We start from the raw sequence: 72,089 nt of genomic DNA, 5'->3' as shown, positions 1-72,089 counted from the left end.
ATGACGATGTGGATAGGTGGTGATTTCGACTACGAACTCCAGAAACCCAGCCACTGAGTTGACTCGGTTCAGCAGTTTGGTGGTGGTGGTGGTGGGGTTGTTATGGAGGCGGTGGCGATTGATTTTGGCTACTGGTTAGTCGGTTGTGGGTTCATGACTATGGGTCTACAAGTTGGGTGTTTTGGGTCGACGGTATATATGTGTGTTTGGGCTGCGTGCAGTGGTCACAGTGGGTTGGATTTTGGGGTTTGTCTGTCATGGTGGTTGTTGGTGTTTTGGCGATGAATGGGTTTTCTTGGGTTGCGATTAGTGAGTTTGTGGATTGCTTATGGTAGCATTGAGATCGGTGGTTGTTTTGTTTTGTGTGGATGCCGTGGTTGCGGTCACCGTTGGTTATTAATGTGAGAGAAGTAGAGAGACGAGAGAAGAGAGAGGTCGAGAGATGTTTTTAATTTTATCTTTAATTTTTTTTTTCTAAACATAGAATGGTGTTTTTTTTAAAGGGTCGGCTTATAAATCGAGTTTTAGAGACTTGATTTTCAAGTAGACGCTACGTGAAAAAAATGCCACATCAAACGTGATTAGACCATGGAAACCGAGTTTTTGAGACTCAATTTATAGGTCCTAAATCGAGTCTTTAAGACTTGAGATGTTAATAATATATATAGTTTGAAAACAGAGCATACTAATTATATTATTTGACAAATAGTATTAATTTCCAATTTTGGCCCTTTAATACGTAACAGATCTCATCTATTTGTTTATGTTTATCATTCCTTTTATTTTACTTAAAAAATAATAATAACAATAGCTGTATTGGCTATTACAATGATTTATACTTCTTTTGTCAATTTTTTTTTTTTTTTGTCACTTCTCTCTTATTTTTGATAGAGCTTTTTTTTCTTTTTCTTTTTCTTTTTTTGAATTTCTCGAATATTCCAAATCAGAGATCCACATCTAATCTTTATGAGTTGGAAAAAAACAGTACAGAAAAATAAGTGCGCCACGTGGAATCTTCCAAACCAATAAACTCAAGCTTAATCATCAACAACTAATCTTCGATTAGTGGTAACATAATATAAAACACTATTATTATGTAAAATTTTTCAAAATAATAATAGTACAATATTACATAATTACAAAAATTTAACAACCGACAACCGAACCCCAACAACAACTTGAATCGGCCAAACAAGAGCCGATTACAATTAACCTAAAAAATAAGAAAAAGATTCAAAAGACCCCTCCAAAATTCTATTAATTTGTCCGCATCTGTAAATCTCAATATTTACCATGTCCTTTTTGGTCCTTTTCTCCCTCTCTACATATATTTGTTTTCCTCCAACTTTATTTACACGTTTTGGAATAACAAGTACATCATGAATTCATGATCTTGATCTTGATCCTTCGTTTTGAACCGTTGATTTTTCACATGATGGAACAAGCGTTGGGATTTTCGTCGCTGAACATCTGAGGCGCGTGCATGGGGTGCGCGTGGGGGAACATTTCGTAACCCGGATTCACATACCCTTGGTTCACGTACCCGTAAGAAGTGCTAGGAGCGTTTTGATTCACGTACCCTTGATGAACTTCCACCGGGTAATGCTGACCGTCCACGTGTCCATCCCAAAACATAGGCTGTGAATGGAACGGATACCCACCGTACATCATCTTACTCACCTCCACCTTCGGCGCCTCACCACCTTCCTCTTTCTTCTCACCACCGCCGCCGCCGCCTTCTTTCTCTTTCTCTTTCTTCTCTCCGCCGCCTCCGGCGGCTGGTGCGGCTGGGGCGGCTTCCTTTTCTTTCTTGTCACCGCCGCCTTCCTTTGGCTTTTTGTCTCCGCCGCCACCGCCGCCTTCCTTTGGCTTTTTGTCTCCGCCGCCACCACCGTCGTCTTTCTTGGGTGGCGGAACCACGTCCACGCTGCGTTTCAGCTTTTCTTTGAGGTAAGGAGTGAGTGAGTTCACATCCATGGTTCCCTTCACCGTTACTTGCTCCTTCGTTTTGTCAACCTCCACCGACTCAACTCCTGCACACGTCACGACCACGTCAAAGTTAGTTACAGCCAAAATGACTCTTTTGTCACTACAACAAACTCGGCTCTCGAGAGCACAAATGGAATATTAAAAATATTTAAAAAGATTTAGTAAAAGAAGAAAGAGGGGTTTGATAATCTCACCGTCATATTTCCGAATAATCCTCTTTATTTTACTGATGCAACCGTCACAATGTAGTTTGATTTTGTAAACCACCGTGGACTGAATCGCCAACAATATATATCATAGTTAGTTAAAAATTCAGTTACAAAGTAAAAATAAAACACTGAGTAATGGACCACAAGAGTATCCAATCTCTAATCTCTAATTCCAAAATGCCACGTGTTAAGTACCTCTTTGGGTTTCTTAGGCTCTTCTTTCTTTTCAACCTTCTTCTCTTCCGGCTTCTTATCGCCGCCGCCCCCGCCGTCTTTTTTGGGCTGAGGAGAAACCAGCTCAACTTTCCTCTTGATTTTCTCTTCCAATCTATCTTTGATTGCCGTGAAGTCCACGTTGGTCCCTTTTACCGTCACTTTGTTGGCCCCACAATCTGTCTTCACCTCTTCCACACCTACAACAATATTATCAACAAGAATCGGATTAGAATTGCCATTCAATTTCATTGGTAAAAATACTTTTTGTTGAGTCAAGTCTACGTTATTGTGCTGTTCACACAAAAAGTGTATACCGTTTTTCTTAATCTAACAACCAACCTCAAATCTTATCCAAACAATTTCCTAATTCAAACTACGAAATTTTTCTGAAAGTGACCAACGGGAAACGCGGATCCCAGATTCCTCAGTTTAGTAAAACACGTTGGGCTAAACAAATAATAGCAATATACAATTTGGAAAATACAATGAAGTTGGTTGGTGGATTTGTATGTGAATTTTAGTGTTTTTTTTTTTTTTTTTTTTCCTTACCATCGAAATGACGAACGGTTTTTTTGACTTTCTTGGCGCATCCTTCGCAATGCAAGTCGATCTTGTAAACGCCGGTGACCGAAACGTCGCCTTTCTTCTCCGCCGGCGGTGGTGCCGGCGCAACCTTGTTATCTCCACCCTTTTCTCCCTCTTTCTGAATCAAACCAAAAAACAAAAAAACAAAAACAAAACCCCATTAAGTTGGGAGCAAAATTCTGCAAATTCAACACGTTAAAGGAAAAAAAGGAAAACAACGAAGACCCAATTTGAGATTTGGGAATGGAAGAGTGAGGGAGTGATTGATTAAACTAACCTCGCCCATTTTCTAATACGTGACTGAATGAGTTTTCTGGAATCTGGGAATTTGATTAAATTATACGACGTTCTGATAACTAGAACGGTTGTTTGAAGAGAAAAAATGGGAGGTGAAGTTGAGAATATATAAGTGGTTGAGAGTTATTATGTGGGAATATTATATTATTTCTATGGCATGTATGTATGTATGTGTGTGATGTATGGATGGTTATGGATTTATGGGGGGGTTTATAATAATAATAATAATTTAATGGAGTAGAAATTAAATAATGGGTGAGGTGAGCAACTGCGTGCGCCTCATTGGAGCTGCCGCCGAATCGGACTAATAGTTTTTTGAGAAACGACGGCACCGTGACAAAATCATCTATTTGTGATTTGACCCCAACGTCATTGCTATTGTACTATATTTGTTAATTGTTAGTACATATTAGTTGTTACCTATAAAAAAAGGAATCTTAGGTGTTAAACCCAAATTACCATACTAACCCCCTACCGGTTAAAATTTTTTGTTTAGATTTAATTTTTAAACTATATTTCCAAACCGCCAAATTTTCAAACCATGCGAGGGTTTAGATACACGTTTGTGTTTGTGTGTTTGTGTTTGCGTTTTCTATCCTTTTTTTTTTTTTTTTTTTCCTTTCTAGTATGTGAACAGTAACATTACATGGATTTATTGTGTAGAAGACAAAGTACACTGTTCACGCACTGTTTTCACGGGTCACAATACTATTCACATATTAAAAAATTATTTTGCTATGTTTTCAGTTTTCAGTAAAAATAAGTTGTATCCAAACAACATAATACAGTTGTCTTGGAAACGTCGAGTTTTGCGCAAAAATTTTTTAAAAAAAAATAAGAAGTAAAATAAGTATAGAACTTGATAGTTGATATTGTTAATGTTGAATTCTACCTTGAATTCGATATCAATAATATCGAGTTCTAAAACAAAAATATTTTGCTACATAATTTAAAAATAAGATTGTTTGACTATATAATTCAAAAATTATGGCTAAAGAATTATTTTTTCTTGAGAGCGCTCCAACTCTGATGTAACAGACTAAGAGTCATCTTTCACTTTTATATAAACCCACTATTTTTTTTTTCTCCTACCACCCACTGTCTGTTACACGAGAATTACGTTCAAGTTGGGACAAAAAAAAGTTTTGTTACTACTAGATTTTCTTTAAGGAACCCTTAGTAATAATTTAGTATAAAGCGTTAGACGAGACGTTATTATCAAAGGAAGGTAGTACTAAACTGTATACTACTCTAGTTAGTTCAAGTTGTTGCTGGTAAGTGCAGATAAGTGGTGAGTTATATTCTTAGTAGCAATTAGTGAGCTTTGACGATTTGTGCAACAAAAAATGTGACCGTATTATTTATAAAAAGTTATCTTATAAAGTTAGTGGAGGTGTTACGATAGACTCCATTAGTATTTTTTTTTTTTGCTCCTCCTCCATTAAACAAAATAACAGAGGATCAGTATCTAGCCAGTAGCAATATTATCGCATCGTTTATCCATTATTTTTGTCCATTTCTTCTAGGCATATTGCATATACCAATATTGTGATATAGTGTTTGACCATAGATTTGGCCTATATATTTATATGGCCTAATCTTAAAGGTACACTTGGCCCGGGCTCATCTAGAATTAATTGGCAGTGTTAGGCTCTCCCGGTTCGAGAACTGAACCCCATCAGAAAATATGTGATACTTTAACTAACTCAAATCTCCACCAGTCAGCTTCTCCCAATTAAACAAAAAAGCTAAGAGTTGAAAAAAACAGGTTTCCTTTGCTACAAAATGATTATAGTTTTTTAACACCCAGTTGCGTATTCAAATCACATTTTGGATTCTGATCCGTGATCTCTTACTTACAATCTTCGTACTGTTGCGGTAAGCTACACTAGAGAGTTTTGGTGTTTGTTTTCATGTAAAAAAGTGGAGACTCGTACGCAATGCTCAATTATATGGATTCTCTTTGTTGTGAGAAAGGTGTATTGAATCATGACTAAGTTGGCAGCTTTCATTTCAAACTTTACAAAGTCTTAAAATGTGTTGATGATGCTTTTGGATTGTAACTTTGTTGGAGGCTTCCGATTTCACTTTCGGGTCTTCAAAGTATTGATGATATTTTTCTCCCCCTTACCTTCTCAATTGAGTGTAAGTACAAGAGATTTTTTTTACAATTGCTGACCTGATTTATAAAAGTGATTGCTATCAAATAAGATTACTATCAATGACGAAGGGAGATAAAAGTGATGTTATTTCAAATAATAGTATAAAAGTGATGTTATTTCAAAAAATAGAATACTATGCAAATAATTGTGAGAAAGGTATCAAGAATATTTGAAGAAAGTATGACTTTTGTGCCACAGTCATGATGCAGTAGATTATTGGTATATTTATTTATAATATGTATATATAAAATTCCAACCTACTGTATCTATTTAATTTTGGGTGTAGGTAAAGATTGAATCTAAATTTTTTATTTGACAATAAAAAATTTTAGTAGTTGAACTAACCAAAATCCACGTCCACAATAAGTAATAGAGAAAAAGTTGGGAGACCTTGTGAAAGTAATGATTCACCAACATAAACAACCATATCATAAAATTGTCGCAAATTGTGCTATTATAGAATTAGAATTACATATATAAGTAATATTATGAATACTCAAAATTTAACTACATAAATTTTACAAACTAATATTCCATCAAACATTAAAAAAATCAATATTTATTTATGTTGTTAAAGTGGTATCAATTATTTCATTGTCATATTCTGTATGTAATTTTTTTCTTCAATAAAACCTGTAGTAAGTTTAATTAACACCACTCATAATTTTTCTATAGATTTTTTTCCATAAACGTATTGATGAAGTTGGACCCTAATAAACTGAAAAAGGCAGAATCATTTGACTTTGCTGTCTATGCTTACAAAAGCAGTGATGTTATCTCTCAAAACCCAGAAATTCAAACGCCCTCACAATGACCTAGATTTCGAGCTAAGGACCTTTGATTGAATGGCAAGGAAACTAGGGAGAGTAACTCCCAGCGTAGGGTGGAAGTTAAAATAGAACATCGATTTTGACTCTCTCACTGCCTTCCTACACATTTATCTAATTTATTTTATTATCTAATAAATCTATGTGGTGGGGGGACCTCGCTAAATGGCTGCTATAATTTATTTTTCTCGTGGGAAAAATGCTACCAAGTATAAAGGTTGAACATTCTCAAAAATAAAATAAAAAAGTATAAAGGTTGAAAGGCCTTAGGCCCCTAGGGCTATTCATCAAAAAGTATCCATAAACAAAAATGCCCCAATGGGTCCAATACGTAGATATGTTTAATGCCATAAGACTCATAATACTACTAGATGATAATTATTAAATTAAATGGAATGGAATATACCATTTTCCTGTCAAATATTTGTGTATGTTTTTCCTTGATTAAGCGTACGTTTGGATAGCATTTTGCGCATCTAGCGTTGCGCGCTCAGTAGTTTCTGGTGGGTTCCATACATTGTTCATGAGATTCGTAAATACTTTTTTTTTTTTTTTTTTTTTTTTTTTCAGAAAAACGACTTTAAAACTAAGTCCCACGATATTATTCACACATTTAAAAATTATTTTATTACAGTATTTTCAATTTTCAGCAATAAGCGATATCCAAATAGACTCTAAACATCAATGTTATAAATGTTAAGACCAAATAAGGTATGCATTACTACCCTTTACCCTGTCAAATCCATTTTTAGTATTTTCTACACATTTTTATTCCTTAGACTAAGGCTTTGTTTGGTTGGAGGATTAGAAAAGTGGGAGGATGGAAAATTAGTGGGAGAATAGAAAATTGGGAGGATAGAAAAGTTTTGGTTTTCTCTCATGTGTGTTTGGTTGGAGGGGTGAAAAAGTGGGAGGATGTAAAACTCTTTTATTTGGTTAGAGAGAAAAGTGAGAGGATGGAAAATGTAGTTTATATGAATTGACTATTATGTGAAGAGATGGGAAAGTGAAGGATAGGTGAGTGCAATAAAAGCGAAAATATTTGTGTAATTTATTACCCAAATCATCTTTTCTTCTTAGTTTTCCTCCTAAATTGGGAGGACAAGATTATGTGGGCTCGGAAAGATTATTTTTCACACCATTTTCTTTCTCTCTTGTTTTCTCTCCTGAACCAAATAAGAGAAAATTTCCTTTTCCACCTTATTTTCCTCTCATTTTCTATTCTCCCTGTTTTCACCCCAACCAAACGGAGCCTAAGCTCAATTATTTTAATAGTTATGAGAGAGAATATTTGAATATTAGTGCCCTCATAAAGATGAGGAAGCAATACCACAAATCTATAAGACTTTTTTGGCAAATAAGCTTTTGCAAAAAGGCTATTTGGCAACTAATCTATAAGGCTATTAACAACTATTGCAGTTGAATTTTAACTATAAAGTTTTTGTAATTATGATATATTTTTTTATAAATAATTTTAACTGCTTTTAATAATTGTTCTTTATTACCATGCTAAGGCATTAATTGATTTCTTTTTATGTAGTTGTGTAAGTAGAGATTGAACCCTATATCTTTTATTTGGCAATAAAAATTTTACTAGTTTAGTTAATTAGAAGAAAAAAAAATGTAGTATTTGTTCATTATAGTTTTTGATAAATTAAAGTGATGATGTAATTTGAAGTTATTACATATTGACTGATAATCAATAATCAAAATAATAAAAGAGAACTTAGTAAAAGTACTTTATACTTATATATTCAAACCCAATTATTTGAATTAATGACCAATGTTTATTTAATCTATATTTATATCTTATCTCTATCTATTTAATTTAAAATATATTTATACAAAAACATATCTTGTCTTCTCTATATATTATTAGAACAGAATATCTTAATCTCTAGGCCTGTTTGTTATGTAATTCCAAATAACAGTTTTTAGTATTTAAACACTAAAAATTGTGGTTCTAACAAAAAAAAAGCGTTTGGTAAGGGTGTTTTTTTAGGAATGTTTGAGTTACATTGCTTATTTTAGGGTATTTAAACACTGAATTTGAAAAACTCCTCTTACTAATTTTTAGATTTTAAACAATGTTACTCAATGGTATTTTTGTAAATATTTTGAAAAACATAGGGTCCACTTGATTAGAAAATACATAAAGTTTCATTCTTTAATTCAAACCAGGGAGCCCACTTGTCAACTTTAAGAAAAAAAAATACACACATACCAAACACACAATTATGTTTTTGCTTTATAAATACTATAAACACGTATTTTCACAACACCTTTTAAATTACAGTTTTTACATCATTTTAAACAATGATATTAAAAATCCCCAAAATAACCAATAAACTATTATAAATAAAACAAAAAAGAAGTAATTGACCATAAACGTATAAAATTGTCAACACATTTTTTTTATTCACTTTTATTCAAATTTTTAAATTCAAAATCATGTTATGAGAGAGAGAATAATCTCTTTTTTTAGGAAAAGAGAGAGAAGAATCTAAAGTCTCTAAATATGAACTTTGTGCATGTGAGGAGATTAGTGATATATTATTTATACTACTATTTAAGAGGTTTCCCTTGTTTGAAGTTCTCAATTTAGATGCCCAAAATACCCTCAAATTCATCCGTTTTTAAGGCTTAAATTATAGGGTTAGACATGTAAAATTAGCAATTCAAAAATTCCTGATTTTTAGCTAAATTATAGATATATATTTATATATTTTAAAAAAACCGTTTTTTCTCCCACCTCCACATTTCTCTTTCACGTTCTTCTTCTTTTTGAAAAAATATAAAAAATAGAATTGCTCTTTTTTTTCCACAAACATACCAATTTTTTTTATCACTAAACTATTTTTTTTCCCACCTCCATATTTTTCACTCACATTAGTAGTTAAGTATTAATACAACTTCTTTTTTAAATAAAAAAATAAAATAAAGCTTCCATGAGTAAAACGTATAAACCTAAAAAATAAAAAGCCTCATCGCACATGCGAAGCGCATGTGATGAGGCTAGTATTAAATTATTAGAATAGAACATCTTGGTATCCACCTTTTTAAACTTCCTAGAATATCCAATAATCTTTTACAATCTTTCGTTTTTGATAAATTTTGTCTAATGCAATGTGCATTTGCAATGTAGTTTAAAGTAATTTTTATTATTTTTACAATCTATTCCATTAATCAACTTTAATTATAGTTCTGAAAATTTTATGAAAGAAGAAAAAACTCTTTGACAAAATTAATTAATGCAAATTTTGATACCCAGCCGAAAAACCCGTGTTATATGAAAATTGAAACTAATAGGTTTCAAACCATTTAACAAGGATAGAAACCTCGTGAGTAGTCACAGAGAGAAGAATCCTCTTGGAAGCAACTTCAAGATTTTGGTTTTGAATTTAAACTTTAAACCCAAGATTTTATGGATCTTACAAGGCATTAGAAGGTCTCATTAGGCATGAGAACCACTAAACCAGTCTCATGGAGTCATGGATCTCTCTTTTCTTTTCTTTTTTTTTTCTTTTTTTTTTCCTTTCAATTTATGTATATACTGTATTCCTACTATGTATAATAAACAATTACTATATATCATTTTGATTATAAAATAAATACACCCTATATATATACTACAAAAAAACATATTTATTAAGATTGATACACTGTGTCAATATTTGCAAAAATATGTAATATTTCTAATTACCTTTTATCAATAATCATTTAAGTATCATACAAGTAGAAAATAAACAATAATACCAAATTTGAGCATCTTTATTTTGAAATAAAAAGTGTAAAGACTAAAACCTTTTCCCCTTATTATTTTGATATATATAAATATATATATATATATATATATATATATATATATATTCACTATAATTCTTAAATATTAAATTAATTTAAATAACTGGTACTATACATACAAGTATAAGTGGTACTAAAAATGCCCAAATGGGTCCAATACTTAGATATGTTTAATGCCATAGACTCATAGTACTACTAGATGATAATTATTAAATTAAATTAAATGGAATATACCATTTTCCTGTCAAATATTTGTGTATGTTTTTCCTTGATTAAGCGTACGTTTGGATAGCGTTTTGCATGTCCAGCGTTGCGCGTTCAGTAGTTTTTGGTGGGTCTCATGTATTGTTCACGATACCCGTAAGTACTTTTTTTTTTTTTTTTTTCCAGAAAAACAACTTTAAAACTGAATCCCATGATACTATTCACACATTTAAAAATTATTTTGCTACAGTGTTTTCAATTTTCAGCAATAAGCGGTATCCAAACAGATCTAAACATTAATCTAATAAATGTTAAGACCAAATAAGGTATGCATTACTACCCTTTACCCTGTCAAATCTATTTCTAGTATTTTCTGCACAGTTTTATTCCCTAGACTAAGGCTTTATTTGTTTGGAGAAGTAGAAAAGTAGAAGGATAGAAAATTAGTGGGAGAATGGAAAATTGGGAGGATAGAAAAGTTTTGGTTCTCTCTCATGTGTGTTTGGTTGGAGGGGTGGAAAAGTAGGAGGATGGAAAACTCTTTTATTTGGTTAGAGAGAAAAGTGGGAGGATGGAAAATGTAGTTTATATGAATTGACTATTATGTGAAGAGATGGGAATGTGAAGGGTAGGTGAGTGCAATAAATGTGAGAATATTTATGTAATTTATTACCCACATCCTCTTTTCTTCTTTTTTTTTTTGAGAAATCATCTGTTCTTCTTAGTTTTCCTCCCAAATTGAGAGGAAAAAATTATGTGGGCCCAGAGGGATTATTTTTCACATCATTTTCTTTCTCTCTTATTTTCTCTCCTAAACCAAACAAGAGAAAATTTCATTTTAAACCTTATTTTCCTCTCCTTTTCCATTCTCCCTGTTTTCACCCCAACCAAACAAGGCCTAAGCTCAATTATTTTAATAGTTATGAGAGAGAAGATTTGAATATTGGTGCCCTAATAAAGATGAGGAAGCAATACCACAAATCTATAAGACTTTTTTGGCAAATAAGCTTTTGCAAAAAAGATATTTGGCAACTAATCTATAAGGCTATTGACAACTATTGCTGTAGAATTTTAACTATAAAGTTTTGGTAATTATGATATTTTTTTTATAAATAATTTTAACTGCTTTTAATAATTGTTCTTTATTACCATGCTAAGACATTAATTGATTTCTTTTTATGTAGTTGTGTAAGTAGAGATTGAACCCTATATCTTTTATTTGGCGATAAGAAATTTTACTAGTTTAGTTAATTAGAAAAAAAAAATAGTATTTGTTCATTATAGTTTTTGATAAATTAAAGTGATGATGTAATTTGAAGTTATTACATATTCACTAATAATCAATAATCAAAATAATAAAAAAGAACATAGTAAAAGTACTTTATATTTATATATTCAAACCCAATATTTGAATTAATGACCAATGTTTATTTAATCTATATTTATATCTTATCTCTATCTATTTAATTTAAAATATATTTATGCAAAAAAATATCTTGTCTTCTCTATATATTATTGGAACAGAATATCTAGATCTCCAATTGTTGAAAGTTCCCAAAATATCCAATAAACTATTATAAATAAAATAAAAAAAAGAAGTAAATGATCATAAATATATAAAATTGTCAAAACAATTTTCTCTTTCATTCACTTTTATTCAAAGTCTTAAATTCAAAATTATGCTATGAGAGAGAGAAGAATCTAAAGTCTCTAAATACGAACTTTGTGCATGTGAGGAGATTAGTGATATATTATATTAAATTATTAGAATAGAACATCTTGGTATCCATCTTCTCAAAAAAAAAAAATCTTGGTATCCGCCTTTTTAAAGTTCCTAGAATATCCAATAATCTATTACAATCTTTAGTTATTGATAAATATTTTGTCTAATGCAATGTGCATTTGTAACGTAGTTTAAAGTAATTTTTGTTCTTTTATTTTTACCATCTATATATTCCATTAAATGATTTTAATTATAGTTTTGAAAATTTTATGAAAGAATAAAAAACTCTTTAACAAAATTTTTTAATGCAAATTTTGATGCCCAACTGAAAAACACCAATGTTATATGAAAATTGAAACTAATGAGTTTCAAACCATTTAACAAGGACAGAAACCTCATGAGTAGTCACAAAGAGAAGAATCCTCTTGGGAGTAACCTCAAGATTTTGGTTTTGAATTTAAACTTTTAACCCAGAACTTTATGGATCTCACGAGGCATTAGAAGGTCTCATTAGGCATGAGAAACACTAAACCAATCTCTCTCTCTCTCTCTCTCTCTCTCTCTCTCTCTCTCTCTTATATAAGATAGAAATTCTTCTCTAGGCTAATCTAAGTGTATATGTGTGTGAAACTCCTTCCAAGAAATTTGAAACTCGGCCCTTGCTCCCACACTCCACAAACACTTATACTTGTGAAGTGACCATCACACCAAGGGTGTATGGTGGTCTCTCTCTCTTAATTTGTGCATATACTATATTCCTACTATGTATAATAAACAATTACTATAAATCAGTTTGAAATATAAAATAAATACACCCTCTATGTATACTACACAAAAAAATATATATATTTATTAAAGTTGATACATTGTGTCAATATTTGCAAAAATATGTGATATTTTTAAATTAAATGGAATATACCATTTTCCTGTCAAATATTTGTGTATGTTTTTTCTTGATTAAGCATCAATGTAATAAATGTTAGGACCAAATAAGGCATGCATTAGCTAGCCTTTACCCGGTCAAATCCATTTCTAGTATATTCTACACAGTTATATTCCCTTGACCAAGCTCAATTATTTTAATAGTTATGAGAGAGAAGATTTGAATATTGGTGCCCTCATAAAGATGACGGAGAAATACCACAAAATCCATAAGACTTTTTGGCAAATAAGCTTTTGCAAAAAGGCTATTAGGCAACTAATCTATATGGCTATTGACAACAATTGTTGTAGAATTTTAACCCTGAAGTTTTTGTAATTATGATATATATATATATATATATTTTTTTTTTTTTTATAAATAATTTTAACGCATTTTCTTTTGATAATTTTTATTTATTATCATATTAAAACATTAATTGATTTCTTTTTATGTAGTTATATAAGTAGAGATCAAACTTTAAATCTTTTATTTGACGATAAGGGATTTTACTAGTCTAGTTAATTAAGAAAAAAAAATTAATTTTTGTACTTTATAGTTTTTGATAAATTAAAGTGATAATGTAATTTGAAGTTATTACATATCGATTGATAATCAATAATCAAATTAATAAAAAATAATAAAAGAGAACATAATAAAAGTACATAATATTTCTATATTCAAACCCAATTATTTTAATTAATGAGCAATGTTTATTTAATCTATATTTATGTCTTATCTCTATCTATTTAATTTAAAATATATTTATGCAAAAAAAAAATATCTTGTCTTCTCTATATATTATTGGAATAGAATATCTTGATCTCTACGCCTATTTGTTATGTAATTCCAAATAACAGTTTTCAGTGTTTAAACACTGAAAACTGTGGTTCTAACAAAAAAAAAAAAGCGTTTGGTAAGGGTGTTTTTTTAAGAATGTTTGAGTTACGTTGCTTATTCTAGAGTATTTAAACATTGAATTTGGAAAACTCTTCTTACTATTTTTCATATTTTAAACAACGTTATTCAATGGCATTTTTGGAAATATTTTGAAAAACATGAGGTCCACTTGATTAGACAATACATAAAGTTTCATTCTTTAATTCAAACTAGGGAGCCCACTTGTCAACTTTAAGAGAAAAAAAATACACACATACCAAATACACAATTATGTTTTTGCTTTATAAATACTGTAAACACATATTTTCACAACACTTTTTAAACAATGATATTAGAAATCCCCAAAATATCCAATAAACTATTATAAATAAAACAAAAAGAAGTAAATGACCATAAACGTATAAAATTGTCTATACATTTTTTTTATTTACTTTTATTCAAAGTTTTAAATTCAAAATTATGTTATGAGAGAGAGAAGAATCTTTTTTTTAGGAACAAAGAGCGAAGAATCTAAAGTCTCCAAATATGAACTTTATGCATGTGAGGAGATTAGTGATATCTATATTACTATTTAAGGGGCTTCCCCTGTCTAGAGTTCTCAATTTAAATGCCCAAAATACCTTTAAATTCATATGTTTTTAAAGCTTAAATTATAGGGTTAGACATGTAAAATTAGTAATTCAAAAACTCCTAATTTTTAGCTAAATTATATATATATATATATATATATATATATTTAAAAACCATTTTTTCTCCCACCTCCACATTTCTCTTTCATGTTCTTCTTCTTTTTGAAAAAATATAAAAAATAAAATTGCTCTTTTTTTTCCACAAACATACCTTTTTTTTTTTTTTCACTAAACTGTTTTTTTTTTCTCACCTCCATATTTTTCACTCACATTAGTAGTGAAGTATTGATACAACTTCTTTTTAAAATAAAAAATAAAATAAAGCTTCCATGAGTAAAACGTATAAACCTAAAAAATAAAAAGCCTCATCGCACACGTGAAGCACATGTGACGAGGCTAGTATTAAATTATTAGAATAAAACATCTTGGTATCCACCTTTTTAAACTTCCTAGAATATCCAATAATCTATTACAATCATTCGTTTTTGATAAATTTTGTCTAATGCAATGTGCATTTGCAACGTAGTTTAAAGTAATTTTTGTTATTTTTACAATCTATTCCATTAATCAATTTTAATTACAGTTTTGAAAATTTTATGAAAGAAGAAAAAACTCTTTAACAAAATTACTTAATGCAAATTTTGATACCCAACTGAAAAACCCCAGTGTTATATGAAAATTAAAACTAATGGGTTTCAAACCATTTAACAAGGACAGAAACCTCGTGAGTAGTCACAGGGAGAAGAATCCTCTTGGAAGCAACTTCAAGATTTTGGTTTTGAATTTAAACTCTAAACCCAAGATTTTATGGATCTGACAAGGCATTAGAAGGTCTCATTAGGCATGAGAACCACTAAACCAATCTCATGGAGTCATGGATCTCTCTTTTCTTTTTCTTTTCTTTTTTTCCTTTCAATTTATGTATATACTATATTCCTACTATGTAATATGTATAATAAACAATTACTATAAATCAGTTTGAAATATAAAATAAATACACCCTATATATATACTACAAAAAAAACATATTTATTAAGATTGATACATTGTGACAATATTTGCAAAAATATGTAATATTTTTAATTACCTTTTATCAATAATCATTTAAGTATCATACAAGTAGAAAATAAACAACAATACCAAATTTGAGCATCTTTATTTTGATATAAAAAATGTAAAGACTAAAACCTTTTCCCCTTATTATTTTGATATATATATATATATATATATATATATATGTGGGGCCAGAGAACTTGGCGACCCCGGGCCACTTTGTACTGGGCCAAAGGCCCGTGCCGAGGAGAGAAATGTCCGAGGACATACGATGAAAATCCAAATGGCCTAGAGATGTTACCGAGGACGATTCTGTCCTCGGCATTCCAGACTCCAGTAGGAAAGAACGGCACGCCATCAAAGGCAGCCTCCCAAAGCGTTCCCTGAAGAAAGGACGAGTGCAGTAGGATGCACACGGGAGTATGGTGTAGGAACAGTTCAAGGAAAAACTGTCACCTCCGCATTTAATGCGCCCAACTAACGTCCTGGCTGCATTAATGATGAAAGGACCCCTGAATAGTGTGGCCTTGGTTACTGCAACTCACTGAGGATTTGGGAAGGAGGCTGATGGGACGAGCACTTGAGTAATGGCCTGCACAATCAACAGATGAAGGGTCAAGATCGACTGGAAAGAAATATATAATGGGAGAGACCCCCCAAGAATGGGGGATCGGAAAAAAGGGGCAGGAAGAGAGAAAAAGGAGAAAACTGCAACAGTCTGCATGGTTTTGAAAGCGATGGTAACCTAGTACTGAAAGTGGAAGAAGTAGAATACCAAGCTCCTCGAACGAAACACCCGGGGACAACATTTCATGCTTGAACCCATTTCCTTATTGGCCTGTACGCACCTAACCATGTCCAGTGATTGTGGTTCAGACTAACACCTAGTTCTTAAGCCTACTCTCTAAAAATTCATTGTATTAAGCTAGTCGGGCCTGAGACCTTTCCTCCAACAGAAGGAGCGCTTAAACCCACACCCTACAATATATATATATATATATATATTCACTATAATTCTATCAATATTAAATTAATTTAAATAACTAGTACTATACATACAAGTATAACTGATGAGATAAAAAGTTGCTTTCGAAGTGGATATGAGTCGTTTTACACAATTAATCCTAGCCCATGACCCTTTTGCAAGTTTCAAAACAAAATTTATACTAAGGTCTGGAAAGGAGGCGGGTATGCAAGTCGGTTATCAACTACTCTATTGGAAACTGGTACACAAAACCAAGAGCACTCCCTTGATGCAAGCTATAGGGGGACCCAAAAAAAGTCTAGATGCAAAAATTTCCAGTATGGGGTTCAGCTGTTTGAGTCAGTTTCAGCTGAATTGACAATTAGGACTAAAGACAGAAAAATCATTTAATATTCTTAATATGATCACGTGATTTTTCCATCCATAAGAACTAATGTAAGTTAATTAACTACTCTATTGGAAACTGGTACACAAAACCAAGAGCACTCCCTTGACGCAAGCTATAGGGGGACCCAAAAAAAGTCTAGATGCAAAAAATTCCAGTATGGGGTTCAGCTGTTTGAGTCAGTTTCAGCTGAATTGACAATTAGGACTAAAGATAGAAAAATTATTTAATATTCTTAATATGATCACGTGATTTTTCCATCCATAAGAACTAATGTAAGTTAATCTTAGGATCAATTTGGAGGAAATAAAAACCACATGAAGTTATAAAAGTAATTGAAATCTTGTGGGGGTGTTTTTGCATTTTGGCAAAAAAAAAAAAAAAACACAACTCTTTTGGATTCAATCTCTAAGCCCAATTTTGTAGTTCAAGTGTTCAACCAACAAGAAGCCCAAACCTAAGGGCTAGGTTTAAAGAACAAAACAACTCACGTGACAAAGAATCAAAGAGGCCGAGCAAAGCGTGTGTGTGTATGTGCGCTACCCTCTCAAACAATCTCTCTCCCTCCCACACCTCTCATAGTCTCAAACAACCATGCCTGCAAACCCTTCATAGCTCCATCATCTGCAAAGAACTCTTCACATAATATTTTTTTTTATCTATAAGAGTTAACAAAAGTTAATCCTAAATGTAAATTTCATGAAAATAGAAACCTCATAAAGCTATTAAAAAAATTTTGAAACCTTGTGGGCTGTTTATGCATTTGAAATCTTGTGCGGTGTCTTTGCCTTTTGGGGGGGGGGGGGGAACAGACAAACAAACGCTAGTCTTTTGGACTCAATCTCTAAGCCCAATTTCATAGTATGAATGTTCAACCAACATGAAGCTCAAACCCGAGGGCCAGGTCCAAAGAACATAATGAACCTACGTGGCAAAAAACCGAAGAGGTTGAGTAAGGCATGCGTGCGTGACTCTCTCTCTCTCTTTCTCTCTCTCAAACCACCATCTTGCAAACCCTTAATCGCTCCTTCACTTGTAAAGAACCATCCACATAATTTTTTCATCCATAAGAGCTAAACAGAATTGATCCTCAATTTCGTGAAAATAAAAGTCTCATAAAGCTTTTTTTTTTTTTTGAGAAGAAAGTAAGTGAATTTTATTGAACTAAATCAGATCGGAATAAATCGTCCAAATCATTGGGTAGTTCTTCTACCCATACATCAGTATCTGCAGATAAAATTGCTCTTCTAGTAAGGGCATGGGCCAGTTTGTTACCCTTTCTTTGAACATGTAGAAAAGAACAACCTACTAAAAATGAGCTAAAACAACGAATCTCTTCTATAATATGACCAAACAGAGTACGACAGGCATTAGGTTTGTTGATGGCTTGTTGACAATCACCTTCAAAACACACTTGAAATAGCATTAATTCTTTCACCAGGATCATAGCTCTACGGGCAGCAAGTGCTTCAGCATGCTTCACAGATTGGGGTTTAGATATTTTTTGACTCAGCGCCCCTATGATATTACTTGAGTTGTCCCGAACCACCACACCAAGCCCAACCAGCTCACTGTTATAAAAAAAAGGCCACATCGAAGTTAGCTTTGTACCCACCCACTGCTGGTGGTGACCACTTGACACGGGGAGCATGATGCACAGGATTCGGAGGTTGCTGATGGATCTCGAAGAACTCCACAACCAGCTCTTTAGCTCTTCGACATATCTCCTAAAGGGGCCACGTCGATTGATGCTCACGCGGCTTGTTTCTACGCTGCCAAAGACACTAGGCAATTGTTGAGAAGAGAGCGACTGAGAAACTAGAGCCTTGGTCGAAGACAGAGTCGAGAAGGTCCATGAAACTTCTGTGTGCAATTCGATACAACCCGAAAAAGCGAGGATCCAATTTCCAGACCAATTTGGCTTGATCGCAAAGCCATTATGCATGCATGATTGTTTCCTGGTAATCATCACAAAGGGAACAAGTCACGTCCATAGGGAGTTTCTGTCGAAATAAGTTTTGTTTTGTAGGAAGGGAGTCATTTATCGCTTGCCAGATGAAGTGTTTGATCCTCTGTGGCGCATGAATCTTCCAAATACGCTTCCAGAGCAGAGAACAATCACCACTTGACAATGAAGGGAGTCCATTGGTTACCTCTGTAGCAAGAAGTCTGTATGCAGACTTAACCGAATAGTCGCCATCCGAAGATAGTGGCCAAACCAACGTATCCTCTGTACTCACTTCACTAACATGTATCTTCATGATCTTCTCTGCTTCCCAAGGGTAGAATATGTGTTGTATCAACCTAGAATCCCATATTTTTGAATTGGGATAAAACAAATCACACACCTTCTCCACCCTTGCACCGTTCCTAGGTGAGATCACTCTACTCTGTCCCACATCCGGCAACCAACTGTGACTCCAAATATCTATCATCCGGCCATCTCCGACTCTCCACATAGCCCCTTTTTGAATGACTTCCCTGGATTGTAAGATACTTCTCCATGCATAGGAGCACTTCGAAGGTATTAGGATATCCAAAATGTTACCCATAGAGAAGTATTTAGAACTAAACACTTTAAACAACAGTGAGTCCTTATTATTCAAAAATCTCCAGACTTGCTTTGTAAGCATTTCCTTGTTAAAATTTTGGATATCCCTAAATCCCATACTCCCTATAGATTTGGAGGAACACAAGGGACTCCATTTCACCCAATGTATCTTTTTTTGTCTCACTTTGCCCCCACCAAAACTTATGGATCATCATTTCAATATCTTTACACAGGCTAATCGGCAATTTGAAAACACTCATAGAATATGTCGGGATTGATTGAATTACTACCTTGATCATTACCTCCTTTCATGCTTGAGAGAGTAACTTTTCCTTCCACCCTTGCATTTTTGCCCACACTCGTTCTTCGATTTGAGTGAAACTTGCTTTCTTCCCCCACCCTATAAAGAAAGGTAAACCCAAATATTTCTCATAATACTGAATTTCCGGAAGACCAAGTGACAATTTTGTTGCTTCCTGGGTCGCTTCATCAGTATTTCTACTGAAGAAAAGGGTGGTTTTATCCTGGTTCACCATTTGGCCTGAAGCTGCTTCATACAATGCCAACAACTCCTTTATTTTGTCACACTCAGTCAGAGTAAACCTGCAAAATAGTAAGCAATCATCTGCAAAAAAGAGGTGAATAAGCTTTGGACCACGCCTACTAATGGAGAAACCATGAATATATCCGTCATCAGCTGCCTTTTTAAGAAGCACATTTAGACCTTCTGCACAAAAGAGAAAGAGATAAGGGGATAGAGAATCCTCTTGTCTTAAACCTCTTGTTGGGACAATCATTCCTTGTGGCTCACCATTCACCAATATAGAGTATGACACCGTGGTAATGCATTCCATGATCAGAGATACCCAAGAATTCTGAAAACCCATCATTAGTAAAATTTTCTCCAGAAAAGCCCACTCCATCCGATCATAGGCTTTACTCATATCTAACTTTAAAGCCAAAAAACCTGTCTTCACTGAGTAACAAGTTTTCATGTGATGGAGAGATTCAAAGGCAATCAACACATTATCATTAATCAATCTATCAGCAATAAAAGCACTCTGTGTTTCAGAGATGATACTGTTGAGGAAAGGTTTGAGCCTATTTGCAATGATTTTACCAACAACTTTATAAATTACATTACACAAGCTTATTGGTCTAAATTCGGAAACTCTCTTTGGATTTTTTACTTTTGGAATTAAAGTAATAAAAGTATGGTTTATGGATTTTAAGATAGAGCCAGAATTAAGACAAGATAAAACAGCTTGAGTAATATCTATACCAACTTCCAACCAATAAGTCTAATAGAAAAGGGGAGGCATACCATCCGGGCCTGGAGCTTTTAAAGGAGCCATTTCTTTTATTGCTACCTTAACCTCCTCTGCCTTATAAGGTGCTGTGAGATTTGAATTCATATCCCTTGAAACAACTTCCTGAACCCCCTCTAAAACATTTTCCAAATTTTGTGGGTTGAATGGTGTAAAAAGTTCAGCATAGAAATCAACTAAAACTTTTGTAAAGGCAGCTTCCTCGGATTGCCAAACACCATTAGCATCACAAACCCCTTGATAAAATTCCTACGCTTCCTATTGGTGGCTGTCCCATGAAAGAATCTTGTATTCTTGTCACCACTTTTAATCCATTGAACCCGAGATCTCTGGTGCCACATCTGTTCTTCCCTATCAAGCAAAACATTCAGTTCTGACTTCAACCTTGACACCTTGTCATAGTTATTCTCCCTGACCGATCTTTCCTTAACTTTTCATAACATTTCCTTTGTCTGCTGGATTTGTTTTTTGACATTGCTGAAGTGGGCCTTGCTCCACTTCTTTAAATGTTTTTTGCATCTCTTCAACTTACTAGTAGTGGTGAACATAGGGGTGCCATTCGCACACTGATGTGACCAAGCTGTATTGCCATATTCCGGGTCAGTGACCCACATCGCTTCGAACCGGAATGGCTTTCGCTTCCACCTCTGTCTTTCCTCGTTTGGATCGAGAGTTAGTAATATTGGTCTATGGTCTGATGTGTAACAGTTCAAATGTGTGACTCTACCCGTGGGGTATCGAGCTAACCAATCATAGTTAGCCACCCCTCGATCAAGGCGTTCCCAAATCCATTTGCCACGTCGACGACCATGCCAAGTGAACTCAGGTCTGGAATACCCCAAATCGACAAAACCGCATTCATCAAGGATGTCTCGAAAAGACTGCATGAGATTATGAGACCGTTGTGCACCACCACTTTTTTCCTTAACCTCCAATAACTTATTGAAGTCTCCAAAACAACACCATGGGAGCTTTGGTTTTGAATTCAACATACGAAGCATTTTCCACCCCTCAGTTATTTTACTCGTCTCTGTTCACCGTAGAAACCAGTTAAGCGCCATGTGTTCTCCGAACCTCCTTGCACTATCGCATTGATATGATATTGTGAGAAACTGTCAACCCAAACCACATCTTCTTCCTTCCATAAAAGTGCCAACCCACCACCCCTACCATCACTTGGGACAGTGAAACATCCAACAAACTTCAACTGACATCAAACCCATTCCATCCATTCTTTATTAGACCATGTTTCCAACAAAAACACGATCTCGAAACCTTGCGCTTGTACAATGTCTACAAGCTCCTGAACTGCACAGCGATTCCCAAGCCCCCGGCAGTTCCATGCTAAAAGATTCATTGGTTCCGGCGGGGCTGGGAACCAGCCTCCACCGATGACACTGTAACAGACTTTGCTACATTCTTCTTATTCCCCTCTGTTTCCTTAGTTTCTACGTTCTCATCTCTAAAAGCTCTTTTTGATAGGATGGAAAAGTGTTGTCCAATGGGCTCAACTTGAATTCATTTTCTATGTACCCATCCCTTTTCCTTATTTTTTCCTTTGTCTTTCATTGCAACCGGGCTAGAAGATAGGCCCAACGCCCTAGGCCCATTAATTTCCTTATCCTCAACCTCCTGTTGGTGGAGCATGACCTCACTATTCTCAACAACGTCCCCTTTGACTTTTACGTTGTCAAACTTGGAAAGCTCATAATCAATCTCCTCTAATTGCTCCGAGAATAAAGTATTCTGCATCATTTCATCATTACTGCAAAGCAGCAGAGACTCCACGTTGTTTGGACTTTCCAAAATGGTTCCCCCTTTTTCTGGACTTGCCAATCTTTCACCTCGGTCAACCACCGAACCAAATTGCTCACCGATTACCTCCTTACTCCACACTGCCACCTGACTAACCTCCAAGCCACGTCCACCATCTTCCTTTGAACTGTACCCTTCCTTAGCATTCTCTTCATGCATTTCGAATCCATCCCAACCCTTTTCCTCATCCAAACTCGACACACGGATCATTGTTTCTTTGAATGGGTTTAGTGTAGTTGCATGAAGCCAAGCACCAAACTGTTAATCACCATCCTTGAGAGTACCTCTACTTCTAATCCACAGTGGACATTCTCTATCTCCATGGGTAAGTTTACCGCACCAATAACAGATATTGGGCAGTCATTCATACCTAAAGTTCACCCAACCCTCCTTTCCTCTCATCGTAGTAATCGTACGCCCACAACATATCAATTTATGGATATCTATTGCAACCCTTATTCGAATGAAGTTTACTCCGTACCGGTCTCCCTCATCTGTCATTTGATTCTCTACCTTGCCCACTACCGACCCAATCTCCTTAGCCAGGTCTAGAGAGAAACTTCCAACTGGCATATCATGGACCTAAACCCAAAAGTGAGTGACTCTAAAATCCCGGGGTCAGATTGCATCATCCCTATCTATTCTTTGCAGCACCACAAGGTGTCTATCAAAAGACCAAAGCTCTCCCTCCGGAACCCTATCAATATCTGCCTCGTCAGGAAAAACGAAAAGAATCTTGTGGTCATCCATATCTCTAATCTCGAAACCTTTCCTAGTCTTCCACAAAAGTTTGAAAGTCCTGGCTATAGCCTTCATATTCGACACTCGTCGAGTAAAAAACTTCGCTACCAACAAATACTCCTCCACCGTGGTCTCCTCTCGGACTGCAAACTTATTACCTTCGAACTCTGAGAGGGAAAACCTCTTCCACGATCCCATCAACTTCTCCATCACAAAGACACTTACCCACTCTTTCCCTCAGGTCAGTAAAGCAACGTGAGAAAGAGGACCATGGAAGCCCCATTAAGACGCAGGCACTAGGTTATTCTCCTGGCGGCTAGGGTTTCCCTAGGTCAGAGAAACTTTTTTGACTCATAAAGCTATTAAAAAAAATTGAAACCTTGTGGGCTGTTTATGCGTTTTGTAACCCAAAAAAAAAAACACTACTCCTTTGGACTCAATCTCTAAAAGTCCAATTTTCGTTGTTCAACCAACAGGTCCAACACAAAGCCCAAACTCCAGGCCCAATCAACATAACAATCCGCGTGGCAAAGAACTAAAGAGGCCGAGCAAAGCGTGCCACGTCCTCACTCTCTCTCTCTCTCCCATAGTCTCGCACCACCATGCCTGCAATCCCTTCATCGCTTCTTTACTTGAAGCCTTTATTCTTCTCTCTCCCTCGCTTCTCATCTCCGTCACTTGCTCTCAATCGCTTTCGCAAATTCCCAATCCCTACAATAAACCCTAGAAGCCTCTCTTCTCTATCGTCCGTCGCTGCGACCGCAGCACAGTCCACCGGCGATAATGGTAGTGGTGGAGGTAGGTCCGGTGCGCTCGCTCCACCTCCAATCACCGAAGAGTTGCAAAAAATTGACGTCAATCCTCCCAAGGGCACCAAAGATTTCCCCCCCGAGGAAATGCACCTCCGCACTTGGCTCTTTCACAATTTCCGAGAGGTATAAATATATAATATCTGTGTATATATGTGTATATGTATATGTATATGTGTATGTTGTTTGTATTTGATTGGTTGTGGAATTTAGGTTTCGCGGCTGTTTGGATTCGAGGAGGTTGATTTTCTAGTGTTGGAGCCGGAGGCATTGTACATTAGAAAAGCCGGCGAGGAGATTAGGGACCAGGTATACGTAGAAACTAAGCTACATTTTTGTACCATTTGATTTGCTTTATATACACACTACACATTGAGCTCAAAATTTTAGTGGCTGTTCAAACACTTAGCTTTACTTGAACTGTGACATTTAGCTTTGCAAGTAAATTAATTGAATTTCGGGTTGAAGTGATTAATTAAGTTGTAGTAATATATAGCTCCTCAAAAAAAAAAAAAAAAAAAAGTTGTAGTAATATATACAGACATTGTGATTGTTTGTGATAATCGACACGGGAGTTTTTGAAGTTTAAAAAAATGGGAGAAATGGTATGGTAAATGATTTGTAGTTTCTGAATTTAGTGGAGTAGGTTGTTTTTGAATTAAGGCCCGGGAGAGTAATCTGATGCCAGAAAATTTTCTAAACATAAGTACCATGGCACAATATGCGTGTATAACATTTGGTGATGATTGCCCGACCGTGGTCATTTGCTTAATATGAACTAATGCTATAGTTGATTCCAGAAAGATATTGGTCTATCTTTTTAAACCCATTTTAGATAATCAATATTTCCCATTTAGAAGCGAAACTAAACTCTCATGCAACTTTACTTTTACATTTGCTTTATACTCTTTCATTGTGCAGATATACAGTTTTGAAGATCGGGGGAATCGTCGATTTGCATTGAGGCCCGAGCTCACTCCTTCGTTGGCGAGGCTTGTCACTTGTGATACAGAAATATTGTAGTAGGTTTAATTAACACCACTCATAATTTTTCTCTAGATTTTTTTTTTCCATAAACGTATTGATGAAGTTGGACCCTAATAAACTGAAAAAGGCAGAATCATTTGACTTTGCTGTCTATGCTTACGAAACCAGTGATGTTATCTCTCAAAACCCAGAAATTCAAACGCCCCCACAATGACCTAGATTTCGAGCTAAGGACCTTTGATTGAATGGCAAGGAAACTAGGGAGAGAAACTCCCAGGGTTGGGTGGAAGTTAGAATCGAACATCAATTTTGACTCTCTCACTGCCTTCCTACACATTTATCTCATTTATTTATTATCTAATAAATCTATGTGGTGCGGCGACCTCGCTAAATCTATAATTTATTTTTCTCGTGGGAAAAATGCTATCAAGTATAAAGGTTGAAAGGCCCTAGGCCCCTAGGGCTATTCATCGAAAAGTATCCATAAACAAAAATGCCCCAATGGGTCCAATACTTATATTAATATCATAGACTCATAGTAATATTAGATGATAATAATTAAATTAAATTAAATGGAATATACCATTTTCCTGTCAAATATTTGTGTATGTTTTTCCTTGATTAAACATCAATGTAATAAATGTTAGGACCAAATAAGGCATGCATTACCCTTTACCCGGTCAAATCCATTTCTAGTATTTTCTACACAGTTATATTCCCTAGGGCCTAGACTAAGCTCAATTATTTTATAGTAATAGTTATGAAGATAGAGAGAAGATTTGAATATTGGTGCCCTCATGAAGATGAGGAAGCAATACCACAAAATCTATAAGACTTTTTGGCAAAAAAGCTTTTGCAATTGCAAAAAGGCTATTTGGCAACTAATCTATAAGGCTATTGACAACTACTGTTGTAGAATTTTAACTATATAAAGTTTTTGTAATTATGATTTTTTTATAAATAATTTTAATGCTTTTGATGATTATTCGTTATTATCATACTAAAACATTAATTGATTTCTTTTATGTAGTTGTGTAAGTAGAGATCGAACCCTATATCCTTTTTTTTTTTTTTTGGCAATAAGAGATTTTACTAGTTTAGTTAATTAGGAAAAAAAAAATAGTGTTTGTACTTTATAGTTTTTAATGTACTCTCTTCATCCCAGTTTGTTTGTCATCTATTTCATTTTGGAATGTCCCAAAATATTGTCCTGTTTCTAAAAATAAAAGTCATTAATTTATTAATATTCCTATTATACCCCTACCTTATTTTCAAAACTATTTTGAAAAAAAAAACTAACAAATATTTAAAAAATCAATCTAATTGGAGCATCTTTTTAGTTGTCTCATTAAGAATAACTCTTTAAAAAAAAACTGATAAATTTATTTAAGGGTAGTTTTGTAAACTTATATATTTTTATAAAGTAGACAAGACAATAAATGATGTTCCCTTAAAAAGTTTGACTTTTCAAACATGACAAACAAATTGGGACGGAAGGAGTATTAAAGTGATAACATAATTGGAAAAATGAATGTGAGTTAAAGAGGTTTAAAGCCTTTGCTGTAAATCTCTCCCTGTATGTGTGTGTTAAAATACTTAGTATTCTTAAAAAAAAAAAAAAGTGATTCGAAGCTATTACATCTTCATTGATAATCAATAATCAATTCAATCAAAATAATAAAAGAGAACATAATCAAAGTACTTTATATTTCTATATTCAAACCCAATTATTTTAATTAACGACCGATGTTTATTTAATCTATATCTATATCTTATCTCTATCTATTTAATTTAAAATATATTTATGGGAAAAATATCTTGTCTTCTCTATATATTATTGGAATAGAATATCTTGATCTCAATGTGTTTGAGCTTGGTGAGAGAGTGTAATTAAGTGTGCGTATATGTGTGTTTAACAGTTAGTTTGTTTTTCAAATAAATAAAAAAAGGAATGTCTTGATCTCCAATCGTTGAAAGTTCCCAAAATATCCAATAAACTATTATAAAAAAAGAAGAAGTAAATGGAGAGAGAGAGAGAGAGAGAGAGAGAGAGAGAGAGAGAGAGAGAGAGAGAGAGAGAGAGAGAGATCAAAAATCTCTAAATACGAACTTTGTGCATGTGAGGAGACTAGTGATATATTATATTAAATTATTAGAATAGAACATCTTGGAATCCACCTTTTTAAAGTTCTAGAATATCCAATAATCTATTACAATTTTTGGTTTTTGATAAATTTTGTTTAATGCAATGTGCATTTGTAATGTAGTTTAAAGTAATTTTTGTTCTTTTATTTTTACAATCTATTCCATTAAACAATTTTAACTATAGTTTTGAAAATATTATGAAAGAAGAAAAAACTCTTTAACAAAATTACTTAATGGATAGCAAATTTTGATCTCCAACTGAAAAACCCCAATGTTATATGAAAATTGAAAAAAAAAAAAAAACCATTTAACCGGGGCAAAAATCTCATGATTAGTCACAAAGAGAAGAATCCTCTTGAGAGTAACCTCAAGATTAGGGTTTCGAATTAAAACTTTAAATCCAGGACTTTATAGATCTCACGAGGCATTGGAAGGTCTTATGAGGCATGAGAGCCACTAAACCAATCCCATGTATCTTTCTTTTTTTTTCTTTTTTTTCTTCTTCTTCTTCTTCTTTCATTTTGTGTAAAGTGTAAACCCAATATATATATATATATATATATACACTATATTCCTACTATGTACAATAAACAATTACTATAAAAAAGTTTGAAATATAAAAATAAATAAACCCTATATATATACTACAAAAAATATAGTTATTAAAGTTGATACATTGTGTCAATATTTGCAAAAAATATTTGATATTTTTAACTACCTTTTCTCAAAAATCATTTTTAAGTATTATACAAGTAGAAAATAAACAACAATACCAAATTTGAGCATCTTTAATTTGATACAAAAAGTGTAAAGACTGAAACCTTTTCTCCTTATTATTTTGAGATATATATATATTCATTATAATTCAATAAATATTAAATCAATTTAAATAACTGGTACTATTCATACAAGTATAACTGATGAGATAAAAAATTGCTTTCCTAGTGGATATGAGTCGTTCTACACAATTAATCCTAGCCCATGACCCTTTTGTAAGTTTCAAAACCAAATTTATATTAAGGTCCGTAAAGGAGGCGGGTATGCAAGTTGGTTATCAACTACTCTCTTGGACACAAGTACACAAAACCAAGAGCACTCCTTAGTTTAGAGGCACGTCCAGCTCCCTTGACTGACGTAAAGCTATTAGGGGACCAAAAAAAGCCTAGATGCAAAAATGTCTGTATGGGGTTCAGTTAATTGAGTCAATTTCAGCTAAATTGACAATTAGAACTAAGACGGAAAAATCACTTATCCCTCGCGTGTCTAATGACGCAAATCAGTTGTTAATATTCTTAATGTGATCATGTGATTTTTCCATCCATAAGAGCTAATGTAGATTAATCCCAGGGATCAATTTGGCGGAAATTAAAACCACATGAAGTTATAAAAATAATTGAAATCCAGTGGGGGTGTTTTTGCACTTTGGCAAAATAAAAACACCACTACTCTTTTGGACTCAATCTCGGAGCCCAATTTTGTAGTTCAAGTGTTCAACCAACATGAAGCCCAAACTTGAGGGCTAGGCCTAAAGAACAAAACAACTCATGTGACAAAGAATTGAAGAGGCCGAGCAAAGCGTGCATGGGTGCCACCCTTTCAAACAGTCTCTCTCTCTCCTACACACTCTCATAGTCTTGAACCACCATGCCTGCAAACCCTTCATAGCTCCATCATCTGCAAAGAAATCTTCACATGATTTTTTTAAAGATAAAGTTTTGTTACAAAATTGGTTGCAGGCTTGTAACTTTAGGCTACAACCTTACTCAATAAAATAAAAATTACTATATATTTTGATAATCTAACCGTTAAATTGTATGTTTTTTACACTTTTAATACACATGTCAAATGTTGTGTCAATCGAATATTATTTACTATATGATCTATAAGTTATATTTTATGCATAATTTTAAACTACAAAAACTTACAATTAAAACAATTTATTGATACCATTGCTATTAGTCTTTAATTTTCTTGAAATTTTGCAAGCATGGAGGATATAAGAATAAGATGTAATCCAATGGTGGAATTCTCAAAATTTATCTCCAATAAAAAGATATTGAGTAAGGTTATAACCTTAGGTTACAACTAATTTTGTAACTAAACTTTGCTATTTTTTTTATACATAAGAATAAGATATAATCCAATGGTTAAATTCTCAAAATTTATCTCCAATAAAAAGATATTGAGTAAGGTTATAACCTTAGATTACAACTAATTTTGTAACTAAACTTTGCTATTTTTTTTATCCATAAAAGCTAACAAAAGTTAATCCTAAATGTAAATTTCATGAAAATAGAAACCTCATAAAGCTATTAAAAAAATTTGAAACCTTGTGGGCTGTTTATGCATTTTGGCACACCCCCCCCCCCCCCCCACAAAAAAAAAAAAAAAAAAAAAACCTACTCTTTTGGACTCAATCTCTAAAAGTCCAATTTTCGCTGTTCGACCAACAGGTCCAACACAGAGCCCAAACTCTAGGCCCAATCAACAAACCAACCCGCGTGGCAAAGAACCGAAGAGGCTGAGCAAAGCGTGCCACGTCCTCTCTCTCTCTCTCTCTCTCTCTCTCCTCCACTCTCACAGTCTCACACCACCATGCCTGCAATCCCTTCATCGCTTCATCACCTGAAGCCTTTATTCTTTTCTCTCCCTCGCTTCTCCGTCACTTGCTCTAAATCGTGCTCGCAAATTCCCAATCCCTATTATAAACCCTAGAAGCCTCTTTTCTCTATTGTTCGCTGCCGTCGCAGCATAGCCCATCGGCGATAATGGCAGTGGTGGAGGTAGGTCCGGTGCACTCGCTCCACCTCCAATAACCGAAGAGTTGTAGAAAATCGACGTCAATCCTCCCAAGGGCACCAGAGACTTTCCCCCCGAGGAAATGCGCCTCCACACTTGGCTCTTACACAATTTTCGAGAGGTATAAATATATAATGTCTATGTGTATATATGTGTATGTTGTTTGTATATGATTGGTTGTGGAATTTAGGTTTCGTGGCTGTTTGGATTCGAGGAGGTTGATTTTCCGGCATTGTACATTAGAAAAGCCGGCAAGGAGATTAGGGACCAGGTATACGTATAAACAAAGCTACATTTTTGTACCATTTGATTTGCTTTATATACATACTACACATTGAGCTCAAAATTTTAGTGGCTGTTCAAACACTTAGCTTTACTTGGATTGTGGCATTTAGCTTTGCGAGTAAATTAATTGAATTTCGGGTTGAAGTGATTAATTAAGTTGTAGTAATATATATAGACATTGTGATTGTTTGTGATAATCAACACGGGAGTGTTTGAATTTTTAAAAAATAGGAGAAATGGTATGGTAAATGATTTACAGTTTCTGAATTTAGTGGACTAGGTTGTTTTTGAATTAAGGCCCGGGAGAGTAATCTGATGCCAGAAAATTTTCTAAATATAAGTACCATGGCACAATATGCGTGTATAACATTTGGTGATTATTGCACGACCGTGGTCATTTGCTTAATATGAACTAATGCTATAGTTGATTCCTGAAAGATATTGGTCTATCTTTTTAAACCCATGTTAGCTAATCAATATTTCTCATTTAGAAGTGAAACTAAACTCTCTTGCAAATGTTTCTCAAAAAAAAAAAAAACTCTCTTGCAAATTTACTTTTACGTTTGCTGTATACTCTTTCATTGTGCAGCTATACTGTTTTGAAGATCGGGGGAATCGTCGAGTTGCATTGAGGCCCGAGCTCACTCCTTCGTTGGCGAGGCTTGAGATACAGAAATATTGTAGTAAGTTTAATTAACACCACACATAATTTTTCTCTAGATTTTTTTTTCCCATAAACGTATTGATGAAGTTGGACCCTAATAAACTGAAAAAGGCAGAATCATTTGACTTTGCTGTCTATGTGAGCGTTTGGATCCGCATTTGCGTTTCCATGTTCACGTTTTCAGCTTCTTTTTTTTTTTTTTTTTTTTTTTAGTGTGTGAACAGTAACATCATATGAATTTATTGTACAAAAGACAAAATGCACATTTCACGTATGCACTATTCACAAATCTCACGGCATTATTAATTTTCAGTTTTCAGTTTCAGCAAAAATAAGTTGTATTCAAACGAATCCTTAATATCATAAACTCATAGTAGTATTAGATGATAATAATTAAATTAAATTAAAGAGAATATACCATTTTCCTGTCAAATATTTGTGTATGTTTTTCCTTGATTAAACATAAATGTAATAAATGTTAGGACCAAATAAGGCATGCATTACCCTTTACCCAGTCAAATCCATTTCTAGTATTTTCTACACAGTTATATTCCCTAGACTAAGCTCAATTATTTTTACAGTAATAGTTATGAAGAGAGAGAAAGGATTTGAATATTGGTGCCCTTATGAAGATGAGGAAGCAATACCACAAAATCTATAAGACTTTTTGGCAAATAAGCTTTTGCAATTGCAAAAAGGCTATTTGGCAACTAATCTATAAGGCTATTGACAACTATTGTTGTAGAATTTTAACTATATAAAGTTTTTTGTAGTTATGATTTTTTTATAAATAATTTTAACGCTTTTGATGATTATTTTTTATTATCATACTAAGACATTAATTGATTTTTTTTTTTATGTAGTCGTGTAAGTAGAGATCGAACCCTATATCCTTTTTTTTTTTTGGCAATAAGAGATTTTACTAGTTTAGTTAATTAGGAAAAAAAAAAAAAAGCAATGTTTGTACTTTATAGTTTTTTATATACTTCCTTCGTCCTAGTTTGTTTGTCATTTATTCCATTTTGGGATGTCCCAAAATATTATCCTGTTTCTCAAAATAAAAGTCATTAATTTACTAATGTTCCTATTATACCCCTTCCTTATTTTCAAAACTATTTGAAAAGAAAACTAACAAATATTTAAAAAATCAATCTAATTGGAGCATCTTTTTAGTTGCCTCATTAAGAATAACTCTTTAAAAAAAGACTGATAAATTTATTTAAGGGTAGTTTTATAAACTTATATATTTTTATAAAGTAGATAAGATAATAAATGATATTCCTTTAAAAAGTTTGACTTTTCAAACAGGACAAACAAATTGGGACGGAGGGAGTATTAAAGTGATAATGTAATTGGAAAAATGAATGTGAGTTAAAGAGGTTTAAAGCTTTTGCTATAAACCTCTCCCTATATGTGTGTGTTAAAATACTTAGTATTCTCAAAAAAAAAAAAAAAAGTGATAACGTAATTCGAAACTATTACATCTTGATTGATAATCAATAATCAATTCAATCAAAATAATAAAAGAGAACATAATAAAAGTTTTTTATATTTCTATATTCAAACCCGATTATTTTAATTAATGACCGACGTATATTTAATCTATATCTATATCTTATCTCTATCTATTTAATTTAAAATATATTTATGGGAAAAATATCTTGTCTTCTCTATATATTATTGGAATAGAATATCTTGATCTCAATGTGTTTGAGTTTGGTGAGAGGGTGTAATTAAGTGTGTGTATATGTGTGTTTAATAGTTGTAGTGGGCCTTTTTGATTAAAGTGGGCTGGGCTGCCTCCTGCGGTGTTGGGCCTGAGTATTCTAAGTATGGAAGTTGAGACCAGTCCAACTGCAACTCAACTTGACCCGGCTTATGTGCAAACTATACCTCGTCTGCCAGGAGTACACTTACGATGGGCAGAACTGTTTCAAATGGATTGCGGTAGGCAGATATGATAATAACAATAAAATCAAATACTTTGAGATCTTTATCAAGGTAAATGGATAATCCTTACTTACGAAAAAGATAATCACAGTTTTAACAACAATTATTTTATAAGAAAAGTAAGGGGAACAAGTGGGTAGTATATGAGTTAATTGAGAGAGGAAATAAATCAAATCAAGTCTGATCCGTATGACCAAAATCAGAGAAGGAAGAACACATCTTCTTAAAGTGAATAATCTCTCAGGGAGATCCTACCGTGGAAATTAATCACTCTGAGGGAAGTGGACCTGAATGGTTGATACATAAGAACACCATTTGTTTCTGGTAAAGAGCAAGATTTTGAGAGGGAGAGAGGGAATCAACCTATTGGTGCATGCCTGCCGTTCTAACTCTCTATCTTTTTCTTTCCTTCTTTTCTAATATTCCCCTTTTCTTATCTTTTTTTCTTTCTAAATCCTTGTTTTCTATTTCCTGGCTTTCAAGTTTCCAATACTGTGGTACTTGTTGTTTTTGTTCCTGTACACGACAAGGGCTCTTTGTAGTGCCTGCTGTGACCAGATTTTACTATTTTAGCCTTTAACCACCTTTGTCTGGTCTGGGTATACCTGCCGACCACCACTAGTCTGTCTGTGTGCCACTCCCCATCGCTAGACAAAAGAAAGCTATTTTGCTTGTTTGTCTGCCGTGGCACCCTTTTCTGATACGATGTGGATGTCTTCTCTCTCTCTATCCCTCATGGTATGCACCTAGTGGTTCTAGCTTAGTTTTGCCCCTTTGGGTGGTATGTCATCCCAGCAGGACACTTCCCCCAAAAGGGCCCTAGTAGGAACCTCAAGATAGGTTTTCCCCTCTCCCCACCGCCAAACCATGCCCTTTTACCTCTGACCCATGACCTCACTGTGTCTTGTATTGGCTGGGTACAGGCTGGTGAGGTCTGGGCCTTGTGCGTGCCTTTCTTCCATGTATGTCCAAAATCTGCTTGCTGCTCATGTGTCTGCCGTGGTTGGCCTGCACAGTTTGCTTTCCGTTCTTGACCATTTTTTGGTTTCCCTTTCCTTTATGGCTTGCCCTATTCGGGGCTGGGCCTTACTTGATAATGGGCTTTGCTTTTTCTTCAACCCACCCTTTTTCCTGCTATCATATACTGTCATACCATTCTATCATTTCTACTGCGAAGTTGTTTTGCCTTATCTGGCTGGGCCTCTTTGGGCCTGCCGTTCATTCTTCCCTTAATGTCCCAGCAAGGCCATTGGTTCTTTTGTTACATCACTAGCGGGCTCCTGTGTCCCATTTGTTTTCCCTTGGGCGTCCTGAGCCCGTTTGCTTCCCTTGGGCTTTCTCAGTCCTTTTCTTAACTTTGCATTACCATGGGTTTTTATTGAATTCTTTGGACTTCCCCGGCCTAATTACATTATTCTTTATCCTTGGGGTACATGGGCTTGCCATTAACCCCTTACTTTCTTTGCTTTCATTACTTTGGGCTTGTCGTGACCCATTCTCTCTTTTCCACATCATATGCTACCCATGGTTTGTTTTTTCTTTCTTTCCGAGCTCCTTTAAGCCCATTTACTTCCTCAAGGCCCATTTGTTTATCTCATGAGCCTATGATCCATTATTCCTGCTGCTTGGGCTTAATAGGTTTTCTATCTGTTTGCCAACTCCTTTCTGTCTGTGTTGCTAGGCTTCTCCCATCCACTTGGGCTTCCGAAATAGCCATCAACAACAGTTAGTTTATTTTTCAAATAAAAAAAAGAAGAAAAAGAATGTCCTGATTTCCAATCGTTGAAAGTTCCCAAAATATCCAATAAACTATTATAAAAAATAAAAATAAAAAAAGAAGTAAATAGAGAGAGAGACAGAGAGAGAGAGAGAGAGAGAGAGAGAAGAAGAAGAAGAAGAAGAAGAAGAAGAAGAAGAAGAATCTAAAATCTCTAAATACGAACTTTGTGCATGTGAGGAGACTTGTGCTATAATATATTATATTAGGGTTTTGAATTAAAACTTTAAATCCAGGACTTTATAAATCTCACGAGGCATTGGAAGGTCTTATGAGGCATGAGAGCCACTAAACCAATCCCATGGATCTTTTTTTCTTCTTCTTCTTCTTTCATTTTGTGTAAAGTGTAAACCCTATATATATATATATATACTATATTCCTACTATGTACAATAAACAATTACTATAAAACAGTTTGAAATATAAAATAAATAAACCCTATATGTATACTACAAAAAATATAATTATTAAAGTTGATACTTTGTGTCAATATTTGCAAAAAATATGTGATATTTTTAACTACCTTTTCTCAATAATCGTTTTTAAGTATTATACAAGTAGAAAATAAACAACAATACCAAATTTGAGCATTTTTAATTTGATATAAAACGTGTAAAGACTAAAACCTTTTCTCCTTATTATTTTGATATATATATATTCATTATAATTCTATAAATATTAAATTAATTTAAATAACTGGTACTATTCATACAAGTATAACTGATGGGATAAAAAATCGCTTTCCTAGTGGATATGAGTCGTTTTACACAATTAATCCTAGCCCATGACCCTTTTTCAAGTTTCAAAACCAAATTTATATTAAGGTCCGCAAAGGAGGTGGGTATGCAAGTTGGTTATCAACTACTCTCTTGGACACAAGTACACAAAACCAAGAGCACTCTTTAGTTCAGAGGCACGTCCAGCTCCCTTGATTGACGTAAAGCTATTAGGGGACCAAAAAAGCCTAGATGCAAAAATGTCTGTATGGGGTTCAGTTGTTTGAGTCAGTTTCAGCTAAATTGACAATTAGAGCTAAGATGGAAAAATCACTTATCCCTTGCGTGTCTAATGGCGCAAATCAGTTGTTTAATATTCTTAATGTGATCACGTGATTTTTCCATCCATAAGAGCTAATGTAGATTAATCCCAGGGATCAATTTGGCGGAAATAAAAACCACATGAAGTTATAAAAATAATTGAAATCTTGTGGGGGTGTTTTTGCATTTTGGCAAAATAAAAAACACGACTACTCTTTTGGACTCAATCTCTGAGCCCAATTTTGTAGTTCAAGTGTTCAACCAACACGAAGCCCAAACCTGAGGGCTAGGCCTAAAGAACAAAACAACTCATGTGGCAAAGAATTAAAGAGGCCGAGCAAAGCGTGCGTGGGTGCCACCATTTCGAACAGTCTCTCTCTCTCCCACACACTCTCATAGTCTTAAACCACCATGCCTGCAAACCCTTCATAGCTCCATCATCTGGAAAGAACTCTTCACATGATTTTTTTTTAGAAAAAATTTAGTTACAAAATTAGTTACAAGCTTATAACTTTAGGCTACAACCTTACTCAATAAAATAAAAATTACTATATATTTTGATAATCTAGCCGTTAAATTGTATGTTCTTTATACTCTTAATACACATGTCAAATGTTGTGTCAATCAAATATTATTTATTATATGATCTATAAGCTTATATTTTATGCATAATTTTAAACTACAAAAACTAAAAATTAAAACAATATATTGATACACATGTCAAATGTTATGTCAATCAGATATTATTTATTATATAATCTATAAGCTTATATTTTATGCATAATTTTATACTACAAAAACTTACAATTAAAACAATTTATTGATACCATAGCTATTGGTCTTTAATTTTCTTGAAATTTTGCAAGCATAAAAGATATAAGAATAAGATGTAATCCAATAGTAGGATTCTCAAAATTTATCTCTAATAAAAAAATATTGAGCAAGGTTATAACCTTAGGTTACAACCAATTTTGTAACTAAAATTTGCTATTTTTTTTATCCATATGAGCTAACAAAAGTTAATCCTAAATGTAAAATTCATGAAAATAGAAACCTCATAAAGCTATTAAAAAAATTTTGAAACCTTGTGGGCTGTTTATGCATTTTGGCACCCAAAAAAAAAAAAAAAAAAAACTACTCTTTTGGACTCAATCTCTAAAAGTCCAATTTTCGCTGTTCGACCAACAGGTCCAACACAGAGCCCAAACTCCAAGCCCAATCAACACAACAACCCGCGTGGCAAAGAATCGAAGAGGCCGAGCAAAGCGTGCCACGTCCTCACTCTCTCTCTCTCTCCCATAGTCTCGCACCACCATGCCTGCAATCCCTTCATCGCTTCATCACCTGAAGCCTTTATTCTTCTCTCTCCCTCGCTTCTCATCTCCGTCACTCACTCTCAATCGCGTTCGCAAATTCCCAATCCCTACAATAAACCCTAGAAGCCTCTCTTCTCTATCGTCCGCCGTTGCCGCCGCAGAACAGTCTACCGATGATAATGGCGGTGGCGGAGGTAGGTCCGATGCGCTCGCTCCACCTCCAATCACCGAAGAGTTGCAGAAAATCGACGTCAATCCTCCCAAGGGCACCAGAGATCTCCCCCCCGAGGAAATGCGCCTCCGCACTTGGCTCTTTCACAATTTCCGAGAGGTATAAATATATAATATCTATGTATATATATGTATATGTATATGCGTATGTTGTTTGTATTTGATTGGTTGTGGAATTTAGGTTTCGCGGCTGTTTGGATTCGAGGAGGTTGATTTTCCGGTGTTCGAGTCGGAGGCATTGTACATTAGAAAAGCCGGCAAGGAGATTAGGGACCAGGTATACGTATAAACAAAGCTACATTTTTGTACCATTTGATTTGCTTTATATACATACTACACATTGAGCTCAAAATTTTAGTGGCTGTTAAAACACTGAGCTTTACTTGGATTGTGGCATTTAGCTTTGCGAGTAAATTAATTGAATTTTGGGTTGAAGTGATTAATTAAGTTGTAGTAATATATACAGACATTGTGATTGTTTGTGATAATCGACACGGGAGTGTTTGAATTTAAAAAAAATAGGAGAAATGGTATGATAAATGATTTATAGTTTCTGAATTTAGTGGAGTAGGTTGTTTTTGAATTAAGGCCCGGGAGAGTATTCTGATGCCAGAAAATTTTCTAAATATAAGTACCATGGCACAATGTGCGTGTATAACATTTGGTGATGATTGCACGACCGTGGTCATTTGCTTAATATGAACTAATGCTATAGTTGATTCCTGAAAGATATTGGTCTATCTTTTTAAACCCATGTTAGCTAATCAATATTTCTCATTTAGAAGTGAAACTAAACTCTCATGCAAATTTACTTTTACGTTTGCTTTATACTCTTTCGTTGTGCAGCTATACTGTTTTGAAGATCGGGGAAATCGTCGAGTTGCATTGAGGCCCGAGCTCACTCCTTAGTTGGCGAGGCTTGTGATACAGAAATATTTTAGTAAGTTTAATTAACACCACTCATAATTTTTCTCTAGATTTTTTTTTTCCATAAACGTATTGATGAAATTGGACCCTAATAAACCGAAAAAGGCAGAATCACTTGACTTTGCTGTCTATGCTTACAAAAGCAGTGATGTTTTCTCTCAAAACCCAGAAATTCAAACGCCCCCACAATGACCTAGATTTCGAGCTAAGGACCTTTGATTGAATGGCAAGGAAATTAGGGGTGGAAGTCAGAACATCAATTTGACTCTCTCTCTGCCTTTCTACACATTTATCTCATTTATTTATTATCTAATAAATCTATGTGCTGGGGGGACCTCGCAAAATGGCTGCTATAATTTATTTTTCTCGTGGAAAAAATGCAACCAAGTATAAAGGGTGAAAGGCCCTAGGCCCTAGGCCCCTAGGGCTATTCATCGAAAAGTATCCATAAACAAAAATGCCCCAATGGGTCCAATACTTATAGATATATTAATATCATAGACTCATAGTAATATTAGATGATAATAATTAAATTAAATTAAATGGAATATACCATTCCTGTCAAATATTTGTGTATGTTTTTCCTTGATTAAACATCAATGTAATAAATGTTAGGACCAAATAAGTCATGCGTTACCCTTTACCCGGTCAAATCCATTTCTAGTATTTTCAACACAGTTATATTCCCTAGGGCCTAGACTAAGCTCAATTATTTTACAGTAATAGTTATGAAGATAGAGAGAAGATTTGAATATTGGTGCCCTTATGAAGACGAGGAAGCAATACCACAAAATCTACTAGACTTTTTGGCAAATAAGCTTCCGCAATTGCAAAAAGGCTATTTGGCAACTAATCTATAAGGCTATTGACAGGTATTGTTGTAGAATTTTAACTATATAAAGTTTTTGTAATTATGATTTTTTTTATAAATAATTTTAACGCTTTTGATGATTATTCTTTATTATCATACTAAAACATTAATTGATTTCTTTTATGTAGTCGTGTAAGTAGAGATCAAATCCTATATCCTCTTTCTTTTTCTTTTTTTTTTCTTTTTTTTTTATTTTTTATTTTTACAATTAGAGATTTTACTAGTTTAGTTAATTAGGGGGGAAAAAAAACAGTGTTTGTACGTTATAGTTTTTGATATACTCCCGTCGTCTCAGTTTATTTGTCATCTATTCCATTTTGAGATGTCCCAAAATATTGTCTCGTTTTTAAAAATAAAAGTCATTAATTTACTAATGTTCCTTTTATACCCCTACCTTATTTTCAAAACTATTTGAAAAGAAAACTAACAAATATTTAAAAAATCAATCTAATTGGGGCATCTTTTTAATTGCCTCATTAAGAATAACTCTTTAAAAAAAAAAAGCTGACAAATTTATTTAAGGGTAGTTTTGTAACTTATATATTTTTATAAAGTAGACAAGATAATAAATGATGTTCCTTTAAAAAATTTGACTTTTCAAACAGGACAAACAAATTGGGACAGAGAGAGTATTAAAGTGATAACATAATTAGAAAAATGAATGTAAGTTAAAGAGGTTTAGAGTCTTTGTTGTAAACCTCTTCCCACATGTGTGTGTTAAAATACTTAATATTCTCCAAAAAATAAAAAAGTAATAACGTAATTCGAAGCTACTACATCTTGATTGATAATCAATAATCAATTCAATCAAAATAATAAAAGAGAACATAATAAAAGTACTTTATATTTCTATATTCAAACCCAATTATTTTAATTAATGACCACGTTTATTTAATCTATATCTATATCTTATCTCTATCTATTTAATTTAAAATATATTTATTAGAAAAATATATTGTCTTCTCTATATATTATTGGAATAGAATATCTTGATCTCAATGTTTTTGAACTTGGTGAGAGAGTGTAATTAAGTGTGTGTATATGTGTGTTTAACAGTTAGTTTGTTTTTCAAAAAAAAAAAAAAAAAGAGAATGTCTTAATCTCCAATCGTTGAAAGTTCCCAAAATATCCAATAAACTATTATAAAAAATAAAAAATAAAAAAGAAGTAAATGGAGAGAGAGAGAGAGAGAGAGAAGAATCTAAAATCTCTAAATACGAACTTAGTGCATGTGAGGAGACTAATATTATATTAAATTATTAGAATAGAACATCTTGGTATCCACCTTTTTAAAGTTCCAGAATATCCAATAATCTATTACAATTTTCGGTTTTTGATAAATTTTGTTTAATGCAATGTGCATTTGTAATGCAGTTTAAAGTAATTTTTGCTCTTTTATTTTTACAATCTATTCCATTAAACAATTTTAACTATAGTTTTGAAAATTTTATGAAAGAAGAAAAAAACTCTTTAACAAAATTACTTAATGGATAGCAAATTTTGATCTCCAACTGAAAAACCCCAATGTTATATGAAAATTGAAAAAAAAAAAAAAAAACCATTTAACTAGGGCTAAAATCTCATGATTAGTCATAGAGAGAAGAATCCTCTTGAGAGTAACCTCAAGATTAGGGTTTCGAATTAAAACTTTAAATCCAGGACTTTATAGATCTCACGAGGCATTGGAAGGTCTTATGAGGCATGAGAGCCACTAAACCAATCCCATGGATCTTTTTTTTTTTTTTTCTTCTTCTTCTTCTTTCATTTTGTGTAAAGTGTAAACCCTATATATATACTATATTCCTACCATGTACAATAAACAATTACTATAAAACAGTTTGAAATATAAAATAAATAAACCCTATATATATACTACAAAAAATATAATTATTAAAGTTGATACTTTGTGTCAATATTTGCAAAAAATATGTGATATTTTTAACTACCTTTTCTCAATAATCATTTTTAAGTATTATACAAGTAGAAAATAAACAACAATACAAAATTTGAGCATCTTTAATTTGATATAAAAAGTGTAAAGACTAAAACCTTTTCTCCCTATTATTTTGATATATATATATATATATATATTCATTATAATTCTATAAATATTAAATTAATTTAAATAACTGGTACTATTCATACAAGTATAACTGATGGGATAAAAAATCGCTTTCCTAGTGGATATGAGTCGTTTTACACAATTAATCCTAGCCCATGACCCTTTTTCAAGTTTCAAAACCAAATTTATATAGTTTCTCAAAAAAAAAACCAAATTTATATTAATTATTAAGGTCCGTAAAGGAGGTGGGTATGCAAGTTGGTTATCAACTACTCTCTTGGACACAAGTACACAAAACCAAGAGCTCTCCTTAGTTCAGAGGCATGTCTAGCTCCCTTGACTAACGTAAAGCTATAAGGGGACCAAAAAAAGCCTAGATGCAAAAATGTCTGTATGGGGTTCAGTTGTTTGAGTTAGTTTCAGCTAAATTGACAATTAGAACTAAGACGGAAAAATCACTTAACCCTCGCGTGTCTAATGGCGCAAATCAGTTGTTTAATATTCTTAATGTGATCACATGATTTTTCCATCCATAAGAGCTAATGTAGATTAATCCCAGGGATCAATTTGGAGGAAATAAGAACCACATGAAGTTGTAAAAATAATTGAATTCTTGTGGGGGGTTTTTTTGCATTTTGGCAAAATAAAAAACACCACTACTCTTTTGGACTCGATCTCTGAGCCCAATTTTGTAGTTCAAGTGTTCAATCAACACGAAGCCCAAACCTGAGGGCTTGGCCTAAAGAACAAAACAACTCACGTGGCAAAGAATTGAAGAGGCCGAGCAAAGCGTGTGTGGGTGCCACCATTTCAAACAGTCTCTCTCTCTCCCACACACTCTCATAGTCTTAAACCACCATGCTTGCAAACCCTTCATAGCTCCATCATCTGCAAAGAACTCTTAACATGATTTTTTTTAGGATAAAGTTTAATTACAAAATTGGTTGCAGGCTTGTAACTTTAGGCTACAACCTTACTCAATAAAATAAAAATTACTATATATTTTGATAATGTAATCGTTAAATTGTATGTTTTTTATACTATTAATATACATGTCAAATGTTGTGTCAATCAGATATTATTTATTATATGATCTATAAGCTTATATTTTATGCGTAATTTTAAATTACAAAAACTAACAATTAAAACAATATATTGATACACATGTCAAATATTGTGTCAATCAGATATTATTTACTATATGATCTATAAGCTTATATTTTATGCATAATTTTAAATTACAAAAACTTACAATTAAAACAATTTAGTGATACCATAGCTATTGGTCTTTAATTTTCTTGAAATTTTGCAAGCATAAAAGATATAAAAATAAGATGTAGTCCAATAGTGGAATTCTCAAAATTTATCTCTAATAAAAAAATATTGAGTAAGGTTATAATCTTAAGTTACAACCAATTTTGTAACTAAACTTTGCTATTTTTTTTTTATCCATATGAGCTAACAAAAGTTAATCCTAAATCTAAATTTCATGAAAATAGAAACCTCATAAAGCTATTAAAAAAATTTGAAACCTTGTGGGCTGTTTATGCATTTTGGCACCCAAAAAAAAAAAAAATCTACTCTTTTGCACTCAATCTCTAAAAGTCCAATTTTCGCTGTTCGACCAACAGGTCCAACACAGAGCCCAAACTCCAGGCCCAATCAACACAACAACCCGCGTGGCAAAGAACCGAAGAGGCCTAGCTAAGCGTGCCACGTCCTCACTCTCTCTCTCTCTCTCCCACAGTCTCGCACCACCATGCCTGCAATCCCTTCATCGCTTCTTCACCTGAAGCCTTTATTCTTCTCTCTCCCTCGCTTCTCATCTCCGTCACTCGCTCTCAATCGCGTTCGCAAATTCCCAATTCCTACAATAAACCCTAGAAGCCTCTCTTCTCTATCGTCCGCCGCCGCCGCCGCAGCACAGTCCACCGGCGATAATGGCGGTGGCGGAGGTAGGTCCGGTGCGCTCGCTCCACCTCCAATCACCGAAGTGTTGCAGAAAATCGACGTCAATCCTCCCAAGGGCACCAGAGACTTCCCCCCCGAGGAAATGCGCCTCCGCACTTGGCTCTTTCACAATTTCCGAGAGGTATAAATATATAATATCTATGTATATATATGTATATGTATATGCGTATGTTGTTTGTATTTGATTGGTTGTGGAATTTAGGTTTCGCGGCTGTTTGGATTCGAGGAGGTTGATTTTCCGGTGTTAGAGTCGGAGGCATTGTACATTAGAAAAGCCGGCGAGGAGATTAGGGACCAGGTATACGTATAAACTAAGCTACATTTTTGTACCATTTTATTTGCTTTATATACACAGCTGTTCAAACACTTAGCTTTACTTGAATTGTGGCATTTTGCTTTGCGAGTAAATTAATTGAATTTTGGGTTGAAGTGATTAATTAAGTTGTAGTAATATATACAGACATTGTGATTGTTTGTGATAATCGACACGGGAGTTTTTGAAGTTTAAAAAAATGGGAGAAATGGTATGGTAAATGATTTATAGTTTCTGAATTTAGTGGAGTAGGTTGTTTTTGAATTAAGGCCCGGGAGAGTAATCTGATGCCAGAAAATATCTAAAGATAAGCACCATGGCAGTGATGGCATAATATGTGTGTATAACATTTGGTGATGATTGCACGACCGTGGTCATTTGCTTAATATGAACTAATGCTATAGTTGATTCCTGAATGATTTTGGTCTCTTTTTTTAAACCCATGTTAGCTAATCAATATTTCTCATTTAGAAGTGAAACTAAACTCTCATGCAAATTTACTTTTACCTTTGCTTTATATTCTTTCATTGTGCAGCTATACTGTTTTGAAGATCGGGGGAATCGTCGAGTTGCATTGAGGCCCGAGCTCACTCCTTCGTTGGCGAGGCTTGTGATACAGAAAGGGTACTAATCCTGAATCTGCAGCTGCTTTTGCTATAAAAACAATGCATAGTCTTCTTCGTCTTTATTTTGTTATGTTTTTCTCAGTATTTGCTCTGTTGGTTTTCAAGTTTGATGTCTGTAAACTCTTAAGTCTTCTGTATTTATTTACTTATAAATTTTGTATCCAGGTGCAGATGCCAGAATTTGATCTCCATGTTTTTTCTTGTCCAGAAAATCTGTATCCCTCCCATTGAAATGGTTTGCTGTAGGACAGTGTTGGCGTTATGAGAGAATGACAAGGGGTCGGCGCCGTGAACACTACCAGTGGAACATGGATATCATTGGTGTACCTGAGGTTACGGTATGAGCTGCCAACTTGAAATAATTTAGTACTTCTGTGCTGTTTTGGTTTTTGTTCCTGTTCTGACTGAACTAAGAATGGCCTTTTTGTGCTTGTTGTGGAAGTTTTTTACCATTTTAAGTCCTACGTTAGTTGTAACTTCTTTAAAATTAAAATCTTAAATTATGCCTCAAATTCTCTCTCTCTCTCTTTCTCTCTCTCTCTCTCACACTCACACACACACAGACAGTGATACTGCCTCATTTGTACAATTTCAGAAAGACAAATTAAAATTAAAATCTGAATGTGCTTCTTATGGTCACTCCATACCAATGTGATGGATGATGATCCTAATATTTGTTCTACCTTTTTGAGTTTTCAATCTGGTTATGAAGTATTATAGATTGTATTTGGATGCAAGTATTTTGGGGGGGAAGGAATTCGGATTTCAATACTAGAGATTAGTTTCTTTGAATCAGTTATAGAAAATACCAAGTTTTTATGTTAGTGAACATCATGGATGGATTGGAACACTAGTAGGTCATGGATGGATTGAGGGGAGGAATTTGGAATTCAATACTAAAAGATTAATTTCTTTGAATCAGTTTTTTTTTTTTTTTAAATGTTAGTCAATGTCTTGAATGTATTGGAAATTTCTTTTCTTTTTCTTTTTTTTTTGAGTTTGACACTTGTATGTGGAGGCTGTTATTCCAAATTCACTCTCTAAGCGACAATGTTGGAGAAAGATGTCCTCTATTTTTTATTCATTGCATTCCCTGTATAATTCTAAACCTCTTTCGTGCTATTTTAAGCCAAATAAAGTAGTTCATACAAGATATTGTCATCCAAATCCAAATTCAGCTTTAGATTCATTTCTTGTCAAGATTAAAATGTGCACTTGTTATTTTTTAATCTAGGCTGAAGCAGAACTTATTTCGTCTATCGTCACTTTTTTCAAGCGAGTTGGAATTACAGCATCAGATGTTGGATTCAAGGTTTCTAGCCGAAAGGTGTGAACAATTCTTCCTTGTTTGAAAATAGAGTATGATGGATCTTTTGTAATGACATTGTTTGTATGGTATTTATCATTATTTAAGAATTCCGTGTGCAAAGCCTTTGTATCACTGAATGCTTGTGAAGACATGTTAAGTATCCAATTTGTGTTAATACGAATCGCTCCTATGAAGTGCTTGCCTTTTCTGGAATGAGTTCTCAACTTCAGTTGTAAGGAACTAATTTAAGTTCGATGAAAATATTTTTCGTGAAGAGAAATGCAGTTATAAGTGTATTAACAACTCACTTACTTATATAACAAAGTATTAGCTTGTGAACTCTTATAAATATTTTATTGAGGAAAGACATAATGACAGAGCTGATGAAGGTTTGCTATATTTGTGATCTCCAAAGTTACTTCTAATTAATTTGAAAGTACTCTTTGTTTGGCAAAACTTGGACCCATAGACTAATAAGCAAGGTTCATAGGAATTACATTATTCTAGTCTTACATGCATTCTTAACTTTTCTAATCACATAAACAATTCTTTGTGTTTGTTTCTGTGGATTCTTGTATGCACACAATGCTGTTGTTTTATTAGTAATAAACTTTATTAATAACATAGATTACTTCATGATTACAATGATTAGCACTCCATAACCCAAAAGAATTACAAAAAAATTATGCTCAAAATAGAAGTGATTCTGTGAAATTTATAATAGTGTTACTATTTGTAAGACAGGATGCATGGGACCAATTAAAAAGAGTTTGAATCAATACTTTTTCATTATGCAATAATGTGATTGTCTTCAACTTTTGGATGAAGTGGCAATAAGAGTTACATAGTTGACTTGAGCCTTTAAACTAAAAATTTACATGCAATTTCGTCCACAATTATAGGCAAATCCAATTTGCTCGTACTCAGTTTTGGTATATAAATCTAAACACTACTATTTTCCTTGATCCCTTAATTGAATAGTGCTTTTGCAATTTTTCTACACCCTTTTGTGAACAAATTTGTCTGGTTTGTGTAGTTTTTTTGGGGGAGGGGGAGGGGGACTGAAGCATGATTTTATTTTGAGTCTTTTCTGCTTTATCACAGGTTCTACAAGAAGTATTGAGGCGCTACTCTGTTCCTGAAAGTTTATTCAGCAAGGTTTGCATAATCATAGACAAGGTGAGCTGTGCAAGGCTGCAAGTTTTTTTGAGATGTGATTGCTCTTTTGGAAAACCAGATAGTGTTAATATACTTGGTCTTTTAATATCCTGCTTATAATGCCATAACTCATTCTAGTCACTGATATTCAGCACCCAAAAAAAAAATCCAGTCCTTTATGGTTTCCATTCTTTATAAGTTTATTAAAAGTTTCTTTGTTTTAAGATATTCTAATTTATTCTGTAAAAATTTGTTAAATCCATCCTGTCATTCAGACACATAAGCTACCAATCTCTTTGCCAATCTATATGAATGGTATTTTGAGTCACATTATCCGTTTATCATGTTCTTGAATGTTTACTTCTCAGCTGTTTAAAGATATGGGGTCGTTGACCTTGTCCTTTACTAGAATTTAGAGATCCAATATCACTACCAGTTGCTCTTATACCCTGTTGCTTGTACACGGCCATACACATGTGACCTGAATTTTAGATGCTTTTCTTCTATGAAACTCAAGCGTATTTTTTTTTTTTTGGGGTTGCATCTTTTTGTGGAAACAGATAGGGAAGATTCCAGTGGATGAGATAAAGAAAGATTTGAAGTCCGCTGGTGTATCAGAAGAGGCTGTTGAAGAGCTGTTGCAAGTTCTTTCCATAAAGTCATTGACGAAGTTGGAAGGTTGAGTTTTTTGACATTGTCACTGAGAAGTTATTTTGTGCTATTTTTGGCCAAATAAGGTTAAATTAGTTGTCATAATCCTTCTTTTTTCCCCTTTAATTCAAAATGTACATTCTAGAAACTCAACTCGATAATTCTTTTGTCCCAATTATTTTGGGTTGCCTGCATAAATTCTGTTTGGCCTTTTTTTGACATATATTCTGTAGTTATCAGGTCTTCTCTGCCTTCCCTGTGTCCTCAAAGATAGAAAGATTTCATGTTGTGTGCAAGCATGCTGCTAATCTGTCATAAGTTCTAGGGGTGTTAATGGGTCAATCAACAGTTAATTGAAGGCACTGTTCCCTATTTTTGGGTGAGGGATTTGGCTGGGGGTGATGATGATGAGAAAGCGGTGAAGAGTAGCGACAAAGGCAATGATCAAGGAAAGATTTGGCTCTTAAGATAACAGAGTGGGGCTGGGACAAAGATGATAGAGGGAGAGCATTGGTGATTTGGGGAGAAGATTTTGAGGTGTAGGGGGCTTTTGGGTCTTTGAATAGCCCTGGTCATAACTTTGCAATGGGTTAGAAATGATAAATAATTTAATGTAAATATCTTTTATATCTGTTCAAACCTTTAGGATAAACTTAGCAATTGAGTTAGTCTTTCATTGGTTTCTGTAAATGCATCAGTTTCTCTGAACAGAAATGAAACTTAGAGTAATTCTAAATAGGTGTTGCATATTTATGTGTATGTAGAGATACTTGGAGGTGCTGGGGAAGCTGTTGCTGATCTGAAGCAGCTGTTCTCCCTTGCTGAAAAGTTTGGTTATGCTGAATGGATTGAATTTGATGCATCAATTGTCCGTGGGCTTGCATACTACACTGGTATTGTGTTTGAGGTGAGATTTTGTGTGTTGTTTTTCCTTTATGTTTTGATAAGAATGTCGCTGTAGAGTAAACTGGAGTTAAAATCAACATACTTCAATCCACTTATAGTGTGCTTCATTTCTTGGGAACAGCATTCTTATCTGTGGCTTGCATTGCTTGATAATCTCAGACAAAATAAAGAAAGTATTGCCTTCAAATTTAATGAGTAATGGCCTGGAAATTGCAATGAGTTTTTGTAAACAAGACTGCTTTAGGGGCAATTGTCCAGGCTGTGAGGGCTAAAAGTTGTAGGCGTCATCACATTGACCATAAATATTTTTTTGAGTTTTTTGGGTGCTGAAACATGTAAAGAAATATAATAATAAAAATATGAGTATGAGTGAATGTGTTAATTTTTATTTTTTAGCTTTATTATTTTACACCCAAACACTGCACTAGAATATTTTAAAGTTCTTTCAGGTGTATATTTACTTGTGCTGGTAACGTTGCGACATAATTATGACTTGTGAGAATATTAATCATTTAATTGTTGCTAGCTTTTGCATGAAGCCAGTGGTGTGTAGCGTGAGTCCTGGTGAAATATTAAAATTCCAGATGTGGCAAACTGATGAAACTCTCTAAGAAAGAGATGCACTGAAAAACCATTTAATTTATAGATACAAACTGCTATATTTTTAAGGATGAAATACTTTTACCCACATGGAATGGTTCCAAATTCTTTGTAGTACTTGATCTTAGAGATTAGTCTTATTTTGGGATTGTTTTGGTGAAGCTATTCTTTAACTGATGTTTATGCTTCCTTTCATTGAATTGGAGACAAGCACATTGTATAAACATTGTATAACTTGACCAAACTAAATACATTATTGTTTTTTCCCTATTCCAAATGGAGCTCTAACTTTTTCTTTTCAGGGTTTTGATAGGGAAGGAAAGTTGCGAGCCATTTGTGGTGGTGGGCGATATGACCGGTTACTCTCAACTTTTGGGGGCGATGACCTTCCTGCATGTGGCTTTGGTTTTGGTGATGCTGTTATAGTCGAAGTAAGTACATCCTTTCATTATTTTCTGCCATACTGAGTAGTGCTTAATGAGGTGAATTTTGGCCACTTCTGAATTACATGAGGTAATTCTCATGCAAACAGAATTTATTGCACTTAACAAAACTCTCTCTCTCTCTCTCTAACCCCCCCCCCCCCAAAGTCTCTCCCCAAGTCAACCAAAACAGTGGATTCTACCTTTGCCAACCCCATTACACGTAGTTCTTATATTGTCAAATAATTTATGCAGTAACAGGAGAATGTAGACAATAGACTGCAATATGTATCCCACATCTTACATATTTTTGTCCGACGGACATGGCTTGATTTAATATATCTAGTTACGAAGTGAATCATTTTTTATGATTACTGCCATTTTTCCTGGCTTTCTATTCTGTTGACCTTGGTTAAGAGTGTTCAATGGTCACTGAAGATGAAGTCTACCCACTAAAGCAAATTGAGCTTGTAGTGTTTCTTTAGGAGCGAGCATGTGCCTTATGTTTGAGTTTCATTTACTCAATCTCCTTCTCTTAATTTATAAAAAATAAAATAAAGAGCTTGTAGTCGTCTAAATTTGTAGTGGACAGCGGTATCATAAACTACAAAAAGTAATGCACTCTATTGTCTCTAATATCTTGAATGTAGTAGGTTGTCATGAAAAATTTTCTTTTTAGTCGATGACTTCAGTACTGTCTTCTAGGGACTGGAATATGTACAGTTATGTATTCTGCCTTATGATTTTGAACCTTATTTTGATGTTTTTGTATACTTCTATTTTTATCCTGAAATGACATTTGTTTTCTGTATACTTGTTTCTCCTCTCTCTTTTGGTTAACTTTATTTTTTTTTGATAAGTACAATAAAAATATTATTAATAATAATAAAAGTGCCAAACCGAGTACATTGGGGATGTACTATGGGGGCACAAATCAGGAACCGAAAATACAACGATCAAGAAAAACAAGAATGGAAGAACAAGAAAAATGAGAAAAGACCACACTCCAATCATAGAGAGTGTGCAAGAAAAAAGACTTAATCTCTAGCAGAGAACATTCACAACCCTCAAAGCTTCTAGCATTCCTTTCACGCCAAATGCACCAGATCAAACAATGAGGCACTATTCTCCAAACATCTATGTTACAATGTTGCCCAAACTTTCCCTGCCAAGACTCAAACAAATCAATAACTGTATAAGGCATAACCTAGTGAATACCAAACAAGCAGAAAACCAAAGACCACAACTCCCAAGCTATGGGGCAATGAAGCAGAAGATGATCCACTGACTCCCCACATCTCTTACACATATAGCACCAATCAAGCACAAGCACACGTCTTTTACAAAGGTTGTTTGTTGTTAAGATCTTACCTAAGGAAGCAAACCAAGCAAAGAAAGCTACCCTTGGAGGAACCTTCGATTGCCATATCATTCTCCAGGGGAAGGATACAAGAGTAGGAGCGTAGAAGGAACAATAAAATCCTCTAACCTCAAAACCTCTACTCCTTACTGGCTTCCAACAAACCTTTTTAGGACCAGACCCTCACATAGTTGAAAAATAGACCAACCCCATAAACTAATCAAAAGTTTCTTGTTCCCAATCTTGTGATGGACGATGAAATTGCACATTCCAGTGAAACCTCCTAGCAGACCAACCCATAACTTCAGCCACCGAGGAATCCTTAGACCTACTAAGACAATAAAGCTCCGAAAAAGCCTCTTGGAAAGTACAATCCCCACACCACACATGCTTCCAAAACTTCACTCTAGTACCATCCCCCACATCATACACAAGGAGTTTAGAAAAGTTCAACCAACCACTTCTAATGAATCTCCACAGGCTGACCCCATAAGGACTTGTCGCCTTTTTCGTACACCGACCACCCCAAATATTCCCATATTTTGGCTCTACAACCCTCCTCCATAAAGCATCGGTCTCCATGCTATACCTCCACAACCATTTTCCTAGCAAGGCAGAATTAAAGCTCCCCAAACATCTTATACCTAGCCCCCCAACCTGCAAAGGCTTACAAACCTTGGCCCATTTAAACAGATGTATTTTAGATTCGTCACCAATTCCTCTCCATAGAAAATCTCTTTGTAATTTCTCCATATGCTTTGCCACCTTTCTCGTTAAAGGAAGAAGGGAAAGGAAGTATGTAGGTAAAGACTGGGAAGCAGGGACGCGGCGCCAAAGGAGTCGCACCCGCGTCTGACGCAGCGACACGGGAGAGATGCCGCTGCCTGCGCATTAGTGCCATGTCCAGCCTTTTTTTTTTTTTCTTTTCACGACTTGCGCCGACTCAGGCTGTATTGGGCGAAACCGCCAATACCCGCGCCGAACCGGTTGATTTAGGCCGAAATTAAAAAAACAAAAGGTGCGAAACGCACTGTTTGGCCAAAAAAAAAAAAGTGCAAAACGCACCGTTTGGACAAAAACCCTATATCTCAGTCTGCAGTTTTCTCTATCTTAGTTCTTATCTTCAGCTCTCTCTCTCTCTGGTCTCTATGCTCCACGCCATGGCTCTCTGGCCTCTACTCTCCGTCTCCCCTCTCTCACACAATCTCACTCTCAAGAGTCTCAACTCTCAACTCACTCACACTCTGCTCTCCGTCTCCCCTCAAGTATCAATCTCAAGCTTTCAATCTTAGTTTTTCATAGCTCTCACATGCTCTAACTATTACTCAATGTGTCTGTGATTTGATTTTTTTATTTTTTATTTATATTTTTTATATAAGCTGTAATGTAATGTAATAATGTTGTAGGTTGTATTTAATTTATAAACATCATGTTTTAGTTATTATCTACTATTGTTCTTAAATTTGGTATATGTTTATATAATGTGAAAAAAGTATGCTTAGCAATATATTAAAAATATAAATAAAAATATTTTTAATAATTTTTTAATCGCCACATCCCGCCATATCTGCACCTTACTTTTTCAAAAATTGCCGAATCTCGTACCCGCACCCGAATCCGGAAACACACCCGTGCTTCATTGGGTAAAGACTAGAGCGTGCTATTAATGAGAGTTACCTGACCCCTTTTAGATAAATACAATCTCATCCAACCTGCTAATCTCTACTCCATCTTCTCTAAGATAAGATTCCAGATAGATTAGTCCTTAAAATTAGCACCTAATGGAAGGCCCAAATATTTCAAGGGAAGCGAAGACTACCCACACCCCAACAATCCCACCAGAGCCTCCAAATTGTGCACCACACCAACAAATACCAACTTAGATTTTCCCAAAATAATATTTAACCCTGATGCCTCCTCAAATCTAACAAGAATCACCCTCAAATTAGCAATCTGAGTAGGTTCAGCATCACAAAATATTAGAGTTTCATTTGCAAATAAATGATGAGACACCATCAATGATGTACCAGCCGTACTGCCCGCAGAAAAACCTGAGAATTGCCCAGCAAAGGCAGCCACATCCAACATACGACTCAACGCCTCCATAACAATACCAAAAAGGAACGGAGATAATGGGTCCCTTTGCCGAATCCCCCTAGAACTTCCAAAGAAATCAGATGAACTACCATTGAGCAAAATGGAAAATTTTACAGTTGAAATGCAGTACATTATCCATTTTTTCCATTTATCTAAAAACCCGTAGCGTCGAAGCATATACATTAAAAAATCCCAGCTCACATGATCATTCGCCTTCTCCACATCCAATTTACACAACACACCTGGAATTCCTGACTTCAATCTACTATTGTAGTTGCTCAAGGATAGAGGACTTCTACCAGAACTCAGCCTCCAAATTGAGAATATTGTGTGCGCTCTAGATGTTGATCTTCAAGGAGCAGCTGCCAGAGTCGCTAGTATACTCAGAGAACAAAGCCAGACTGTTGATTTGGTTTTGGAAAGTAAACCACTTAAATGGTACTGATTCCTTTATTTTGCATTTTACATGTTTCGAATTCAATTGCTGATCTTTTTGTGATAAGTTGTTATTGTATTTATCCTACTTCAGGGTGTTCAAACGAGCTGCACGGATAAATGCGCACAGGCTGATATTAGTTGGGAATTCAGAGTGGCAAAGGGGTATGGTGGTTGTTAAAATCCTTTCTTCTGGTGAACAGTATGAAGTCAAACTTGATGAACTAGTGTGATAAGATTTGATTGTTTTGGCATTTTGTGCTCTTTGATTTATCCTTGATACTTAGATTCAACCTATGTCAATTCAATTTTTATCTGAAATTAGGTACTTCCATTTGTATTTTCGGTATACACATCAATGAAATTAATTCAATTCATTTTATTTTTTTGCATGATTTAATGATGGTAATATGGTATACACAATAGTATACCTTGGTATACTCAGGCTAAACAGCATTAGAGAACTTATAGAAAAGTTGCAGGGATCTGATTGCTGCAAAAACAGCTATGGCAGCTACGGGAACACAGAGCAACCATCTTGACAAAACAAAACCTTATAGTGAGAATTTAGAAACTAATGACTCCAAAAGTTTGGATTAGCCTGCAAGCTGGTTAATTTCTATGTTGACTGATTGAAAGTTGGATTAGCGCGAGAGGTTGATATCAATGAAAGTTGGGTCCCAATGCACTCTTTGACTTAAGTTAATATGAAATTATTTCTTCCTTATATGTTGTTCACTTTATATTAATCAATGCACTCATCTGTTAAAGCCCTATTCACATATAATCTGTGTAAATTCCTTATTAAATGAAACATGAAATTGGCATGAAACTCAAAGAAAAATTTTAAAGTCCATTACAAACTGAAAAGCTTAACATTACTTAACCATCTCATCAAGATCTGGCAATGGAAACCTAACATTGCTGCAATGCCTGTCAACTTCGCGAGCTCTCACCAGACACATGCATTGACGAAAACACCTTACTTCCAGCTTTCTTCACTGACTTAACCAACCCAACATACTTATGCCTCATCTCAATCTCAGCGCTCCTGAAAGATCATCGATGATCAAAAGGGTCTCAATCACCAGCATCTCACGTGCAGTTTCCACACTCTTGGGACCGTAACATGCACGATCAGTGTTACTCGTTAGCATGTCTAAGAACTCCTTAAACACCCTAATCTCTGGCACAACATTCGTTTCCCTGATCAAATTTATGACTGCATTGTCGTTCAAAACCTCGCTCAAATTATGTGTATTACTCGGACTTGTAGTGGCAACAACAATGCGTGACTTGTTGTCTTCAATAGGCTTCAGCTTCAACCTCTGTGCTTCTGAGAGTAAATAACCTCGAAACTCATCTTTTACACAACCAGGACTTCCTATTACGACACACCGTATAGTACTAAAATCCACATGCTTCACAAAAGCATGAAAAACATTCTCAAAAACTTGTCAGAATTAGAAGAAGAAGAAGTAGAACCATTAATCTTAGCACAAAGCGTGGTGACCCTTTTCCCAACCAAGAACACGTGAGCCAAACCTTGTTGTTGCATGAGAACCACTGCCAGGTCAGCACTCGAAGCCATGTTACAACCTTCATGTAACGTGTCGACTGCAATCGAGTCCTAAACCTTCTTGGTGAGAACAAACTCCTTGTTCTTCTCAAGAGTTAACGTACGAAACGACCCAGTTGGGACGTGTTCGTTGGCTGTGATGTTCTTGCCTTGGACTCGCATGGTGGATGAAACCTTGTCGTAATCAACGGCTGTGATTGTGATTTCGAGGCTGAGTTTGACACGAGCGGTGGTGATCTTGCCTGAGTTGTGGATTTTGCGGGAAGAGGTGGTGGTGATAAAGTCACCGGGCAGGACGAGATTGTATAGTAACCATAGGTCGTCTGGTTCTTCAGGGATGATCTTGACTGTTCTTGGTTTGTCAAGAACGATGTTTTTCTAATTCCCACGAGCTTCATTGTTTTTTTTTTCCTTGGAATGATGTTGTGAAATCTCTGATTATTTATAATTGGACTTTCCTAGCCTAGTCTGGTTTGGATGTGGGTCTTAAGTTCAGTTTGTTTGTTTTAAGGAATTGAAATTGCTTTTATGAATTCAATTACAATTCAGATTCTGAATCTGATGCGAATTTGAGCTAGAATCATGTTATATTGTCCGGATGGCATGGCATAGAAGGAAAAGGAGAGCTGGAGGGATTGATTCTTAAATTCCTCATTTGATTATTCTTTAGATTATTATTATTATTATTATTATTTTTTTTTTTTGTAGTACCTCTTTTAACTTTGCTCAAAATTCAATTTAGACCTATAATTTTTTTTTATTCATTTCAACCCCATAAGTTTGACTCGTGTTCAATGTAATCCACTCTTTTAAGTAGTGAGTTGCCGTGAAGTGCCCTTAAAACGATGTAGTTTTGTTATTTTTGAAAATCTTGAATTAAAAAAAAAAACTAAAATAATAATAAAAGACAGGATTTAAAAAAAAAAAAGTGATTTTTTTTTCTCTAAATTGAAGGAAGAAAAATAAATAAGGGAAAAATATCCACAGAAAAAAAAAGTCTAAGACTCTTGAGGCCTTGAGCACATTTTTAAAGATTTTCTCATCTATAACATCCGAATATTTGTTGAACATCTTTTTTAAAATATCTGATTTTTTTTTTTTTTTTTATAGGAATCTAAATTTTTGTTGAGTCTATTTAATTTCTTGGATTTCTTTTTGAGATTAAAATATATGGAAGAAGCTTCAATTTTAGGCAAAAGAAAACTCAAACCTAAATTCAAAAAAAGATTCAAATTCTATTAACAAAAAAATTCTATTTGAATACAAAATTTCTACGCATAATCCAATCTCTAAAATTCACACAGAGAGAGAGAGAGAGAGAGAGAGAGAGAGAGAGAGAGAGAGAGAGAGAGAGAGAGAGAGAGAGAGAGAGAGAGAGAGAGAGAGAGAGAGAGAGAGAACCAAAAATTTATATACACAAACTCAACCAATCATGAAAAAAAAATTGTGAAATTTATTGTGTATCCAGACTTACTATTCTCTAAGGTTCTAAGAAATGTTTTGTGTTATATTTTGATCCTTAAAATGATGTAGAACGATGTAGTTTTGTTATTTTTGAAAATCTTGAATTAAAAAAAAAAATACAAGTCAAGATTTAAAAAAAAAAAGTTTTTTTTTCTTTTCTAAATTGAAGGAAAAAAAATAAGGGAAAAAATATCCCAAAAATAATAATTCTAAGACTCTTGCGGCCTTGACCACATTTTTAAAGATCTTCTCCTCTATAATATCCGAATATTTGTTGAACATCTTTTTTAAAATATCTGTTTTTTTTTTTTTGGATAGGAATCTAAATTTTTGTTGAGTCTACTTAATTTCTTGGATTTATTTTTGAGATTAAAATATATGGAAGGAGCTTCAATTTTAGGTGAAAGAAAACTCAAACCTAAATTCAAAAAGAGATTCAAACTCTATTAACAAAAAATTCTATTTGAATACAAAATTTCTATGCATAATCCAATCTCTAAAATTCAAAGAGAGAGAGAGAGATTCAACTCAAAAACCAAGTATATAGATGTGAGAGTGTCTTTTTCTCTAGCACTCAAGCCCAAGGATCCTGAGCCAAATAGTTGTAATTTGGTGGACTGGTCTTTGATTCACTGCAGCTAAAGGGCTATTTAATAATCAAGTGGTGCACAGGGCATACTTCCTACAATACACATAAACTAACAAACAAGGATATTTGTATTGAACAACAATCAAAACAGCAAAGTAATGCAAAAGCAAATAGTAAATGCACAAAGTAATGGTTAGGGATCCTCAAATCAATAGGGAATGTTTTATTGAATTTTCTTTATTGTGATTACAGTGTGCTCACTAAGACGTGATATAAGGTTCAAGTAAGCTCAAAAATTACAATCTTAAATGGCTATTCAAGCCTCTAAAACTTGCAAAGTTTGATTCTTTTTAAATCCGAGTATGTGCTGTAGTGGCTTTTTCTAGGATACCAGGAAGTAATTTACTAATTTCTCTGAGTTTTATTCTCGAAAGAACTTTCTCAATGATTCTGTTGTAAATTTTTCTCCTTCTCTTCTTCGCAATCCTTCCCCCCTTTTTATAGTGTTATTCTAGAGTCCTGGGGAACTATTGATTCCCCTATTTTACTCCCTGGGTACAAGAGCCTGTGTTGTGCCCATCGCCTAGAAGGTTTAGTTTTCCTTGTTCTTCATTCTTTCCTTTCTTTTAGTGTTGTTTCTTCAAAAGTCCATGGCTGACTACCTATTTCGGAGTACGTTGAGGTCACGTTCTTCACGGTTCAACTTTTGGTCGTCTTTCTTCTTTATCTTTTTTCTCAAATGGGCGGAATCCCACTCTGCTGGTTTGAAAGTCCTTTGCTGCTACTCCTTTTTTATACCCCTTTGTTTTGGTTCCCCGAGGTACTGCCCACTTCCACTATGAGAAGTCACTTCAGGTTTCTTCTTTTCTTGCTGGATCATTTAATACCTGAGAGGGATGTGCCTATCCTTTGTTTCTTGTGTGTTTTCTGGCTTTTTCCTTTGAGCTGTCTTAATCTCTTTTTTTTTATTGTGTTACACGCCTTCGAGATCTCGAGCCCTTTTGGCAACCTCTGAGGATCCCGACTCAGCTTTTTTTTTTTTTTTTTTTTTTTACGTTGGTAATTCTTCATCTTCTGATCTGGGTTTTTTTTTTTTTTTCTTCTTTTCTCATAAACTTCCGGGCTTGTCTTTTTTTTTTTTTTTTTTTTTTTTAATGTTTTTGGGCTTCAAGCCTTTTGGGCTTACCATTTCTTCTCTTTTTCCATAGCCTCTTGTGCTTATTTCTTTGGGCTTGAGTGTTGTGATTTTTTTTAGATCTCAACAATAGATTCAACCAAAAATTTATACACACAAACTCAACCAATTTTTTTATTAGATTATAAAATTTTATGCACAAACTAAAACCAAAATTTTATTCATAAAAAAAATTGTGAAATTTATTGTGTATCTAGACTTACTACTCTCTAAGGTTCTAAGGAATGTTTTGTGTTATATTTTGATCCTTAAAACGATGTAGTTAAGTGCCCTTGAAAAGATGTAGTTTTGTTCTTTTTAAAAATCTTGAATTAAAAAAAAAAACTAAAAATAATAATAAAAGTCAGGATTTTTTTTTAAAAAAAGGTTTTTTTTTTTCTTAAATTGAAGGAAGAAAAAAAAAATATCCCCAAAAAAAATAATTCTAAGACTCTTGCGGCCTTGACCACATTTTTAAAGATCTTCTCCTCTATAATATCCGAATATTTGTTGAACATCTTTTTTAAAATATCAAAAAAAATTTTTTTTTTGACAGGAATCTAAATTTTTGTTGAGTCTATTTAATTTCTTGGATTTCTTTTTGAGATTAAAATATATGGAAGGAGCTTCAATTTTAGGCGAAAGAAAACTCAAACCTAAATTCAAAAAAAGATTCAAACTCTATTAACAAAAAATTCTACGCACTATCCAATCTCTAAAATTCCCATAGAGAGAGAGAGAGAGAGAGAGAGAGAGAGAGATTCAACTCAAAAACCAAGTATACAGATTCAACCAAAAATTTATATACACAAATTCAAACAATTTTTTTATTAGATTATAAAATTTTATGCACAAATTAAAACCAAAATTTTATTCATGAAAAAAAAATTGTGAAATTTATTGTGTATCTAGACTTACTATTCTCTAAGGTTCTAAGGAATGTTTTGTGTTATATTTTGATCCTTTGGTTCTTTCTATATTGCAAACCATTTGTTAGCATATATTTGGGGTCTTTTACCTTATATATATATATATATATATATATATATATATATATTATAGATATGATAGAATTTTAAACATGTGGTATCTGCTTCATTATAATTGCTCTTTATCATCGGAACAAGGCACTAACTGGTTTTTTGGTATATGCGGGATTTAATTCTTAAACATCTCTTATTCGAAGACAAGAGACTTTACTAAATTTTTTTTTTCAATTTACGGCATCCGTTCTTGATATAGTTACTCTTTATTATCAGACCAAGACACCAATTTTCTGATGTAGGCGGGATCAAATCCCAAGTCTTTTATTTGACGACAATAAATTATACTAATTGAGTTAACTAAAACCCACATATTTTGTAGTTTCTTAATTCTCATATTTTAATCATTTTTTATTTCTATGGACAACAAAATGTCACAATATTCCTTTTTTTTTTTTCTAAAACTAAATGTCACAATATTCTTAGTTGTAGTGAGTTTTTTTTTTTGCTAATCTAGTTGTAATGAGTTTTAATCTAATATATTATGATTTTATTTATTTTGACCTATGAGGTAATGACACCACATCCATTAGAATAATATTGTAACAATTTGTTCTGCAAAACATTTATTGTCATTTACATAAAAATAAAAACTTCTTTGGAGTGGTCCTCTCCTGGTGGTTGCAATAAGCCCACGTGACCCAAACGCATTCGTCAGTCCAATCCTTCGGCACGAGTTGTGGTGGTCCCTATTAGGTTGAAATCCTTAGGTGTCACCATTTCATTGGCTTAAACCTGATCCCCCACGTGCTTGGGCTTTTGCGTCACGTGGCCTCCAGAGACTACTAATCAAAGCAGCATTATAGCTCAGCTATTTAAATTTTAGTGTCCAAATTATATATAGCACTGGTACAAGTAATAAGTTGCCGTGTACTGTGACATTGTACGTCTCTCTCTCTCTCTCTTAAAATGTGTCATGTCATTTTTCACTTTTCATATCTATATATATGTACTTACCCAGAATCGAATTCAAAGTGTGCAACAATGACCATGAGTCACACTCTCTCCTATATGCAGAGGAAAAGAAAAAAGAATTTTGTTTATGGGATTAGTGAGCTTTATGTGCATGATTGGAAGGAAGGAAAGCAAGGTGATTTCATTTCTTTGCATTTGCACCTGCACCTCTCTCTGTATAGTCTAATTTACAATAGTGTTTTCTCGAGTCTTAATGGTTCGTTTGGATCGAGTGAGCAAAGTAAATTTTGCTTAAAATTAGTATATTTTTAGCAAAATGTACTTACTTTTTTCCACTTTTCTTCCTTCTCTCTTAATCCAAACGAGTCTTAAGAGTGTAGAGCACTACCCTAGATGGACTTCAGAGGTAGGTGCAGTTGTAAGTGCAGACAAATGGGTCATCTTTCCACTTTTAATAGTGTTTTTCCTATGTCTCAAGCTCTGTGGTCAGTGATCATTACCCTAGATCAGCTTACAGATAGGTTTGTTTTCTAATCAAGGTAAGAAATAAAGCTTGAAAGTTTCAACTGATCTCAACTCTGTGTTTCCTATGATTTTTCTTTTGGCTTTTTTTTTGGGGTGGGGTAGTTTTTTTATTGGTTGCAACCTGAAGAAAATTTTTCTTTCTATGATATTTTTTTTGTTATTATCGAAATTCTAATTTTTCTTGTTTTGTTGTCATTGGCGAAAAGAAAAGAATATTTTTTTTTGTCGAATTGATGCCAAGAATATAGCTAGGAGTAATACTATATAAACAATATATACATATATATATATATATTGATAATATTTTTCGCTATTATTGAATTGACAAACTTTTTATTAGTTCTTGTATAGGTTGGCTGTTAATTTTCTTACTATTAACAATATGACGTTGAATGACAATTTTTGTGTGTTAATAGACTCTGTTGAATAGCTAAAATAAGAGTGTCCTCACGATCTACTAATGAGTTCTCATTAGACAATCTTTCTGTAGAGACGCACTAAATTATTCCCAACAATGCTATATAAGAAATGTCTTGATCTTTTAACCCAAAAAAAAAAAAAAAGTCTTGATCTTAATATGAAGTGTTTTCCTCGTTTTCAGCCAACTTTATTTTACTTTCTTCCACTTTCCTTCCTTCCTCCTCCTTAATCCAAACGGGTCCTAAGAGTGTAGAGCACTACCCTAGATGGACTTAAGAGGTAGGTGCAGTTGTAAGTGCATACAAATGGTTCATCTTTCCACTTTTAATGATGTTTTTCCTATGTCTCAAGCTCTGTGATCAGTGATCATTACCCTAGATCAGCTTAGAGATAGGTTTGTTTTCTAATCAAGGTAAGAAATAAAGCTTGAAAGTTTCAACTGATTTCAACTCTGTGTTTCGTGTGATTTTTCTTTTGGCTTTTTTTTTGGGGTGGGGTAGTTTTTTTTTTATTGGTTGTTTATGCTTATGTTGATAACCTAAAGAAAATTCTTCTTTCTATGATATCTTTTTTGTTATTATCGAAATTCTAATTGTTCTTGTTTTGTTGTCATTGGCGAAAAGAAAAGAATATTATTTTTGTCGAATTGATGCCAAGAATATAGCTAGGAGTAATACTATATAAGCTAAATATATATATATATATATATTGATAATATTTTTCGCTATTGTTGAGTTGACAAACTTTTTACTAATTCTTGTATAGGTTGGCCGTTAATATTCTTATTATTAACAATACGACGTTATATGACAATTTTTTTTTGTGTTAATAGACTCTTTGTATAGCTAAAATAAGAGTGTCCTTACGATCTACTAGTGAGCTCTCCTTAGGCAATCTTTTTGTAGAGACACACTAAATTATTCCCAACAATGCTATATATGAAATGTCTTGATCTTAATATGAAGTGTTTTACTGGTTTTCTAGTGTAGATGGATATTTATGAAATATCTAGATCTTAATATGAAGTGTTTTATTGGTTTTTTTTAGTGCGGATGAAAGACATCTCAACTTTTAGCTGAAATCCAAGTCGACACCGACTTTTCTTTAATGGAACTATCAGCTTTCTTCTCCAAAAAGACAATATGAAGCGTCACGATCAGGCACATAAAAAATTGGATGTGTTTTCCTAGCAAGCTCACCTAAAAATGCCAACGGATTGGGCCTATATAGTATTAAACTATTAATTTCATGCCATCAAATTATAAAGAGATACATTATTTCTGCACCTCTTCACTCGTAATAAAAATCCTATGCGATAATTTGTGTTCCCTATTATTAAAATCATTAAAATTATATGGGTTTTATTTTGGTTCTTAAGAGGATTTCAAAGTGACTCTTTTTTAATCAAGAATTCAAAAAAGAAAAAAAATTATGTCTTTCGGCCTCTTTGAAAATAAAAAATTCTGATTTTTTTTCCTTTCTTCAACTTTATGAGAGAGATTTAAAAAAAAAAAAAAAATATATATATATATATATATATATAGAGTTCAACTTACGACATTCATTTCATAATGATTGTTCTATATTATTAAATTAAAGTACCAATTAGTTTTTTGCATAGGCAAAGTTCAAACTCAAAATCTCTTATTCATCAATAAAAAATTTATTAGTTGAGTTAACGAGGACTCACAAAACATAACACTTTTATAATATTTTTTTAGTTATTTCTCACAAGTCACATCTAAATGATATTTATTAGTTTCTTCTCAATTTATAGTCACTTCGACTTTTGTCATTTAATAATATGGAAGTAAAAATATAAAATGATTATGTACTAGGAAGTAACAGTACTGATTAGAAAAAAATAAAAATATAAGAAAGGAAGTAATAGTACTACAATTATTTACTCTTGAAAAAGATTAGAGAAGAGAGACTGAAAATTCACCCAAATAAATTGATCATAAATAAGGACGATGATCATAATATAAAGAGTAATGTGAGTATCACAATTTTTGCCACAACCTGTTCAAGTGACAAGTTGTAAATGATAGAGTAAAAATGATGGGTCTATGTGGGTCCACAACTCCATCAATCACGATATTTATTAGTTTCTTCTCAATTTATAGTCACTTTGACTTTTGTCATTTTGTAATATGGAAGTAAAAATATAAAATGATTATGTACTAGGAAGTAATAGTCCTGACTACCAAAAAAAAGAAAAAGGAAGTAATAAGACTACAATCATTTACTCTTGAAAGAGACTAGAGAAGAGAGACAAAAAACTCACCCAAATAACTTGATCAGAAATAATGATGATGATCATAATATAAAGAGTAATGTTAGTACTTAGTACTACAATTTTTGTCACAACTTGCTCAAGTGACAAGTTGTGAATGCTATAGAGTAAAAACGGTGGGTGTATATAGGTTTACAACTTCACAACTCTATTGCTCACAATTTACCACGTGAGCAAATTGTGATAATAACTATGCAAAAAATTGTGGAACATTTTCCTAATATGAAGCATCCATGCCATTGTCACGCAAAGAATCAAACAAACAAACAAATATCCAGCCAAAAAAAAAAAAAAGAATCAAACAAACAAAAAAAAAAAAAAAAAAATCAAAAGCCACGCCAGAATCTTCATCAATTAATGAGTACTTCCATATACTATAGCACAATTAAATCTGAACCCTTCATTATTAGCACGTAAAATAAATTCTTGATTCATAAAAAAAAGTCACTTTGAATTTACATTAATTAATTAGCTCTTAAGAGTTCTTTAAGTGGTTTAAATTTCTTTAACAAGTTTTGCGACTTATTTCAAATCCTCCACGATCCCAAATTATTGAATTATTAAAAATAAATAATAATAAAAAAATTTGCTACTTGTTCTGCAAATTTTGAAAAGAGTTCTGTAGAGCCTATAAAAAAAAAAATAGAAATGTCATACATTTCTAATATAAAACACTCTTTTATAATGCTATTTTTTTTTTCGTCCTTTCTCATATCTTAAAAAGATGTTTGTTAGTTTGGTTACTAAATTGATATAACAATTTCAAAAACACTTTATAATTGTAGTTTAGCTTTTCAATTTAAGTTTTTTTTTTTCGTCGCTAGAACTTTATTATTAAAGCTCTACTTCCTCTGTAAATCCCGAACAAACTCTTTCTCATGAAATAATAGGTGGGGATGAATTCACATAACGAATAAGGAGTTTATTTGGAAAGTTATATCATGTTAATAATAATTATTTAAATTTTTATTATTATTTAGGAATCTAGCTTTTTCTCAAAATTTTATTTTTAAAATATGAATTGAACATTTGAAATCATGTTTTGAAAACATGATTTTACTTAGATGTCACAATTTTATAGGAAATTGTGTTTTAAAAACATGATTTTGACATTTAAAGTCGTGTGTTGGAAATACAAATTTTTTTTAAAGGCTATATTTTCAAATAACTTCAAAATAGTGTTAAATTAAATAATAATTATTAAAACAATATTATTTTACAAAATTTTCCGCTTAAGAGCATAAAGTTGACGAAGGCTGCAACTTTGGGCAAGTTGGATCACATTCGAATGGACTTAAAAACAAGCACGTTTCAATTGGTAATAAAAGCCCAAGCCCAAGCTCAAGCCCAAGCCATATTAATGAAACCATGCCTAGCAGCCAGTTTAGGTTAACTTGTAATTTTTTTTTTTTTTTGCCCTCATGATGATAGTTCTTTATTATCAGACCAAGATATCAGTCGGTTTTTTGTGTAAGCGAAAATTGAACCTCGGATCTCTTATTCAATCATTAGAAACTTTACTAATTGAGTTAACTTAAACTTTTTTTTTTTTTCCCTTGAAAGAAGGTTAGCTTGTAAATTGCAACCTTAGGTTGACCTTTGTTGGATCGTACCAATCTGTAAATAGTTTATATATATATATATATATTGTGGGGCCCAAACGATTTATGGGCCAGGCCCATCTACCCGGGGAGAATCCAAAGGCCCAAGCCAAGGAGGGCTATGGCCCAAGCTCGACAAGATAGCCTATGGATACCGCCGGGGAGAACTCGAAGGCCCAAGCCAAGGAGGGTTATGGCCCAAGCTCGACAAGATAGCCTTTGGATACCGCCGAGGGCAGTTCAGTCCTCGGCAGACCCAAAGTCCCCCCTGAAAGAGGGGTAAAAACGGTATAGGACTGAAACTTGGAAGAAAGATCTAAAATATCCAGGGAAAGCTGCCCTTACTGCCATTCAATGCTCTGAACCTGACAGAGCCGCATTCTTTGGCTTTTACAACCACCCCCAACGACTTTGAATATGGGCTGATGGGACAAGTATCAATCTTGAAAACGTTGACCCTATACGTGGACGAAGGACAATGAACGTAGGCAAATATAAAAGGAAAAATAAGTAACCTAAAGAAGAGGCTGGGAAAAATGGCCAAAAACCAGAGCCTCCCAGCCCACCTCCAGGAGAAAGACTCCATGGGTGAAGATAACCTAGACACGCACGAATACCACGAAAAACCCACCGCCTGGTGACTAAGGCCTAGCCTTCTAAACCCACGCTCTACAAATGATATTGTTTTGGGCCTTTTTACGTGCGAACCCCACACCGCTACGGTTCATTACGAATCGTGTCCTTACATATATATATATATAAAAGAATTGATTTTAGTTATATAAATAAAGAAATAAATTTTTATGAGAATGTAAAAGATTTTATTGGAAAACTATGCACGAAATTATTATCATTACTTAATCTTACACATATTTGCTACAACTAGAAAAAAAATGATAGACTAAATTGCAATTACATATACATACATACATACATACATATATATATATATATATATATATATTATATTAAATTTTATAATGGTTAGAAATCTCTATTGCCCTCCCCTCTCCCTCAACCCCTAAGTACTTAGTACATTGAAAGATGCCATCAGACCAATCAGATCATGGGCTAGATTCCTGAAGTATGGGATCATTTTTTGTTTTGTGTCTTAAAGTTTCAAATTTTAGATTTGTACTCCTAACATTACATAGCAATTCTAGTAAAATAATAATAATAACTTTCTTCAATATCCATTAATGACTTGTCTGTTAAATGCCACAATATCTTTAAAATACTTTAAAATTTTAAAACATTTCTCTAAATATTAAAATAAATTAATCATTCTCAACATTTTCTCAGCATTCATATGAAAGCCAAGAATCCATTCACAAAACTATAAAATTCATTCACAAATTGCCTTTCCAAAAAGTCAACTCCACCACCACACCACAAAACTTACAAAATCAACAAACCATGGTACGGTTTTGATTGAGGGGTTTAGGTGTGAATGTTTAATTTAGTGTTGCATCTTCTGTTGGGTTTTGTGGAGCCTAGTTTTGTTTGATCCGATTCGACGACCCGATCAATCTATTTTGAATGTAAGAACAACTCTCTCTCTCTCTCTCTCTCCTACCATGACTCATATCCTAATCTCTTTTGTATCTATTTGGCTTTTACATAAGAAACAAACAAATAAATAAATTGCATTTTTTTTATTAAAATTTTTGTTAATTTTCCTTGATTGTGGATAGATGTCCACACATAAACCAAAAGGAGTGAGATTGTGAAGGGATTATGCTCGGGATAGTAACAAGGCAGGCAAGTCTAAAGATGATAGCTTGACCAAGGTGTTTTCATGGCTAGGTTTAGATTGCAAAATATCCAGGCAAGGGATTGGTTGGATGTGAATATTAGATTTGGTGCTAGGTTTTTATGGTTAAATCCAATGTATGGGTTTTCATGGCTAGGTTTTGATAACAAGGGATTCATGTGGGGTTGTCAATTGGGTATGAGCATTTGATTTGGTGTTGGGTTTTCATGGTTAGGTTTTCGAGGTATTTTCATGACTGGGTTTTGATTAAGTATGCTAGGTCAAAAGGTTTGATTTGGGAACGGTGGCTAAGCTAGTATAGGTTCTAGGATTTTGTGCATGAGAATGGACCTTGTGGTATGTAAAGGTGCTTGTATTTTTGTGAATCACCGGATGCGACGGTTCACCTCATTTTAAGGATGGAGTCTTTGAGTTGGTAGATCTACAATGATGGCTTCAAATTTGTGGGTTTTTGTGTGCGGCTAAATTGGAGGGTTTGTTTGGTGTGCTAACATAGTGTGTTGTGATGGTGGCCCAAGAATGTTGAATAGAGATGAGATTCATGAGACGAACCTCATTTGACTAATTTTAGAGTACGAGGGAATGTTTAGTGCAGATGAGATTCATAGAAGTAAATGATTTTTATTTATTTATTTAAGTTTTGTATGTGTTTTTTTTCCCCCCAAAATTTTGAATTTATGGGAAAATGAGGAAGTCCCAGCAAGAAAAAAACAAATAAAAAAAATTAGAAGGAACAAGATAGAAAAGAAACTCAGAAAATAAAATAAAATGTATATATATATATATATATTGTAATGGGTAAAAATATGGTACTATTGACTTTCCTACAATAAATTTGTTATTTGAAGGAAGCTTTGCTAAAATTAAGTACATCATGAGTCACAAGGGTGTCCTTGATAGAAGATGCCTGAAAGGGTTAGAGTGTATGCCTAATAAAATCAAAGAATGTATACCTGTCAAAAGGAGTCCTCGGTCTAATGCACCTCGGCCAAGTTAGAGGAAGTACTTAGGAAGGTATGAGATAGTACTCCGGAAGGTCTCCTTGGCTAAAGGGCCAAGTCAGAGGAAGTACCTCAAAAGGTCTGAGAGAGTGCTCCAGAAGGTCACCTTGGCCAATGGGAGTCCTCGGCCCAATGCACATCGGCCAAGTTTGAGGGAGTACTCGGGAAGGTTTGAGAAAGTACTCCGGAAGGTGTCCTTAGCCATAGGGAGTCCTCAATCCAATGTACCTTGGCCAAGTCAGAGGGAGTACTAGAAAGGTCCGAGAAAGTACTCCAGAAGGTCTCCTCGCCCAAAAGGATATAGTCTCTCAAAGGGCTAGAGCTTTAAGAGAATTAAAGAGAGAGAGAGAGAGAGAGAGAGAGAGAGAGAGAGAGAGAGAGAGAGAGAGTCTGTCCCCTATTCTAAATGGTCTTTCCCCCTTTTATAATGAAGAACTTTGCATGGCCGACTATATTGCGAATTTAGCTTAATATACAGAACTTGTGTCACCATGCATGGCTCTTTGGTATTACATATGTCTAATTTTAATAGGTTGCATATGTTTAAAGGAATATGTAGTGGTTGCATTCACTTTTGTTAAAAATGGGACACCCCCCCCCCCCCCCACACACACACACACACACACATATATATATATTATTATTGTGAAAAAAATGATGTATTTTTTAAGATGATTTGGTATTTAACAAACATTTTATCAATGTATCTCTATATATTAAGAGGATTAATAAAGTTAGTTATTGCATTTTTTACTAACAAAAATATCCCTAATTTAATTAACTTATTCTTTTTCCTAAAAAATAAGAAATTGGGTAAGAACTATAAATCGATAAAAATTAATAACAAAAAAGTAAAAAAGTAAAACTCTCCACAATCCCCACCTTCTCCTAAAAAAAACCATCCCACCTTCTATCAAAAAAGAAAAAAGAAAAAAAAAGTACATTTTTCTATTAAAAAGAACCTATCCCAAGTACATTTTAAAAAAAAACCTACCCCACCTTCTTTAAAAAAATACCCACCCACGATTTCCTATTAAAAATTAATTGCCTCATATCACATCAAAATAATAAATAAAAAAAACCCATTCAGAAATCAATTGCAACTTCATGAATAAATAAATAAATAAGGTAAATTGCAAATTACACCCTTGAAGTTTGGAGTTGACTGGATTTTATACCCCAAAGTTTCAAAAACTTGATTTTACACCTGAAGTTTGGTTATGTTAGCAATTCACCCCCTACAGTTAATTTCTGCAGTTAAGTGACACATCATCATGTTGATGTGTTTTATTTTTGCCAAATCAGCCCAAAACTACGACATTTTAAGCCTAAACTTAAAACAAAATTCTCTAGCCTAAACGACATAGTTTAAGCCAAATTCCTAAAATCTAAAAACAAAAACCACGAACAAGGTTGAGACCCACAAGAGTAATAGTGCCATCAACAAAACCAAATTTATTCTTTGCAATCAAAGCCTTCTTCATGGATCAAGCCCAGGCGTGGTAATTCTCACTAGTCAAAACTTCAGCCACGAGCATAGCCCTAAGACTTTTGAGCATGGTGAAGATACAAGGGATTTGACATGTCTTCAACCAACGCTGGATCTTGCTCTGATGAAGTGTACGAAGAAGAATTTGACGCAGATGCCATTAAAGAAGCTTCAAGCTTTCAAGGAACGAAACCCTAGAATTTGGGGATTTTTTTTTAGAGAATAGCAAACTAATGCTCTGATACCATATAAGAGATTTGCTAAAAATGAATTTCTCATTCAGCTGCTTAATGATACACGAGAGTAATCCTAGTATCAGACTTGGACTTCATGAGATAAACCCAAGTTGATCTAGTACAATCATCAACAATAGTAAGAAAATATTTATGTCCATCAACAGTATGAACACTATAGGGACCCCAAATATCATAGTGAACAATATCAAAAGGGGAATCTGATATGTGATTAGGAAAAAGGAAAGGAAGTCTCTTGTGCTTTGCAAGTGGACAAATCTCACAATCTTTATTAAAGGTACAAACAGAATCATGAAGTACATTCTTTAAGGAAGAAGGTTTAGCATTTGAGGGATGATCTAATCTAAGTTGCCATATAGAAGAAGGTACAATAGTATTATTGAGTACATGAGATTGAGGTTGACTGAAAACAGACTTGAAAACAAAGTTGAAGATTGATTGAAAGGATCCAAGAACCTTGGAGTTGATTGGAAGGGTACAAGCATCTGAAGGGCTGTGTTGTAGTAGGTACAATCCATTATGAACTTCACCCACACCAATCGTCCTCCACCACATAAGGTCCTGTATAAAACAAAAATTGGACAAAAAAACAAGACAATAAGAACAAGACTTAGTGAGTTGACTAATTGACAAAAGATTAAAAGAAAAGGAAGGAACACAGAGAACATTATGAAAGGTAAGAGTGGATGAAAGAGTGATAGAACCTATGTGAGTTACCATAGCTGTTTCACCATTAGGAAGTGCAACCACACAACTAACAGTAGTGAATTCGGTGAATAAATGAACAAAGTGCACAATATGATCAGTTACCCCAGTGTCAATAACCTAAGTATCTCCATCAAAAGTTGTCCTATTGACTATATGTGCAGAAAAAATAGAATGCCTCAAATCAGAATTTCCAAAGAAGGATATACCTGACATAGTGAGAGCATTGTTAAGCTTAGGATCAGTTGTAAAAGAAGTTGCTTGTTGATCTGAATGATGCTTAATCACACTATTGGCCATATGAACATCTTTAGAGAGGTGAGCAGCAGCTTGTATCTGATTGCCTAGCATAGTCAAAAATTGTTGGCATTGCTCCTGAGTAAAAGTGAACTGATTAGCATCATTGGATGACTGTCCATTCTCTGCAAGATCATCTTGAACACCCACTTGATTCACCATTGAAGTCTTTCCTTTAGGCTGAAAACCAGGAGGGAAGCCATGTAGCTTAAAACATTTCTCCATGGTATGACCAAGTCTCCCACAGTGAGAGCAAATTGGCCTACAGTTGCCCTTAGAATTCTTTCCTCCAAAAAAGGCAGGATTGAAATTAGACCCTTTCATAGCAAGAGCAGTGGACTCAACATGAGCATTGGAATTTCCCACATTACTTTGCCTCTCTTCGTGAATCAACAAGGAATAAACTTTGTTAATAGATGGAAGTGGCTCCATTAACAAAATTTGTCCCTTGATTTGAGAATAAGAATCATTGAGCCCCATCAAGAATTGCATCACTGAATCTTGAAAGTGAAGATTCTTAATTCTTTTGGATAGATTACAAGTGCATTTCCCACAAGTACAGGTTGGATTAGACCTGAAAATCTTGAGTTAATCCCAATACACCTTTAATTGAGTGAAAAATGTAGTAATTGAAGAATCACCTTGATTGATTGATGTAATATCCTTTTACAACTGAAAAATCCTAGTTCCATTGCCTTGAGAATGTGTATCCCTAAGATCATTCCAGATTTCCAGTGCTGTGTCTCTGTAGGTGATGCTGATTCTGATCTAAGGTGAAACTGCCTTATTCAACCAAGAACCAACCATGTTATCACAGCGAATCCAAGCATCAATGACTGTTGGAGTTTTTATCAATGGAGACAAAAGAGTAATAGTGCCATCAACAAAACCAAATTTATTCTTTGCAATCAAAGCCTTCTTCATGGATCGAGCCCAGGCGTGGTAATTCTCACCAGTCAAAACTTCAGCCACGAGCATAGCCCTAAGACTTTTGAGCATGGTGAAGATACAAGGGATTTGACATGTCTTCAACCAACGCTGGATCTTGCTCTGATGAAGTGTACGAAGAAGAATTTGACGCAGACGCCATTAAAGAAGCTTCAAGCTTTCAAGGAACAAAACCCTAGAATTTGGGGATTTTTTTTTGAGAGAATAGCAAACTAATGCTCTGATACCATATAAGAGATTTGCTAAAAATGAATTTCTCATTCAGCTGCTTAATGATACACGAGAGTAATCCTTATATACAAATCAAAGTCTAACTAATCTAACTTAACAACTCTTAGCAGCTGTAACAGATTCTTAACAAACCAACTAAATGCTCACACATGCATAGTCACATGCTTCACTAAAACAATGTACAAACTAACTAAACTACATACAGTATAGGCTATATACAATTCATAAAACTAAAACTACAAGTAGCTTAGCTTAGCCAAGTGTACTGTGATTGATCTGCTCTGCCCTTTGCTCTGAATCTTGATGCTACTTTGATCTCTGATATAATGGGGTACAAATGGAAGCTCAAGGAAATCGATAGGCACAAGATCAGGACAACTTCCAAAGAAAAATGGTTATAATTAAACTTGAATTTAACCAGATAAAAGGATGGATATCAACTGACCACAAGATATTGAATGGCCAGAAATAGTAAAGCAGTCAAAAATATTAAATATGAAGAAAGCTCAATCCAACTAGGGTAGAGGCAGCTCAAATTTCAATTCTATGCAAACACATGAACAAACGTAAAAAGAAAAATACCTTCATCAAGCTGGAGAACCCAGACAAACTCCTCCATCTTTGTAAAGACAACCTTGTTTTCTTGCGACTCTCTAGTTGTGGGGTTTAGACAACCTTGGCTTGGGTTCGGACTAGTGTAAAAGAACATGAGCAGTCGAAGCTAGGGAGGTGGTTGCCGCCTTCGCCTGAGATC

The 72,089-nt window shown here is 34.0% G+C and overlaps 5 protein-coding genes and 1 long non-coding RNA gene across 6 annotated transcripts; 3 read left to right on the top strand and 3 right to left on the bottom strand.

Annotated features, from left to right (window-relative positions):
• Positions 1 to 1,092: 1,092 nt before the first annotated feature.
• On the bottom strand, positions 1,093 to 3,426 carry LOC115954062 (heavy metal-associated isoprenylated plant protein 5-like). The gene is made up of 5 exons (XM_031071917.1): positions 3,277 to 3,426; positions 2,964 to 3,117; positions 2,394 to 2,611; positions 2,184 to 2,262; positions 1,093 to 2,033 (listed from the first exon to the last, which is right to left on the bottom strand). Exons 1-5 carry the CDS (start codon positions 3,283 to 3,285, stop codon positions 1,429 to 1,431), a joined length of 1,065 nt encoding a protein of 354 aa, XP_030927777.1. The 5' UTR covers positions 3,286 to 3,426; the 3' UTR covers positions 1,093 to 1,428.
• Positions 3,427 to 24,224: 20,798 nt separating this feature from the next.
• LOC115952685 lies at positions 24,225 to 31,014 on the top strand. Its single transcript, XR_004083513.1, has 3 exons — positions 24,225 to 24,257; positions 24,345 to 24,440; positions 30,937 to 31,014. It is a non-coding gene; the product is annotated as an uncharacterized LOC115952685 (long non-coding RNA).
• A 6,034-nt stretch (positions 31,015 to 37,048) lies between these two features.
• LOC115952086 (histidine--tRNA ligase, chloroplastic/mitochondrial-like) lies at positions 37,049 to 38,231 on the top strand. The gene is made up of 3 exons (XM_031069169.1): positions 37,049 to 37,422; positions 37,504 to 37,599; positions 38,169 to 38,231. Exons 1-3 carry the CDS (start codon positions 37,090 to 37,092, stop codon positions 38,229 to 38,231), a joined length of 492 nt encoding a protein of 163 aa, XP_030925029.1. The 5' UTR covers positions 37,049 to 37,089.
• Positions 38,232 to 42,880: 4,649 nt separating this feature from the next.
• Positions 42,881 to 53,419, top strand: LOC115953386 (histidine--tRNA ligase, chloroplastic/mitochondrial). Its single transcript, XM_031071016.1, has 11 exons — positions 42,881 to 43,274; positions 43,356 to 43,451; positions 44,002 to 44,090; positions 44,301 to 44,430; positions 45,327 to 45,419; positions 46,506 to 46,580; positions 47,120 to 47,237; positions 47,975 to 48,117; positions 49,019 to 49,147; positions 52,870 to 53,033; positions 53,125 to 53,419. Exons 1-11 carry the CDS (start codon positions 42,942 to 42,944, stop codon positions 53,261 to 53,263), a joined length of 1,509 nt encoding a protein of 502 aa, XP_030926876.1. The 5' UTR covers positions 42,881 to 42,941; the 3' UTR covers positions 53,264 to 53,419.
• Positions 53,420 to 54,061: 642 nt separating this feature from the next.
• On the bottom strand, positions 54,062 to 54,621 carry LOC115952085 (protein PELOTA 1-like). Its single transcript, XM_031069168.1, has 2 exons — positions 54,485 to 54,621; positions 54,062 to 54,437 (listed from the first exon to the last, which is right to left on the bottom strand). The coding sequence occupies exons 1-2, from the start codon at positions 54,619 to 54,621 to the stop codon at positions 54,062 to 54,064; spliced, it is 513 nt and encodes a 170-aa protein (XP_030925028.1).
• A 14,888-nt stretch (positions 54,622 to 69,509) lies between these two features.
• On the bottom strand, positions 69,510 to 71,274 carry LOC115954102. The gene is made up of 3 exons (XM_031071973.1): positions 70,798 to 71,274; positions 70,069 to 70,730; positions 69,510 to 69,715 (listed from the first exon to the last, which is right to left on the bottom strand). The coding sequence occupies exons 2-3, from the start codon at positions 70,646 to 70,648 to the stop codon at positions 69,681 to 69,683; spliced, it is 615 nt and encodes a 204-aa protein (XP_030927833.1). The 5' UTR covers positions 70,649 to 70,730; positions 70,798 to 71,274; the 3' UTR covers positions 69,510 to 69,680.
• Between the last annotated feature and the right edge of the window lie 815 nt (positions 71,275 to 72,089).

The sequence above is a fragment of the Quercus lobata genome, chromosome 7 (genome assembly GCF_001633185.2).
Source record: "Quercus lobata isolate SW786 chromosome 7, ValleyOak3.0 Primary Assembly, whole genome shotgun sequence".
Taxonomy (NCBI): Eukaryota; Viridiplantae; Streptophyta; class Magnoliopsida; order Fagales; family Fagaceae; genus Quercus; species Quercus lobata.
This window is presented reverse-complemented; position numbering and strand designations above follow the sequence as displayed.

Excerpts from the sequence above, each read along its gene's own strand:
- LOC115954062 (XM_031071917.1), bottom strand. Across the intron at positions 2,263-2,393 it reads AGCCTAAGAAACCCAAAGAG|TCCACGGTGGTTTACAAAAT; the intron begins GTACTTAACACG and ends TTGGCGATTCAG. Across the intron at positions 2,034-2,183 it reads GATTATTCGGAAATATGACG|GAGTTGAGTCGGTGGAGGTT; the intron begins GTGAGATTATCA and ends TGACGTGTGCAG.
- LOC115952086 (XM_031069169.1), top strand. The coding sequence starts at position 37,090 with ATGCCTGCAATCCCTTCATCGCTTCATCACCTGAAGCCTTTATTCTTC. Across the intron at positions 37,423-37,503 it reads TCTTTCACAATTTCCGAGAG|GTTTCGCGGCTGTTTGGATT; the intron begins GTATAAATATAT and ends TGTGGAATTTAG. Across the intron at positions 37,600-38,168 it reads GCAAGGAGATTAGGGACCAG|CTATACTGTTTTGAAGATCG; the intron begins GTATACGTATAA and ends TTCGTTGTGCAG.
- LOC115953386 (XM_031071016.1), top strand. The coding sequence starts at position 42,942 with ATGCCTGCAATCCCTTCATCGCTTCTTCACCTGAAGCCTTTATTCTTC. Across the intron at positions 45,420-46,505 it reads TCAAGGTTTCTAGCCGAAAG|GTTCTACAAGAAGTATTGAG; the intron begins GTGTGAACAATT and ends GCTTTATCACAG. Across the intron at positions 46,581-47,119 it reads TTTGCATAATCATAGACAAG|ATAGGGAAGATTCCAGTGGA; the intron begins GTGAGCTGTGCA and ends TTGTGGAAACAG.
- LOC115952085 (XM_031069168.1), bottom strand. The coding sequence starts at position 54,621 with ATGGCTTCGAGTGCTGACCTGGCAGTGGTTCTCATGCAACAACAAGGT. Across the intron at positions 54,438-54,484 it reads TCTTCTTCTAATTCTGACAA|TACTATACGGTGTGTCGTAA; the intron begins GTTTTTGAGAAT and ends TGTGGATTTTAG.
- LOC115954102 (XM_031071973.1), bottom strand. The coding sequence starts at position 70,648 with ATGCAATTCTTGATGGGGCTCAATGATTCTTATTCTCAAATCAAGGGA. Across the intron at positions 69,716-70,068 it reads CAATGCTCTCACTATGTCAG|GACCTTATGTGGTGGAGGAC; the intron begins GTATATCCTTCT and ends TGTTTTATACAG.